Source organism: Vitis vinifera, chromosome 19, assembly GCF_030704535.1.
Source record: "Vitis vinifera cultivar Pinot Noir 40024 chromosome 19, ASM3070453v1".
NCBI lineage: Eukaryota > Viridiplantae > Streptophyta > Magnoliopsida > Vitales > Vitaceae > Vitis > Vitis vinifera.
Window position 1 is genome coordinate 15,088,234 of NC_081823.1, and position 72,089 is coordinate 15,160,322.

The following is a 72,089-nucleotide window of genomic DNA, read 5'->3' on the forward strand; positions in this document are numbered from 1 at the left end:
TATATTGTTTGTCCTCCTAAACAAATTTAATTATTTTATCTTTTAATTTTATTTAATAAATTGTTAATATAAATGTGTGTTCAGATCTATAACTTATTGCTAAATGTTGTATATTATATTATATATGTGAGGACAATGAGTCTTCATTGTATGTTGACAATTTTGTTTCATTTTATTTTTTGGCTTAGGAATCTTTTTAGATAGTGACTTACTCTCCATTGAAGATTCAAGATTGTTATTTGACCAAAAAAGTTATAGATAAGTCTAGAAGGGTTTGACTTGTGGCAAGTTAGGTATTCAAAGGATTAGGTGGATTGGTTTCCTTTTATTGAATTAAAAATATTAAATTAATGTATTTTGTAAAAGATTGGACCATTCAAGCAATGAAACAACACTCAAGCACTGGGATTGCTCAAGTGCTTAAGCTTAAATGAAGCTCTTGAGGCTGTTGAGTGATGGTTAAGTGTGCCAGAGTGCTTGTACAAAATTTGTCAAAATAAGATACAATTTTTTTGGATATTTCACCCAAATTGAGTTTGGAAAGTTTGAGGTTCTGATCCCCTAGGACTTTTATGCCTATATAGACCCTGTTATAACCCTTTAGGGAAGGACACTTTTCATGAGAGTAAGCCTACCTTGCTATCCATTCCCAATCTCTCATCATAGATTAAAAAAATTGAATCTAAGGTTGTTTGAAGAATTGCATCCCTTCAACGGGGTTGAAACATATTCATTGGAGCAATTGGAGATTGTTGCATCGTGGACATAGATCAAGTTGTAGGTACTAGAGAGTAGGTCTTTAGGGTAAAATAGCAAGGTAAATTTGTGTAACATGTTCTCATATAGTGAATTTAGATTAGAGGTCTTAGACCCTATGGTTTTTTTATGTCCACAGTTATTGTGGGGGTTTTCCATGCAAAACATCTTGTGTCTCATGCATACTTATTGGTTTGTTTGAGTATTTTGATTATATTTATTAACCCTGATATCTTGTAGGCCTAAAATTGGGTTAATAAATTTCATTCCTTATATTATAATTTTTAAATACACCCATTCACCACCTTATGGGTATTACCCTATTGGACCTAGGTTTTTTAATTGGTATTAAAGTAACATAAAAATCAAATTTTTATTAATCCTACAAGTCTAGTATAGAACAACCAAGAACTAGGGCTCCTTTGAAGAGTCCACCTTACTTTGATGGGAGTAACTATCCCTATTGGAAAGCCCGAATGAAGTACTTTCTTAAAATACAAGGTGAACGAGTATGAAATTCAGTGAAATATGGATGAGGACACCCATTGAGTCTTGATGTGAATGGGAAATCAACTAACGAGTTAAAACCTAAACAAGAATGAGACAAACTTGAAAATAAAGGAAGTGAAGCCAATGCTTGGGCTCTTAGGCATCCCCTCTAAGTCGACTTCGATGTTGTTATATCATTATGTCTTGTCCAAGTCCACCTTGGTGTTGTAATGTGCCATGGCATTGCATTCATGGCTCACTAAGTTTCCTCATTGCACAAGGCATTGTGCTCTTGCATCATGTTGCCTTTGTCATAGTTAACTTATGGGGCCAAGGTACCGCCCTAAAAAGTTGTGGTGTCACATGCTTCATTTCAAGGGGCTAATAGCTAGCTTGAATTAGCTTTTATATGTCACCTTACTTCTTTGTAGATTGTATGAGAACTAGGCTACATCTAACCACTTGAATGACCTATTAGCATGGGTCATGTTTAGTCTAATCCATTAGTAGTCATCATTAAGTGTTGGTTAGACATAAAGACCAACAAATTGCTACACCAACATAAGCTATACTCATTATAATGATGCTTAGTGGCCATCATCTTTTCAAATGAGATTCATCTAGAATTGGTGACAATTATTCTTTTACACACATGGTCCTAAAGGAGAAAAAACTCCTTGAGGGGAGTTGTTGATCCTTAGATTATGGTTTTTTTTTCAATATAAGTCTTTCATTTTCCTCAAATGTTTTACTTGACAAAACATGCATCATTGGTGTCTTAATTGTTAATTTTTAAATAAGCAACCAAAAGGATTCTGACATTTCACAAAAAAGATCCCTCATAAGTAGGCTGAACTTAATAAATTGAGGAGATAAACATATGTTGATGAGGTAACATTCGACATCGCACCAAACAAGGTGGTGAGACCATAGTAGACAACAAATTTTCTTAAAAGTTTAAACTTGTATAATTTGGGTGCCCCATAATGCATATTGTATACTTTCAAAAAGCACTACTGATTATTATGCTACCAAATTTGTCTCTTTAAAAACAAAAATAAATTTGATCTAACAAACTACATTTAGAATCCTTGCACAAGACATTACCATGTATCAATAACTTCCCTTATTGGTAATAAACTTTGTTGTCTCTATGTTCTCAAAATCAATATACATCCAAAATAGATAATCTCTAACCTCTTGTTATTGCATCTACTAGTTTGTTAGGCTTGGTAAGGCAAACACAATCTTTTGGGCATGCTTTGTTAAGGTCTATATTGTAAATAAAATTCTCAATTTCTCATATTTCTTAAGTATAACTATTCTGATTACTACTCAAAAAGTGCTATTTGATAGCTTGTAATTAACTCTTTTAAACACTTTTGAGTAGTAGTTATCACCTTTTAACCCAATTAACATATTAAGGACCTTTGCAAGCATTTCTAATCAAAGTGTGTAAGTTTTGGTGTTTTTGTTAGTAATTTGATCACCAAAGCAATCCGAGATTGAGGAGAGTTCTTTGGAATCCATGGCAAAGCAATGGAAAGCTCAGAAACATGAAGGACCGAAGCTTTAAAGTCCTTTTCCATAAGCAAATCCGGAATGCAAGGAGGGGAAGCAAAGAAGAACCAGCCATGAAGCATTCTTGATAACAGTCATTTCAGCCACTTTTGGAGCACTTCCTGGAGTTCAATTTATGCATGCTATATTTTGTTTCGAAGCTCAGGAAGTCAACAATCCAATGCTTTAAACGGTATGTGATTTGGAGTTGAAATGAAGGAGTTACAGCCATTGCAAGCAGATCACTCCAAGCTGAAGGAAGATCAGCCTTGGGCTGCGAAAATCTTGTCCTTTTGCTGCGAAAATTTCGCAGCCATTTTGCACAGTGCAACAGGTGTTCTCCTAAAGCTTCCCGATATTTGCGACAGACATTTTGAGATTTTTTGCTTTAGATATTTGATGTCTAAATCCCCAAACTCTCCTTGTAACCCACCTATCATAGGATTCCTTAGTCTTTAAGCAAGAACAAAGGGTAAATAAACCCATATTTAATGGTTGTAAGTTTCCTCAGAGAGGGGACGGACGGAAGAAAGGCTTGTACACAGACGCTTTGTATAATTTTTGAAGGAAGTAAAATATAGAGCTTTGCTCTGCCTTACCTACTCAATTTGATTGTATTTTTCATTTACTAGCTAACAAGCTCTGAGGAAGTTTCCTCAGAGAATGAGTGGCTAAACTCTTAGTTCCTTGGAGCTAAGGTTGCCGGGAAAGGTTCCAAGTGCAAGAATTAGTAGCTTTGTGGTTTCAGCCATTAATGAAGAGAAAGTGTGATCCATTAATGATTTCTATGTTTTTAGTAACTTAAAACACCTTCAATTCACTTGAGCCAACACTTGGTAAGGCAAGTGATCTCCGTCCATGGAGATGCACTAGTTTACCTCTTGCGAGCTTTTGGGAAGTGACTTGATGGTAGGCTTTTCTAGAATTGCCAACACTTGGTAAGCTTTTGGACTCCAAGGAGACATCCATTAGTTATCTCTTGCGAGCTTGAGAAGGGAAGTCCAAAGTTAATGATCACCTTGAATGGCAAATGCTAGGTGAGAGGCACGAGCCATTGCAAGTTGCATTAGTGAGAGGGGATTAGAGTTGAAATCCATTTAAAGGATGCATCTGTACAACACCGATTAGAGAATTGACTATATGTTAATTCTCTAATGCGAGGAAATTAACCAAATGACCGGAGCTCTGTTTTTGCATGAGGAACCTCCCCTGTGAACCTAAACCTCCAAGGAATGTTTTTCTTCATGAGAAATTTCCATTACTTTCTTTTTAGTTAGATTGAAACAAAACCTCGTTCAGCCAAAGTTTGTGTTTTATTCCTTAAGCTAACCTTGAAATGAAAAAGCACCAAATTAACTTTGAATTGGTATCAATTGTGAGTTGAAAACCCTTCCCAGTGAACGATCCTAGAGCCACTATGCTATACTAGCTAAAGCTAGCCTAATGCATGGTGATATAGGTTATAAATTTTTTTGATTACTCCCTCAATCAAGGAGCACCAGCTAGACATCAATCAGCTGAGACACCAATTGGGCATGTATCATATTCTATTAGAGAATCAAGTGGGGTACTAGAGTTCCTTTACAAACCTATCTTCTAAAAGCCTATAAATTTCCTAACAAACTATATTTCTTTGTTCAAATGAATATTTCTTGAATTTGTACCACAATGATCAACAATAAAGTGGTTTACAACTATAGTAGGGACTTCATCATATCCTTGACATCTCAAAATGAAATATATTAAAAAGACTTCAATAGTGTCACAAACTCTCATTTCTTTTGCTCATTTAAGGTTATGCCTAAGTCAACCATCTTTCTTTCTATATACTTCACTAAGTTTACCTTTTATGTATTCTCAATGACTAAGAGTATTGGCATCTTAGATCTAAGCAATGAAAGCAATACCATTTTTTAAAATTGATTTTTTAGGATTAAAGTACTAACCTGTAGGTTTGGATGTTCCCAAACCTTAAATTCAAAGTGTTGAAGACAACCTTGAAGTTGTTGGAAGTCTTGTAAACCTACGATCTTCCACTCGATGACTCAATCTTGTTCTTGGCACACTTTTGGTGGGAGGGAAATGAGGGTAGAGGCTATGACTCTCTTTCTCTCTGGATGATGGAAGATAAAAGTTATGGAAACCCTAACCCTTAGGAGGTATTTATAGGGTTCCTAACTAAGCTTAAGTGACTTGAGCCCATCTGAGCTTGGGTCACTTAATCTTGCCCAACATGGGTCTTAATTGATTAATTAACCCAATAAGGCCTACTAATTAATCAATTAGCCCAATCTAGAGACTTTGTTCACTTACACCTATGCAACCTCACATAATTACCAAAATGCCCTTATTCACAAAAGTGAACCCAGAGTCAATCTGACCCTCGTAATCCATGCCAACAAAGTATATGAGCTTAGAGTGGGGAACACTAGGACTTATAGAAGTATGAATCCCTCATATTCCAATTTTGAAGTATCCCACTACAAAAAATTAACTAAACTCTAGTATCCTATGTAAATAATAAGGAGACACTATGTGCTCGGGTCCGTGACCTGTTGTCCATAAATTTAGTCTCCCCATGAATTGGTGTCTGTTGTTTAACAAGGTGAGAGTTATTATTCTTTCAAGACTACCTCTGCTATCATTGAGTTACAAATCCTCCTATTGTGTCAAGTTCCACTTAAGAAACTACTATGGTCATAGTTTCCATGAACACACCTCCTTAGAATCACTTAAGGTGACACACTATCTCAATCCCATGAGATGTCATGGTGTCTCTATTGAGAATACCTATTGCTACTAGCTTTCATCAATAGTGACCAAATCCATAAGGAATATATGATTAGTTTACGATCTCACCCATAGGTTAAAGCCATTGTTAACTTTAGCACAAGCTCAATATTCTCTCAAGGTTGAGAGACAACACAATGAAGTAGCTTGGTAAGGTCATAACTACTTGATAGCCTTAAGTCATGACTCACCATAAGTCTTGTCCAATGTGTAACCATACACACTGGTGTAGTCGCCATGGGAAACCCATCCCGATAGCCAAGACCAGCCATCCCTCCAATTAGGAAGGGGGGCACTATTGTTGGGATTGAGTCCCTAAAAGTAAGACAGATGCAACAAAGTTAGACAACTTCAATGTCGTCTTCAACACTTGGAATTTAAGGTTTGGGAACATCCAAACCTAGTACTTTAACCCTAAAAGATCAATTTTTAAAAAATTGGTATTGTTTCCATTGCTTAGATCTAAGATGCTAACAACTACAACCTCTAATGGGTTACCTAGACCCATGAACCGATTGTGAACAAATCATCTATTTGCAAGAAACCCATGACTTAAAATATTTTGTGCAAGTCCTAATGTAGCTAAGTCACGTACAATGCAAAAGATGCAGACAAGAATACTCTTAAAGTATACTTCATGGAATAAGGATAGATAAAAGTGAAACCAGAACATCATTAAATAAATAACGAATTCTATATTTATTACATCATGTCATGCTTTTGAGGGCTCGATCCTAACAAAGAGAGTATCAATTTGTTTCGCCACCACAATCTCTACTTTCTATAATTCAGATAACCTAATAATCATTTTCTTGAAAGCCCCTTACATAGGAACACCTTATAGGATCTCCTAGCCAAAGCTTGAACCCCAATGATTCTAATTACCCCTTATGGAGTAGCAAAAAAAAAACTTATGATGATACTTAGATGGTGCAACTTACATATGATGTATCCAAGTTGTGCACAAAATAGCATTCTAAGTAGATGGTGTTGACTACTAAATATTTCATCGTTAAAATAGTTGGTTTTGCTCAAACAGGTAATGAGCTATTGGCAAAGATAAAATCCTTGTTGAATCCTTCTACAAAGTTGTTACATGCCATCAACTATGGCTAGCTATGTAGTGTAGCAAAGAATAAAACATTAGCAAAACTCTTAAGATCTATCAAAATTTATTGTATTTTAGAGCTAACAACCAAGAATGTTAAAACCAGGGTATCAACATGGGATGGACAATTTTGTCTTGATATGTTCAAGAAAATGTCAAGTCACCTTGTTTGAGTTGCTTAACCATTGTCATTCATACCTTAAGTTCAACTTGATTAATTACTTTTGTGTTAGTCATTAGAGATGTTTGTGTTCTCTAATAAAAGAAATATCTAATCCTTTGTTTAGTTATCAAACAAATACCTCATCTTGTTCCATTTTATGGAAGTTGAACTTGTTTGTCCATAAGGACTTGGCTTTGTCAATAGCAGGAAGCACATGGCTTTCAATTGGAGGAAGACAAAGTAGTCTTTCAATGCATGTGTATAAGGCCTGGATGTAACCTATAGAAATAATTATTTATGGATGTCATATCACCTATTGTCACATTTCACTGTATGGAAACAAAATGTTGGCTTGTTAGGAAAAAGAATAATTTGAAATGAAAAAATATCTCAATGAAAAGGAAACTCTAAAAGGAGAGTATAGCCACCTAGCCTTGGCAATCACCCCATGTTGCCACCAAAGGTAGTTCCCCAACTTCATTTCCCATAACTCGAAAGGTTACTACTGATATAACTTGGGAGCCATACAATAAGCAACTATTATTAAACAACTTACCAATCAAAGAGAATACAACTAAAAAAGGTTACTCTTCCTACAACTTGAGAGCTACACATGGGCAATTATTTACTATTAGAGAAGATAACTAAATAGAGAAAGAGAAAGAAAGAAAGAGAAAGAGAGTATAACCATTTTTTTTTAAAAAAAAAAAGTCAGAACCTAATAGTGCCTAGGTAGTGGGCTTGGTAAAAGATTCTTATGTTTCATTAAGGAAAATGATGAAATAAATGGAAAAAAAAATTCTCATATATCATAAATGTAGTTGCTCTTATAACTTGGTAGCTGCACAATGGACAATTATTAACTATTAGAGAAGACAACTAAATGAAGATAGATAGATAGAGAGAGAGAGAGAGAGAGAGAGAGAGAGAGAGAAAGAGAAAGAGAGTATAACTAATTAAAAAAAACAGTTTAGAGCCTAGTGATGCCTAGTGTTAGCTCTTATCTTTACAAAAAGGTTGGTCTAGGTTCCAATTATGGAAAAAAGAAGCTAAGGCAGTGGGCTTCAAAAAGAATTCTCATGTATCATAAAGGAAGTAAGGAAATAAATGCAAAATATGTAGAACATTTAACAAAGATTCTCACTAGACTATTAATATGGCATAATACATGCCTCTAAATTCCTACTCCCTTGTGTTTCTATTGAAAAAAAGAAAAGTATTAAATATATTTCAACACAATTAATTTCTCTTGCCATTAATAAATGCAAATAATCGAAAATGGAATACTATTGCTTACCTATGCACCATGTTAAGTAAAAGGTCTCAACCTTCTACATCAGTAATTGGATTAAACTGTTCTTATAACACAAGAATGAGATGGAAAAGCACTTAGAAACTAAATAATAAGCTAACTTAATTTAATGAAGAATGATCACAATCACAACAATATGAATAAATTTTTCTAGCAACTACAATGAACTTTAATTCTTTGAGTTAATAAAGTTAGATAGAACCTGGGATGAACCATCAAGGATATTCATATAATCCAAAGACTAATTAGATTTGGAATTCTACTAATGATATTCCAGTTTCACTTTTATCTATCCTTATTAGTTTGTGATGAAGTGTTTACCACTATGAATGATGAACCATCAAGGATGTTTTTAATTATCTATGGTATATTATACCCCTATCAAACCATTACTAAGTGTTTACGACCCGAGCACATAGTATGTCACTTTTATTTACATATGATACTGGAGTTTGGTCTATTCTTGGTAGCAAGATTGAATCAATTTCAAAATTGGATTCTGAGAGAGCCAATACTTCTATGGGTTGTAATGGTCCTTGTTCTAAACTCAAATACCTTGTTAGCATGGTTATGAGGGTCGAATTGACTCTAGGTTCACTTTTGTGCATAAGAGTATTTTGGCAATTACATAAAATTACATTGGAGTAAGTGAACAAGGTCTCTGGATTGGGTTAATTGATTAATTATTAAGCCCTGTTGGGTTATATAATCAATTAGGACCCATTTTGGGCTAGATTAACTAACCCAATCCCTTAGTGGGATCAAGTTACTTAAGCCCAACAAGGAACCCTTTAAATATCCCCTTAAGGGTTAGGGTTTTGACAAGTTTTCCATAGAGTTTTCTGCAACCTCTAGAGAGAAAGAGAGCCATAGCCTCCACCTTCTTTTCCCTCAACCGAAAATATGCTAGGATCAATAAAAAGCAAATGGGCAAAAGATTGTGGGTCCACGAGACTTCCGAGGACATCAATTTAATTCTTTAATACTTAAAATTTAAGGTTTGGGAATATCAAAACCTAAAGATTAGTAATTTAACCCAAAATATCTATTTTTTTTTATAAAATTAGTACTACTTCTATTGCTTAGATATAAGATGCCAACAATTGTATCAAAGCATAATGTTATTGAGATCATTATTTAGGGTGTGCTAACCTCATTTTTACAGCCTTGATATTATCTAATGACCAAAGGATGCATGTAAGTTTCTTTTTTATTATTGCATGTGTTGATTGAATGAGATAATTGTTTTCTTTATTCTTTATAGATTCGATTGTAAGCTCCATTATAGGAGCATATGATTTAATTTTATGTTATAAAGTTATGTTTTTAATTTATCATCTATGGAGGGCTAGAAGAAAATAATTCCTCAATGATGTCAATAAAGATATGATCTTTATTGGAGCATCATATATGAAGTATTAAGGAGTTTAATGGTTGTAGAAAATGATGACTATATATATATATATATATATATATATATATAGATTGAGATCCATGGTAGCACAACAACTTTCACTTCAACTCAAAATTGAGGTTGCCCCTCATGAGTTTCTTGGGGCAAGCCATAAATGATTTTGAAGCTTAGGAAGTCAAGAATCCAATGATTCAATGGTTTGCAAAATAATTATATCCAATAAAAAAAATTAGTTCTTTTTTTAAATAGTAGGCATTAATTTTTTTTTTCAAATCTTTAAAATATGTTAAACATAAAAATAAAAAAATAAAAAAACAACAACAACAACAAAATTAATATATTAAGTTTTGGTCAACTCTTAAAAAAAGGATGTGATATCCTCATAAGAGATCAAAGTTTCTTAATAAGAAATTAATATACTAATTTGGTTGCTAATTTGCCCATGATAAGAAATAAGATATTTTCATTGAACATTTAGAATGTTGTAAAATGGCTAAAAGCACATGTTAATGATCTCTCTTATATTGGCACTAGAGATTTGCATATTTTAACTTAGATGAATTTAAATTATTGAGAAATAAAAAATTTGTTAAATTAATTGTCCTCTATCTATTACTAAGATAGATCATATGAAGAAAACTTGTTTGGAAAACATTCTTAAAAAAGTTTTCTTAAGAAAGCTACTATAAGAGGAAAGAAGTCTCTAAAAGTCATTGATGCATATGTTGATAAACTTTTCCGAATTCTTCTAATAATAATAATAATTTTTGTTCTTTATTAATCATTTTAGTCAAACTACTTGCCTGCATTGTTTGAAGAAAATTTTTAAGTATTTAATGTGTTTAGGAGTTTAAAGAACTTGTTGAAAAATAAAGTGGTTACAATATAAATATAATAAGATCCTATAAAGGATGCCAATTCACAACAAAATAATTTAAAAAATATTGTGAAAATCATAAGATTTCATTAGTCTTTAAGGTTCTATACTCTCTAAAACATAATATAGTAATTGAAATTTCTTCTTGTTATGACCTAACGAAATGTCTAAAGAATTTTGTGAAGAAGCTATTGATTGTTTAGTTAGTTTTTCAAATTGTTATCCTAATTCATGTGTATGGAAAAAATCAAGCACCACAATAAGCATTGAATGGACTAAAGTAAGATATTTTACATTTGAGAAGGGTTTGAAAGCATTAGGTATGCTTATATGCCCAATCAAAATAGATTGGATTAGATACGATATTAGAAAATATATTTTCATAGGTTATAACTCAAGGATAAAGGTTACAATTTCTACAATCAAAGAGTAATGAAAATGTCATCATTAAAGGATTTTCCAAGTTTAATGAAAAATAAATGGAATTCCATTGCCTAAGAAGACAACTACACGACTACTCCCCTCTTTGAGAAAAAAAAAAAAAAAAACAATTAAACTTGAGAAGGCTTACAAAATCTTATTGTCCTTGTTATAGAATTTTTATTTTAAATTATTTTCCATGTCCATTTGTTCATTAAATTGACAACTACAATTACAAATGCAAAAAAAAAAAAAAAAAAAAAAAAAACAAACAAACAAACAAACAAACAAAAAAAAAAACAAAAATACAAACAAAAAACAAAACAAAAATGACTTTTCTTGATATCACAATAAGAAAATTGCTTTAATTTTATTTTTAAACTTGCTTTTCCTTTATTCTTTCAGTAAAGAGATCTTGTCTCACACCACCTTAGAACATTAAAAAATTAAATAAAAATTTTAAAAAATCTTATTTACTCTATTTTTTAAATGGTCCCCTATCTATTTAAAAAATAATAATTTATATAATTGTATAATCATCTAATTACTATGACACCTCAAAGAAAAGACCCTATGATAAGACTTCAAATAGGACATGTGTCTTGTTGATAAATATGTGACATACATATAAACACAATAGAGGAAATAAATTGATGAAAAATTATACAATTGATTTCATCAAATATTCATAGAATATGTAAGAGGCCCTCGGACAAGGTAACCATTAGTGTGGGAAATATGCCTATAAGAAATAACATAATTTAAAATTTAAAAAGTTGCAACAATGAACAATAGTAGAGAAAAAGTAAAGTTGTGGTGCATATGCCAATGAATATGATATATAATATCATTATTTTATTTTATTTTTCATTCTAGTTGCTATTAACAAGCTCATATTTAAAATAAAAATTAGACAATTTATTATGGAATAATGAGGTGCATAAAATAAAATTGTAAGTTTTATACCATTTTTTTTCCAACTCCGCTCATGCCATTAAAATTTTGTCTCCAAGCACCTGGAGAGATCATGAAGAAAATAAAGATCTTTGAAAGCAAAGGTCAAGAAAAATAATAATCACATATAATCTATGTAAAGTATTAATTTCAAAGTAAAGATACAACATATAAAATTCAAACCTCTAGGTATGAAAGTCACTCACCAGTTCACGAAAGGAACTGCCAAGTGCTTTGTAAGCCAACCATAGATTGCAAACCTGAGTATATATGTCAAGTTATATGCTAAAAAGAATGGACAAAATAGGTTGCTATTTGCTACTAAAAGTCAGAATAATGATTTTATTTTCCTTAGTGGAGAGATAGATTCTAAGAAAAAATAGAAAAAAATATCAAAAGTAGAAGAGCAAAATGTTTTATAACCTCCTTAGGAATCACTAATTTTAAAGAGATATTGGGAGAATGAAATACAAATTCTAAAAGTAGGATTTTGCAAACCCATTGTTGCAAGAACTTAAGATAAAATAAATGGATATATATAAGTATGAATAAGCAAACTAAAAATATTATGAGTCATAAATTCTCTTATATATTATGAGTCATAACTTCTCTTATATATACAACTATATTTTTTGAATTTTCTCACTAGACAAATAGATTATAAATTAAACAAGTCATAATTAATAAGTTACATTCTTTAATGAAATTTTTAATTTTTAAGAATATTTTAAATTTCAAAAATCTGATCCAATTAATTATTGATTAAATTAAAACATTTAAAAATATTATGTTCATAATTGAATATTAAATGTGTGCATGTAGTAAAAAACTTGACTCATTTACATATTAAAAAAATTAAACTTTATTAGCTATTCATTTTAAATAAAATATCATTAATAATAATTATTATTTAATTTTAACTAAAAAAATAAGTGGATGTCAATATCCTCATGTCTCTAATATATACTAAAATAATATGTATTTTATAAAAAAAATATATAATTTTTATTTTATTATAATATTACTATTTATGTTCTACTAAAAACTATTTGTTTTTTAATTTATTTGTAGCTACAAAATTATTTTCATTTTTAATAAGAGTTGAATTGAATTTAATTCATAATATGTAATTTGAATTCACAATTTTTTACAAAATCAAAATAGAAATATTACATTTAAAAAAAAAAACTTATCCAAACAAGTTTTTTTTTAAAAAAAAAAAAACCTGTTTTTAAACACAACTTAAGAAACACTCTTATTTTTATAAAATAATAATAAAAAAATTTCTTTTAACTTCAAAAAAAACTTTAAAAACTTGTACAAGAAATATGGCTAAACCGTCCTAAATTTCTTGTTCATGTTTTTACTATCCTCTTTGTAGCAGAAAATGGAGAGCTCTCTACAAGTCTAAATTTTCAGTCAATGCAATTATTTTCAATTTTAGTAAGGATTTCTTATGGAATCATGCTTCAAGTTCTATTTATTCATTGTTTCTATGTTGACCAATTAATGTTTATTCTATGTTTTTCATTTGATTCATGAGGAATAATCAAATTGAAGCAATTTCCACCAATTTAATTGCTAACAACACAAACGTTTAAAAAAGGAAAAAAAAAGTTCATTTCTGAGTAAGGCAACCATTTTCTTATGGTTTAAGTGGTTTCCCTTGGACCTAATTTTTGCTTATTAATAACATCGAGGTCATTATAGTGGTAATAACAAATGGAAAATGAGACTTTTAGCCTTGTGAAAGTTAAGACATGACCAACATGTGTGCCTTGGTAACTTGTTAAATTATAATTATAGGCTTTTTGGTCAAGAATAATTCATTTTTTATAAACATGATCCTCCTATCGATGAGTAATATGTCTTAAAAAGATTATTGAATTGTTTAGGGGTGGACAGTTTGAAAATGCATCAATTTAATTACAATCTACTACTTGTGCTTTATTTCACTTCATGGAAATTTTACTCTTTGGATGAATACTTAGACATTGTGGCATATACATATAATTGAATATAATTAAATCATTTGTATATTGTTGGTCTATCTCATGTATTTGGAAAACTAAGGTAAGATGATTTGAACAAAAATTTTCTTAGAAGTGGAAAAAAACATCAAACTTTTGAACTGCAATGCGAATTTGTGCACTCCCAATTGAGTTACAATCAACTCACTTATGAAAAAAAAAAACAATGAAATCATTACGATTTATACTTGTGCATAATAGCAAAGTAAAGATGGATAAAAGTATGATTTGTATCACAAATAGTTGTTTGAGTGATTATGTACAAGGATTGAATAGGAATGACAATGGGGCGAGTTTAGGATGGGGCACCCCTATCCCATTCTCATCCCAAAATATATAGTTATTTCCCATCCCTTCCTAAATCTAGGGTAGGGCGGGGTATGCACTTTCCCATTTTGAAACAAAAATTAAAATCCCATCCCCACCCTGTCTTGACCCGGTATGTGTTTTTGAAGAAATGAGATTGGGAATCGAAGAAATAAAATATTAGACATGTAGAAGAAGAAAATACATCTATCATTAACAAAAAAGAAACCTAGATTTGGAATTGAAGAACATCATGGATCTCCCAAAGAAACCTAGAGCAAATAAATCGACATTGGAGAAAAACACCTAAAGTCCAAGACACAAAAAACAAAACAAATGAATACAAATGAACAAAGAGTCATACCAGTTCATAGGTGCAAGAAGATATGATTTGGAGGGAGAAAATGGTTGTAGCGTGAATTGATGAGACTACCAATAGATTTGATTATGCGATAGGCATGGATTATTAGATGGATTTCTGCATTGAGTGGAAGGAATGACGACTGTAACGATAGAGAAGAACAGGAACCCTAAAATGAGATAAGAAAGCTGGAAGGAAAAAAAAATATTTATAGGTGGGGGTAAACTTGTAATTTCATATTTGGGGCAGGTGAGGCCTTGACCCTACCTTAAACTCGATTCGGGTTTAAAAAAACTAAAACCAAACATGTCCCATCCTCGATTACTGGGCTCCCATACCGTTCTAATAAAGGCGAGGTAGGGTAGGTGACATAAAAAAAGGGTCAAATTGCCATCCCTAGGAGTGAAAAAAATCGTGAATAAACGTAATCACACAAATTCACTCAATGAACTAGATGTCTATGCTATAGGTACTATAATGTCTGGTTTAAACCCATGGATGATGTGAAAGAGCATCTCTTTTTTTATAGGTTTGATAATAGGTATACTGAAAAGGTAAATCATGATGAGCATGGAAATGAATCGATGAATTCTAGGGAAGATGATTATAATGTGACACAGAATGAGGTGGATGAACTCAATGTCATGCAAGATCTTTTAAAAGACTTACATATGGGACAAATCATGGGTTGGAGGGAGTAGCATCTAATAAGAACAATCAATATATTTAAGAAGTATAAACTGTAATAGTTATGATAATCTGGTCTTTAATAATTATAACATGATTGTGTTAACTTCCTCCTTATATAATACATTTGATTATGTCAATGTTTTAGATAATATATGTTTGAACATTTTTTTTATTAGCCTATAAATGCACATTTCACTATATTATAAACTTTTTCTCTAACTAGCTACTTGAATGTTGAATTATTTTTTATGGATTCTTGAACTATATGTTATGCACCATGTAGTCATAAAAGATTCCATGGGAGATTGAAGATTGTTGTTAGGTTATCTTTTCACCCTTTTTTTTCTTATTCTTCTAAAATATTGTAGAAGATGATGTTATTTGCAAAGATGAATTTTGAATTGATATTCATGAAAGGAAAAAGATATTGTTTATACCTGTTGTTTCAACTTGAATGCATTAGGAATATTGTGTTTGGTTTTATTTTACGTCAAAAAATAATCTTAAACATATAAATTGTTTTCAATGGTTGGTTCCATGAGGTGGTTTGCTAATTTCGAATAAGGTTTTTTTTCTTGTTTTTTTTTTTCTCTCAAGATTTACAATTGATTATGCACATACAAATGGCTCAAACCATAGTTTAATTCATGTTTTTGAGAAATGGTTGGTTATAAATTCATATACCCATATTTGTTCCTATATAGAAACTTCTATGTTCAAAAAGTTGGTGGATACTATTAGGAAATCTATTCATCATTCCAATAGATGGTAGGATATAAGTTGGTTTTAATTATATGATGATTTATAACATTATTATAAGTCACATTAAATTGGTTAGGAAAAGTTTTTTGTTGAGTTGAGTAAGAAAAAGTTTTTATCTAGCTTTTCACTTGAAAGGCTACTATTGAATTGGTTAGTAATAGTATATTTTAAATTGTATAGTGAGATAGATGGTTGAGGGAAACAAAAGAGATGTATTAAAAGTGTAAACATAATCATGAATTTACTGATTTTTAGTTTGAGAAGGAATGACCCTATGATGCTTGTATTTCCCAAAAAAAAAATAAAAAAAAAATAAAGCAGCTTTGAAGTAAGCAATCAAAGATCAGGAATAGAATAGGTAATCCTTGTTCACCACTCCACTCTTCCTTTTTCTATTCCTTTTAGTTTAGTGAGGGCATGGCTTGAAGAAGCGTGGGACAAAAGGGCGATAGGCAAAGTAGCAAATTAAACCTTTTAAGCTTTAGTTAGTGTGCAAGACTAATAAGGGTTGTCAGTTAAACTTCCTTTAAGCATGCAAGAAGCTGTCCAAACTTAGGGTTAGCGATACTCCGTCCAAAGATTTGGAACAGTAGCCATCACCCTAGTTAGTCATTAAGAGGTTTATGGACTAGTTAATCACACTTTTCAAGAACCACCTTGGTTGTTGGTTTATGTTATTCAGGCCCATAACAAGTTTTTTTTTTTTTTTTTTTTTTCAGAAACTATACCAACAAATGCAATAAACTATTTGAAGTAGATACCGTTAAAGCAAGAGGATGGAGAGAGGGCATATATCTTCATTATAAATTAATATCTAGGAAAACTCCATATATATTTGTTGGAGTGAATCTCAACTAAACATGATGATGGTATGTATTTGGCTTTTGACTAGTGCCATATTTCCTCAAAAAGCAGTACTATCAAAGGAGTCTAATCAAAGAGTCAACAAAAAAGAAAAAAAAAAGGTGATTCTTTTTATTGAAGGCCACAAATCAAGTCATGTGAGGGAAGAAAATAATAATAATATTTTTATGCAAATGTTATTTATTTTTAAAAAATATCTACATTCATTCTTTTATCTTTTATAATCTATTGATTTAAGATATTATTAATCTTAAAACATGAAATATTTTTTATCATATATTCATATATTCAATTTAGTAGTTGTAAAAAGATTAAGAAGGTGTTTGTTTTTTCAACTTTTTGTTGAAAGCGATTTGCTTTCAAACTTTAAATTATTTGTTTTTCTGTATTTTTATGATTTATTATAATTTTTTAACTGAATAGAGAAAATCAAAATATTTGGCTTTTCTAAATGGAAAAAGTAACATGTTTTTTTTTTTTTACTTTTTAACACTTAATAGAAATAAAATATTATAAAAATAAATAACCTAATACTTAACACTTAAGAACTATTTAGTTTTAATTTCTATTTAGAATTAAATAGAAAAAACAAATACCACCTAAGACTATATATGTTTGATTTTAAGAAAATCTTATGAAAAATATAAAGGAAAGAAAATAAAAGAAAAGAAAGTACCAAAAAATTTTAAATTTATTTTTATATTTTAATTTTAATTTAATTCTTTTAATTTATTATATAAAGATGAAATAATTTTAAAATATATAAATTTCTCATTGATGATAATTTCCACCAACATTCCATTATTTTTCAACTATCCTAATAATTCCAACAATCAAACACAATTATTTTCCACAATTAAACACTTCCATTATCACACAAAAATCCCAAGGAAAATTTCTAAATCACCCAATAAACTTTCTCACATCATAAATATTACCTATTTACCTTCCAACTATTTAAAGAAAAAAACATTAAATAAAATTTTTAGGTTTAAGCCTCCCTACCACAGATCTAACAATCCAACTATTGAAAATGAAATATGCCACAGTAGGAATGTTCCTCATGTCGAGTAGAACTTTTCCTCAAAATTTCACATGAAAATGAGCACGTTTGGCTGTGGAAACGGTCGACCAAAGGTGGACGACACTACCACTTTCCCCTGCACCGAGAGCCATTGCCACTCTCACTCCACTTTCTCTTCCTCTTTCCTTTCTTTATTTTCTTTTTCATTTCTTTCTCTTTTTGTTTTAATCCCCCCAGCCATCAAGTGGCCCACGACCTAAACACCATTCAAAGAAGCCTTATGATTATTTTGATTTCTTTTGTTCTTTTAAAAGACCACAACACATACACTCCACTTATATATATATATATATATATAGTTTTTATACCATTTTTTTTTCTGATTCAATTCATTTTCTTTTCTTAATTCATTTTTCATTTCATTTTTTTAAATAAAACACAAAATAAATTATCAAATACTATCCCAAAAATTTTAATTTTCTCAAATTTATTATTAAGAAATTTAATTTAATTTTTAATTAATTAGTTCTAATTAATTTTAATTAATTCATTTTTTTTATTTTTCGTTTTCATTTTCAAAAATTTTCAATTTCTACAATCCTAAGAAATTTTCTACCATAAAGCTGAGGTGGCACAAAAAAATTCAACTTGCTTAATTGACCAACAAAATATTTCGAATTTCGCCAATCCAAAATTAACATGTGTTCTCCAATAAATTTTTTTCACTTTTCAACCACCATCCAATAGAAGACTTTTCAAACTTGAAATTCTTATGTGGCCTAAAATACATGGTCATTACAAAAGGTCTCAACCTTCTACATCAACAATTGTATTAAACTGTTCATGTAGCACAAGAATGAGATGGGAAAGTAGTTAGAAACAAAATAATAGGTTGACTTAATTTAATGAATAATGATCACAACAATATCAAGAAATTTTACCAGCAACTATAATGAACTTTAATTCTTTGAGTTAATAAACTTAGATAGAACCTAGGATGAACCATTAGAGATATTCATATAATCTAAAGACTAATTAGATTTGGAATTTTACTAATGATATTCAAGTTTCACTTTATCTATTCTTATTAGTTTGTGATGGGGTTTTTACATCTATGAATGATGAACCATCAAGGATGTTTTTAATTATCTATGGTATATTATCCCCCTATCGAACCATTACTAAATGTTTATGACTCAAGCACATAGTGTGTCGTTGTTATTTACAACTTTAGAATTGAATTCTAAGGGAGTCAGTGCTTCTATGGGTTTTAATGGTCCCCTCCATAAGCTTAAATACTTTGTTGGCATGGGTTATGAGGGTTGAATTGGCTATAGATTCACTTTTGTGCATAAGGGAATTTTGGTAATTACACAATGTTGCATAGGAGTATGTGAACAAGGTCTTTGGATTGGGCTAATTGATTAATTATTAGGCCATGTTGGGTTATATAATCAATTAAGGACCTGTTTTGGGCTAGATTAAGTAGCCCAGACCCTTAGTGGGCTCAAGTCACATAAGCCCAATAGGGAACTCTATAAATACCCCCTTAGGGATTAGGGTTTTCATAGCTTTTCCATAGAGTTGTCTTCAACCTCCAAAGAGAAAAAGAGCCATGGCCTCCATCTTTTCTTCCTCCTATAAGAATTGTGTTAGGATTAAGAAAAAACTAACGAGTCAAAGATCGCGGGTCCATGAGACTTTCGAGGACATCAATTTGATTCTTTAACACTTAGAATCTAAGGTTTGGGAACCTAAAGGTTAGTACTTTAACCCTAAATATCCATTTTTTATAAAAAATTGTTATTACTTCCATCGCTTAGATCTAAGATGCCAGCAATTGGTATCAAAACCAATTTTATAGGCATATTGAGATCACTATTTAGGGTGTGCTAGCCTCTTTTTACAGCCTTGATATTATCCAATGGCCAAAGGACACATATAAGTTTCTTTTTTATTATTGAATGTGTTGATTGAATAGGATAATTGTTTTGGTTGTAAGCTCCATGAAAGGAAAATAGGTTTTCAATTTTTCTTGTAAAGTTTTGATCTTTTCCATAGATTGGGATATAAGCTCCATCATAGGGGCATATGATTTAATTTTATATTATAAAATTATGTTTTTTATCATCTATGGAGGACTAGAAGAAAAGAATTCCTTAATGATGTCAATAAAGATATGATCTTTATTGGAGCATCATATATGAAGTATCAAGGAGTTTAATGGTTGTGGAAAAGGATAAATCTTTCCTTTGAGTAAGAACCAAAATTTTAAAATTTTATCAAATGTGAAATTTTCACAAAAAATATTGAAACATCCTATCTTGAGGTATGGGCTAAATACAAAGTAGCAAATGGTTATCTACCTATATAAAATAGGAAAAAGAACCATATTAATAGTGCATTTGGTGCTGATATTAAAAAATATTTATAATATTTTTAACACTTGAATGATAAAAATTTTTAATTGTTAAAAATATTAGAAAAGTATCATAAAATCACTATGAAACAGACTTGCTTTAAAGTATTAGAAATACTATAAATGCTTTCAAAAATCACTGTCAAACACCCTAAAATTAAGTATAACACCACTTATAGCATTTTATAACATTTTTAATTTACATTTTTGATAACATGTTATGTTATTAACATTAATGAAACTAAACCACTAAATCACTTCACACATGAGAAACCACTAAACCAATTGATAAATTACTCAATCACCTTTTACTTCGTATGAATGTAATTTCCTTTTTTCCCCTAAGAAGCATATTATATATTTTTAACACACTTTGTCATGTACAATTTTGATTTAAAAAATTTGTGCACGTGGCAATATTTGTTGGTCACTTCAATCTTCGACAAAAGACTCACGACAGAGAAGCCAAACTCAAGGTCTGAATTTCCTGCCGACTGTGCCCATATATATATAACTGCCAAACCCCCAACAACCATATTATAACTAGTTAGTTAGAGAGAGATGGTGTTGTAATCACTAATCAAAAGTGATTTTGTACTGTAATTTTTCTCGAGAACCAAACACACCAAGTTCACCAAGAAGACGGATTTCCATCCTGTGCACCCATCACCACTGCCACGGGAAGAGCAAGATGAAGATCTCAACGAACACTTCGACGTGGTAGTAGATGAATGCATGGCCAATGAAAACCAGTTGGAGTTTCGCAATTTCCGACTTCAACCTCTTCACGTCCATGCAATCGTAAAGCGTACGCCAATAACAAGAACAATTTCAATTCCTTGTTTTTTCTTTTCTTTTCTTTTCTTTTCTTTTTTCCATAATCTTTCTTACGCTGAATGCACGCATTTCTTGGATTCTTGGTATGAATTACAATGATAGCTTCATGTCAATGCTTAAACCCGACTGGTCATTATGTTTGTTTGGTGAAGAAATGTAGGAAAGGGAAGGAACCAAAATCATTGAATATTGTATGGTCTCAATTTTGGGGTTCTTCAAGAATAAGATAATTTGTTTAATGAAAATTTCTATACCCAGTAACATTCTTATTTGTTTTTTGATGTTTGTTCATGTCTTGGAACAGAGAAAGGTTGAAGATGTGGAAGAAAATCTCAAACCTCTATCCATCTGCTGTCTGAGAATTGCTTCAAGGATAAGGGACGACACCTTCTTGGTTCATAAATAGATTTTTGGTAGGAGTAACTCTACAGATTCTGAGAAGTCAATCGGAAATCAAACATATCATTTTTCACATACTTAATCGTGCTGTGGTCTAATCGAGCAGATGATAATTATTATTTATTTTAATTTTCATTTTTCACCTTTTTTTTTCTTTTCTTTTCTTTTCTTTTCTATTTTTCGTAATCTTTCTTACGCTGAATGCATGCATTTCTTGGATTCTTGGTATGAATTACAATGATAGCTTCATGTCAATGCTTAAACTCGGCTGGGCATTATGTTTGTTTGGTGAAGAAATGTAGGAAAGGGAAGGAATCTAAATCTTTGAATACTGTATGGTCTCAATTTTGGGGTTCTTTGAGAATAAGATAATTTGTTTAATGACAATTGCTATACCCAGTAACATTCTTATTTGTTTTTTTATGTTCGTTCATGTCTTTGTACAGAGAAAGGTTGAAGATGTGGAAGAAAATCCCAAACCTTTTTCCATCTGCTGTCTGAGAATTGCTTCAAGGATGAGGGACGACACCTTCTTGGTCCATAAACAGATTTTTGGTAGGAGTAACTCTACAGATTCTGAGAAGTCAATCGGAAATCAAACAAATCATTTTTCACATACTTAATCTTGCTGTGGTCTGATCGAGCAGATGGAAAAAATGAAGGAAAAGAAAAAAGAAAAAAAAAGATTGGGTTTTATTTAGATTTTAAGGTTTGGGATTTTGATCACTGAAGAGTTTGATTCTAGTGGCAGAATAAAATCAAGGAGTCGTCCCTCATCCTTGAAGCAATTTTCAGACAGCAGATAAGAAAAGGTTTGAGATTTTCTTTCACATCTTCTACCTTTCTCTGAAGAAAGAAGTGAAAAAAAAAAAATCAAAAAATCAAAAAATCAAAAATCAAACAACAAGGTTCATGAGAACAACAATTTACACCCTCCCCCATTTGCTAGCTGAGAAACAAAGAAAACAGAACCAAACAGTTTATCTTTTTCATGAACCCCAAAATTTGAGACCATGCATTATTCAAACATTTGGTTCCCTCCAATTCCCTACACTTTCTCACCAACCAAACACAACCCTTTTAGCCTAGTAACATACTGACCGTGGTTTCAACCACTGACATTAAGCTATCATTGTCATTCAAGCTGAGATGCCTTACAAATGGATGGATTTTCTCCCAACTTGAAGAAAGAAAATAAAATAAAAAACAAGAAAGAATTAAAGATTATTCTTCTTATTGGCGTAACTCTTATGATTGCAGAGACGTGAAGAGGTTGAAGTTGGAAATTGCAACAGTCCAAGTTGCCTTTAATAGCCATGCATTTAGCTGCTAACACGTTGAAGTGTTCGTGGGGAGCTAGCTTCATCTTCGTGTAGCAGTGGTGATCGGTGCAAAGGACGGACACCCATGCATGTATAGAGAATAAGGGTTAACTTTCCTCCCACCTCAAAGTTCGTTGGTTTCAAATTTCTGATTTAGCACATATTAAAAGTGCATTTGATAGTGATTCTAAAAAGTATTTTTGACATTTCTAATACTTAAACGATAAAATTTTTCAAATATAAAAAAATACTAAAAGTACTTTTTAAAATCACTACTAAACGCACTCCAAGTACTTATAATCTTTTTATCTAAAATCTATCTCAAAAATAAATTCTATAAATAAAATAAATTTATAGGGGTGTTTACTAACCAAATTTTAAAACCAATAGTAATTAGATGGCATACAACTATTTTTATAGCATACTACTAAGAAATTACCTATCTACTATTAATGAATCATCTAGTAATTCGTGGGTAAGTTTTAATACAAAGCTACATAATAAACACGAACTAGGTACATAAGATATTTGTCAACTTTCTCATAGGAATCAAGCCATGATTTGAAATGTTTGCCAACATCTTCAACCTTTAATTTCCCTCAAGTTAATTCAAAGATATTTATTAACGGTCTAATGATGTTTAGATGATCACATGTAAGGAGTGTAAACTTGCCTTGTCTATACTTTCTTTTTTATGAAATGCCTATCAACTTTGACATGTTTGGTTCGTGATGTATTAGATTATGTCCTATATTTATAGCCTCTTTGTTATCCTAGTATATATATATATATACACACACACTATCATTGGTTCTTTAATTGACAATTTCAAACTTCGGAAAATATTATTTTTAGCCAAAGCAATTGGAAAATCCCTAAATTCCCCAGATGCACTACAACAAGAAACTACCAATTAATTACTTTTTTTATGCAACAAAATTCCTTACTATGAAGTTACAATAACTAGTAGTTGACCCCCTATCAACCATATTTAGTTTGATCATGATGCTTATACTCATAGCCACTTTATTGTCCTAGCATATATGATGCTTACACTTATAGCCGCTTTATTGTCCTAGTATATATGCTATCATCGATTCCTTCACTATCAATTTAATTGAAACCTAGAAAATATTATTTTTAGCCAAAGCAATTGGCATATCCCTTGATCCATAGTCCCAAATTTCCTTAATACACTACACCAAGCAACTACCAATTATTACTTTTCTATGCAATAGAATTCCTTACTAAGAAGTTAAAATAAGTAGTAGTTAACTACCCATCTATTGTACAACCAACCCAATCAACATCCATGTAAGCCCTAACTTTTATTATTAGAATAAGAGATATCTATCTAATGTTTCTTTCAAGTATCTAATAATTTTCTAAATAGCATGAAGATGTGTGATTTATATGGAGCATGCACGAACAAACTTGCAACACTTATTACATTGGCTATGTCTGGTCAACAAACCATCTTCTCTTCCTCATTTTCTCCTAACTTGTGGTTTGGTTCTATCAAAGTATGAATGGACTTTTTGTCAAGCTACTTGCCTCTTAGAGAAGATATTGGGTATATTTTCATTGAGAAATAAAGATCCCATGTTTAGACCAAACAACCTCTATTCCAAGAAAGCAAAGAAAGGAAAAAGGTGGCAATGGAAGCCTAATAAAGAATTAGCACAATATCTTCAACAACTTGCATTCCACAAATCAAATACAAGAAGGTGACAGTTAATCCTTTGCTTCTTTCTTGGATATATTCAGCAATATCAAGTATAACTATGCACCATTCAACACGCATTAAAAAGAGTTAGATCGATAGAGTGGGACCTCAAGGTCTAGGTCATCGTCCTATTGGAAATGCCTGTCGGTTTGCTTAAGTGTTATTCTTTTAACACTATTTTAATTGATTATAGAGCAGAGGAGCTGAATATACAGAAATCTCTTTGGGAATAAAGGTTTTTGCAGTAGGTTGAGGTCAAAGTGAAAGAGGTGTTCCCAATTTTTTATTCTTGCCCTTGCATGAAGGGGTTGGGGAGCCTTTATACGTTTTCTTCTTCACGAATCTTTTAGAGTCTTGCAACATGTAATTTTTAAAACTTTCAACAAGTTTTAGATGAGCTTGTGACTTATGTCTGAGATAAGGTGTGCACACACAAATTTTTTCAAATAAAGAAATTGTGGTCAAAATTGTAAATTTGATCATTAAGGGACAATCTCAAACATGTCCTCTAGTTCTTCTTACGGAAGGGGTTTCATCCACAAACAATAGATTATGAGCACTTAAAAAAAACAAAAAAACTCCAAATTTTTCTTCGATCTTCCACTAAGTGTCTTTTGGATGGGAATTTTATTTTGATCTTATCTATTGATTTTCTAGACATATGATAATTATTATTTATTTTAATCATCATAATTAATTATCTACCATAATTATCACAATTAAATTTTCTAGAGATAAATCTTATTTATTATGATAATTAATCATGATAATTATAATATTTATTTGATTTTTTATTAGATTATGTTAATATATTATTAGCCAATTATTACGTGGCAATTAATGAGCCAACATAAAATTTGTCCCTCTACAAATCCCTTCAAAAATTTGAAAGATTTGAAATAATAAATTTTATTTGGCTAGAATTTTAAGCCAAGGAACAAGTTTTCCAAACTTTTATTTTTTGTCACTATTTTTATTTTTCTTATTTTGAATTTTGATTCAAATTTCTTATTTTTTTCTTTTTAAGCTTTGCTTTTACTACTATATTTATTTATTTAGTTTGATTTTTTTTTTATTGGCAACAAGAAATCCTAATACCAAAAGGATTTGAAATAAAAAAATTAATTTGACCCAAAAAAATTTTAAGCTAATGATCAAATTTTGGAAAAAATAAATAAATAATTAGAAATTCTAATGCCAAAAGGATTTGATGTATGAAATTTTATTGGTAGAAAATTTAAACCAATAAATTTAATTAGACATAAATGTTAAATTTCTCAAGTCTCTAAAAGCAATCAATTTGATTGGTGTTATTTATTTATTTTTTTTATTTTTTTTTGCACCTTATAAATTTTAAGATATTTTTCTAATTTTTTTACTCGTCCAAGTTAAATTTTTTGTATATTTGGAAATATGAATAAAAAATTAGATCCTATTCGAAATATACTTGAGAAAGCTTAGTTGAAAGCTTCTCTTGTTGTGAGGTATTTGTTTCTTCCTTTCTTTTTTTTTTTTTTTTTTTTGTAACATATATCTTCTTCATCAATGGTGTTTTTTGTTTTTCATATTCATTCTTATGCAAGGAAATTATATTCCTTCCTGTTCAAGATCATTAAAGGGGAAGTGAAAATATAAATTTTTTATTTTTTTATTTTTGTTCATTTTTCATTAGTGAAACTTAAGGATTTATTTCTTTTTTTTTTTGTGATTATGGAAGAGGAATTACAGAAAAGCAAGTATATGACTTATTTTCATTCTATCCATCAAAATGATCAAATAAAGTGAGCGATGGAATTGATTCCTTTTGATTTCATAGTGGTATTATCCTTCAAACTATAAATAAGGATTTATGTATGAATAAATAAGGATTTATGTATTAATAAAGGGAGACCGAACAACTAAGATATCTTCTCATCTCAATTTATTTTCTTCCTCTCCTTTTTTATGTTCATTTTAGAACACCATAAATTTTTCTAAGTAAATACTTTCTAATGTACAAAAAATTTGAAATTCATGGGACAAGGTTGCTCTCTCTTCTCTTATCCTAATTAGGAAAAAAATGGTTTAATAATTAAGGTAAACTCTATCTAATGATCATTTGAAAAATGTAAATTTATGTTTTAGAATGAAAGTTGATTAATTCAAATGCTATTTTCCTAATTGGATTCATTCAAAATTACTCTTAAGCTTCAAATACCGTTTCAATAAAAACATTATAGAAAATTTAAAACTTAGATGATCAATATCTACAGTATCAAAAACTCTTATCATAATATATATATTTAAAGGTAAAAATTCTTTTAAATTACAAGAGATGGTACAAAGTATCAAAATTAAAAATTTGCAATGAAGAATTTGTTTTCGGAATTACAACAATATAAAAAGTGCAACTTTTATTCAAAAAAAAAAGGTCTATTTCAAAAAATATCCTAGTAAAATAAAACTTCATTTTTCAAACCTTAAATTTACGTTAATCTTTATATAAAAATATTAAAATAAGTTAAATGAGTTTAAAGTGGTATATAAAAATAATTTAAAAAATCAATCTTTAATTTTTCTTTACTTTTTTGCCATTTCTATTTTTTTGTTTTCTTTTTTCTTCTTTTACTGTGCTTTCTCTCACATTTGTTTGGAACTCAACATAGCCTAGCAAAATTGTTTTCACAAATATTGAAACATCCTATCTTGAGCTATGGGCTTATATAAAATAGCAAATAGTCATCTTCCAATATAAAATAGAAAAAAGAAATATACTAAGAATGTGTTTGGTAGTGATTTTAAAAGACGTTTCTAGTATTTCTAACACTTAAATGACATAAATTTTTAAGAGTTAAAAATGTTAGAAACACTTCCTAAAATCACTGTCAAATAGGCTCTAAGAGCTTGTTGGGTAATGATTATACGAAGTACTTTTAATATTTTTAATACTTGAAAATTTTTATCATTTAAGTATTAAAAATGCTAAAAACACATTCTAAAATCACTACCAAACACACTCTGAATTACATATAATCACTAATCAAAAGTGATTTTCTACTGTAATTCTTCTCGAGAACCAAACACACCAAGTTCACTAAGAAAATGGATTTCTGTCCTATGCACCCATCACCAATGCAACAAGAAGATGAAGCTCCCCACGAACGCTTCAACGTGTTAGCAGTTGAATGCATGGCCATTAAAGGTAACTTGGACTGTCGCAATCTCCAACTTTAACCTCTTCTCGCCCATGCAATCGTAAGGGTTACGCCAATAAGAAGAACAATCTTTAATTCTTTCTTGTTTTTTTCTTGCTTTTTATTTTATTTTCTTTCTTCAAGTTGGGAGAAAATCCATCCATTTGTAGGGTATCTCGCCATGAATAACAATGATAGCTTCATGTCGATGGTTGAAACCCCAGTTTGTATGTTACAAGGCTATAGGTTCGTGTTTGGTTAGTGAGAAATGTTAGTATTCAACCAAGATGAATACCCTGATTTCATATATACTGGAATAGTTAACTGGGTGAATACCCTAACTACATATGTACTGGAATATTTAATAGGGTGAATACCCTAACTACATATGTACTGGAATATTTAACAGGGTGAATACCCTAACTACATATGTACTGAAATGTACTGAAATATTTAACAAGGTGAATACCTTAATTTATATATACACTGGAATCTCCTGATTAAAAACAATGAGTAGAAAAATAATAGCGGAAGCATACCTGAATCCATTGAAGGAGAAACCTTATAGAAAAAAAAACCCTTTGAGATGGTCTTCCAATTCTAGCCACTAGATTCTGTGTCAATTTCTCTCTGAGAGGATTTTCAGAAATTGGAATGCGTAGTCGTAGAATGGGGACCATAACCCTATTTATAAACCGCTTGGGCAGTTTTAATTTTATCACAATTATATTTCTGCCCCTCATAGAAATAATAATTGTCTAATGGTATCTACACAATAATCTCATGACAATTATACCCTTAAGCCAATTAATCAATTATTAATTAGATCACTATATTTAGGCTTAATTAAATGATAGCACACACATTTTAATTATTTACATGTGTGGCCCAAATTATAGATTAATTACAAAAATTAATCTAACAATCTCCCACTAGGCCACATGCATATGTAATCAAATAAATGTGCTTAACCTTATGAGCTCAAAATTTGCTATCATGTCCTTAGGGTATATCCGAACAATCTCGTCCATTAACTATACTGACATAGGATCAAGGTGGCCTTTGTTACATCAGTCGTTACTAGACCAATCAATGGTCACATATATCTGCACAGCTAAATGACATAGATCAATCATGAGTGCATAGCATGGAAATTACATGCAATGTGATCTATTCATGCCTATTTCCAACTAGTCCAACTTAACTTTATTGAGATCAAATCTTTAGCATAATTTAACAGAGTGCAATAAAATGAATACTTTATTTCTGCAGAACACAATCCAAATGTATAGATAAAGTCTAAACATAACATAGAGCAATATACAATGAATAATACAAACTCCCACTAAATTTGGATATCCTCAAATGAGACAACACCCATATGAGCAGTGTGCTCATGAAAGACCTTGGGTGGTAATCCCTTTGTAAGCGGATCCGCTATCATGGAGTTTGTTCCAATATGCTCTATGAATATCTGTCCACTCTGTACTTTTTCTTTTACAACAAGGAACTTGATATCAATGTATTTTGATTTTGTAGAACTCCTGTTGTTATTGGAATATAAAACTGCTGATTTATTGTCACAAAATATCTTCAGTGGTCTTTCAATACCATCCAGAACACGCAGCCCAGTGACAAAATTTCGTAGCCATATTCCTTGATTGGATGCCTCATAACATGCTACAAACTCTGCTTCCATGGTGGATGAAGTTACGAGTGTCTGTTTGGCAGACCTCCATGAAATTGCTCCACCAGCCAACAGATAAATATAGCCTGATGTGGATCTTCTACTGTCTTGGCATCCAGCAAAGTCGGAGTCGGAATACCCAATCAACTCCAACTGATCCAATCTCCTATATGTAAGCATGTACTCTTTTGTTCTCTGTAAATATCTCATAACCCTCTTGGCTACTCTCCAATGATCCATTCCAGGGTTACTTAGATATCTGCCTAACATGCCAACAATGTACGCAATATCCGGACGTGTACATACTTGAGCATACATTAGACTCCCCACAGCCGAAGCGTAAGGAATCTTCTGCATTTCTTGACTTTCTAAACTATTTTTAGGGCATTGATTAAGACTGAACTTGTCTCCTTTAGCGACAGGGGTATCACCTGGTTTGCTATTTTGCATGCCATACCTTTGGAGGACTTTATCAATATAGGTCCTTTGTGACAATCCTAAAATACCCCTAGAACGATCTCGGTGTATCTGGATTCCTAAGACAAAGGAGGCATCACCAAGATCTTTCATCTCAAAATGTTTTGATAAAAATCTCTTGGTGTCGTGCAATATGCTAATATCATTTGTGGCTAGCAATATGTCATCGACATATAAAACCAGGAAAATATACTTACTCCCACTGAATTTGTGATACACACATTCATCCATAAGATTTGCCTCAAAACCATATGAGACAATAATTTGATGAAACTTGAAGTACCACTGACGAGAAGCTTGCTTGAGCCCATAAATGAATTTAGTCAATTTACAAACCATATTCTTTGAGTCTTCGGACACAAAATTTTCTGGTTGTACCATATAAATTGTTTCATCAATGTCACCATTGAGAAACGCTGTTTTAACATCCATTTGATGTAACTCAAGATCATAATGTGCAACTAGTGCCATGATTATCCTGAAAGAGTCCTTCGTAGAAACTGGAGAGAAGGTCTCTTTGAAGTCAATTCCTTCTTTTTGAGTAAAGCCTTTAGCTACAAGACGTGCTTTATATCTTTCTACATTACCATTTGAATCCCGCTTGGTTTTAAATATCCATTTACAACCAATGGGTTTCGTACCAACTGGTAATGGGACAAGTTCCCAAACTTTATTGTCTTGCATAGATTTGTACTCTTCATTCATGGCTTCAATCCATTTCTGAGAGTTGGAACTTTTCATGGCTTGCTGGAAGTTGATTGGATCATCTTCCATCATTCCACTTTCTACCTCACGTTCCTGGAGATATACGATATAATCGTCCGAAATTGCATTTCTCCTCTCTCTAGTGGATCTCCTTAATGGCATATTTTCTTGAGGTTGTTGAGTTTGTTCTTCAGAAGTAATGTCCTCATTTGCAATTAAGGGTTGAACAATATTGTATGTTGGTTGAGGATCCAAATTTACTTCTTGATCAATGATAGGTAGTGAAACCTGTACATTATCAATAGCAATAATAGATCCCTCTTCCTCCTCAAAGACAATATTCCTAGCCTGATTTCTCCCCCCAAACTCAACATCCTCAAAAAATGTTGCAGTTCCCGTCTCAAAAATTGACCTAATAGCAGGATCATAAAATTTAAAACCCCTTGATCGCTCTGCATAGCCAATAAAGTAGCTGCTAACTGTTTTAGAGTCCAATTTCTTTTCATGAGGCTTATAAGGTCTCGCTTCAGCTGGACATCCCCAAATATGAAAATGCTTTAAACTGGGCTTTCGACCCGTCCAAAGCTCATAAGGCGTTTTAGCAGCTGCTTTAGTTGGCACCCGATTTAGGATATAAGCTGCCGTTTTGAGTGCTTCACCCCAGAGTTTTTCGGGTAAAGTAGAATGACTAAGCATACTCCTTACCATGTCCTTAAGGGTTCGGTTTCGTCTTTCTGCTACACCATTCATGCTAGGTGATCCTGGCATGGTGTATTGAGGGACGATCCCACATTCCTCTAGGTATTTAGCAAATGGTCCTGGATGTTGTTCACCTGATCCGTCATATCTACCATAGTATTCACCACCACGATCAGATCTGACGTTCTTTATTCTTTTGTTGAGTTGTAACTCAACTTCTACTTTAAATGTTTTGAACACATCCAATGATTGTGATTTCTCATGTATAAGAAATAGGTAGCCATATCTTGAGTAGTCGTCTATGAATGTTATAAAGTACTGTTGACCATTCCAAGATGCCGTAGGGTATGGTCCACAGATATCTGTATGAATTAATTCTAAGACGTCTGTAGCTCTATTGGCACCTAATTTCTTTATTTTGGTCTGTTTTCCTTTAATACACTCAACACAAATATCAAAATCTGAAAAGTCAAGTGAATCCAAAATCCCATCGGACACAAGTCGCTCAACTCTAGATTTAGCGATATGACCTAGGCGTTTGTGCCACAATGAGGCCGAATTATCTTTATTCAATTTACGTTTTGTACCTCGTGATTCCACATGCAAGGTTTCATTATAGGACGGAACAGTTTCCAACAAATATAGATTATCATAAACATTAAGTAAACCGGTTCCTACAGCATTTGAATTAATAGATAATGTAAATTTATTGTTTCCAAATGAACAACAATAACCTGATTTGTCCAAAACAGAAACTGAAATTAAATTCCGTCTGAAAGACGGTACAATAAAAGTATCTATTAAATCCAAAAAATAACCAGATTTCAATAATAATCTAAAGTGCCCTATTGCCTCTACTTCTACCGACTGACCGTCTCCGACATAGATGCATCTTTCAGCATCACTTGGTTTTCGGTAACTCAGGCAACCCTGCATAGAAACACAAATGTGAATAGTAGCACCAGAATCTAACCACCATGTGTTTCTAGATACTGAAGCTAAATTAACTTCAGAACAGACCAAAGTAAGAAACATACCTTTCTTAACACGCCAAGCAGCATACTTGGTACATTCATTCTTAGTATGTCCAGGCTTATTATAGAAGAAACATGTTACCTCAACTTTCTGTTTCTTTTGTTCTGGACCATTAGAAGCAGCAACCTTATTATCCTTATTCTTTCGTTTGCCCTTATCCTTCGAAGTGCTAGCCAGATGAGCACTTTCGGTCTTGTCTTGCTTCAATCTCTCTTCCTCTTGCACACAGAATGAAATGAGCTCATTAAGAGTCCATTTATCCTTTTGACAGTTATAACTGACCTTGAATTGATTAAATTGTGCAGGAAGAGAGATGAGAACCAAATGCACGAGTAAATCATCAGATAACTCGAGTTTCAAAGCCTTAAGTTTTGAAGCAAGATGAGACATCTCCATGATGTACTCCCGAACATTACCCTTGCCTTTATACTTCATTGAAATCAAGCTTGCTAAAAGCGTGCTCGTTTCAGCCTTATCGTTTTTGGCAAAACGCTTCTGAATTTCCGCAAGGAAGTCACTGGCATTAGTAACCTCATCGGTTACCGCACCCCTGAAAGCTTCTGGAATGCCGCGCTTCATGATCATAAGACTTAGCCTATTTGAACGTTCCCACTTACCCCAATAAACATCATCCTCTTGAGTACTTTGCTCATTGAGTTCATCGGGTTTGGGCATTCTCAAGGCTAAGTCTATATCCATGCAGCCTAAGAGAATCATCATATTCTCTTTCCAGTCCTTAAAATTAGTCCCATTTAACATAGGGACATTATTGATGTTGGCAGATATAGAAGTGGTTGATATAAAAGCTGAATCGAGAACAAAATAAAATGAATCAAATAAACCATCATGCTCACATAAAATAAGCAATTAAACACATAATCTTTAAATTTAAAAGCAAATTATGACATTTCAAGATACCTAGCACAACATTAATATCAAGTCTTTGGACAGTAATATTAACTATAAGTGGTACTCTTGTTGTAGTGATCAAACATTGATGATAAGTTATGTCAAATAATAAATCTATCTTTGGATTGATTTATTATTCACATTAAGTTACCTTTATAATCATCACATATTTATCACCACAAGTATGTATGCAATTTGACCAAATATTAACTTTCCTTTGGGCCAGTCAATACCCGCATGAATCACATACACACAAATATCTAACACCCCGAACAGACTAATCTACACGGAAGATGTCACTTTGGTGATTTTCCGCTTTAATTAGCCTGTTTAAAAATGCTAGATCAATAACTTAAATATTAATATCATAAAATGCTATTAAATAACAATAATAATAATAATAATAATAATAGTAATAATAATAATAAAAAAAATTATCAACTCAATATTTCATAAATCTTAATCCATTGACATATATATATTAAAATAATAACTCAAAGAATTAATCAAGGAGTAGGCTCTGATACCACTTGTTAGTATTCAACCAAGATGAATACCCTGATTTCATATATACTGGAATAGTTAACTGGGTGAATACCCTAACTACATATGTACTGAAATATTTAATAGGGTGAATACCCTAACTACATATGTACTGGAATATTTAACAGGGTGAATACCCTAACTACATATGTACTGAAATATTTAACAAGGTGAATACCTTAATTTATATATACACTGGAATCTCCTGATTAAAAACAATGAGTAGAAAAATAATAGCGGAAGCATACCTGAATCCATTGAAGGAGAAACCTTATAGAAAAAAAAACCCTTTGAGATGGTCTTCCAATTCTAGCCACTAGATTCTGTGTCAATTTCTCTCTGAGAGGATTTTCAGAAATTGGAATGCGTAGTCGTAGAATGGGGACCATAACCCTATTTATAAACCGCTTGGGCAGTTTTAATTTTATCACAATTATATTTCTGCCCCTCATAGAAATAATAATTGTCTAATGGTATCTACACAATAATCTCATGACAATTATACCCTTAAGCCAATTAATCAATTATTAATTAGATCACTATATTTAGGCTTAATTAAATGATAGCACACACATTTTAATTATTTACATGTGTGGCCCAAATTATAGATTAATTACAAAAATTAATCTAACAAGAAAGTGTAGGTAATTGGAGGGAACCAAATGTTTGAATAATGCATGGTCTCAAATTTTGGGGTTTAAGAAAAAGATAACCTGTTTGGTTCTGTTTTCTTTGTTTCTCGGCAACCAAAATGGGGAGGGTGAAAATTGCTCTTCTCATGAACCTTGTTTTTTGATTTTTCAGTATATATATACAAGGATAACCAAACAGTTTTCCACTATATATATACTAGGATAACAAAGAGGCTATAAATATAAGACATAATCTAATACATCTTGCCCGAACCAAACATATAGCAGTTGATAGGCATTTCATAAAAAAGAAAGTAGGCATAGGGCAAGTTTACACTCCTTATGTTTCATCATCTAAACATTATTAGACCATTGATAAATATATTTGCATCAACTTGAGGGAAAGTATTGGAGATATTACATCAACTTGAGGGAAAGTGTTGAAGATGTTAGCTGAATCTTTCTTAATGGAAAAGTTGGCAAACATCCCAAATCATGGGTTGATTCGTCACAATGGGAAAGTTAATTGACAAATATCCCATGTATCTGGTTTATGTATATTATGTAATTCTGTATTAAAACTTACCCTGTGAAATTTTTTATATAAAATGATTATGGGTAAGTGTATTTAACAATTTTCTAAAAACTAATTTTTATATATAAAATACATCTATAGAGGTCGAGGCTTAGTGTATTTCCATTAAATCTTAAGGTGTGAAAGAAGTACATAACCCTTATTTTCTATACATGGTTGTCCATAGTTATTCAAAAGAAATAAGAAGGAATTGTTTTCCTAAGCAAGTCCCACCAAGCTATTCAATCATTTTATCCATTCTACTGTTCTACATGGGATATTTTAATCTTATACTAAGATATAGTATATGCATATCCTTGTAGTATAAATTTATTTTTTTATATACTCATTTTGTAAAATAATTTTTTTTATTATAAATTAAATTTATGGTTAAAACAAAAAAACTAAAAAAAAATATTTATAAAATGATATTAATATATGATATATAAATTATTTTTACATATTGAATAGCATAATATAAAAAATTTATTTATAAAATTTAAATATTTTAATAATGAATATTATTAAATATAACAAAATTTGTAGTTTTAAAAAATATAAAATATCAGAATGTGATAGAAAATTTTATTTTAAACATTTAAAATAATATATATTTCATATTATTTTTTTTATTTTATAAATTACATATAAGTATAATATAACATAAAATATCTCATTATCTATGCTACTTTAAAATATTATATTAATAGGATATGTATGGATATATATCCTATCCTATCTTATCTTCAACTAACTATAACCTAATATTCTTCTTTATCCTATCTTATCTTCAACTAACTATAACCTAATTTTCTTCTTTATTGCATATATTCAGCGATAGAGCAGGACCTCAAGGTTTAGGTCGTCCTCCTATTGGAAATACATGTTGACCACGAATGCTCCCGCATACCCAACTGGACTTGCACCAGTCACTGCCACAAAAAGATCAAGCTCTCGACGAGTGCTTCAACCTGGTGAATGCATGGCGATTGAAAGCACTGGGAGAATCGGAATTTCCAGCTTGATTCCCTTCGCGTCCATGCAATCATAAAGGCTTCACTTTTGTGTTTTTTCTTTTCGTTCTTAATAATCACAAAGATTCTGACATGCATCTTTTGGTTTCTTGGTTTCTTTGCATACTGCTTTATTCATCCAACCCTCAAATTACGAGAAAAACAGCCCATTTGTGCGGTATCTTGCCATGAATAACTATGATAGCTTCATGTGGACGGTTGACACTCCACCCAGTATGTTACAAGGCTAAAGGATCTTGTTTGGTTGGGGAGAAAGTGTAGGGAAAAGGAAGGAACCAAAATCTTTGAACACTGCATGGTCTCAAATTTTGGGGTTCTTCAAGAATAAGATAACTTGTCTGGTTCTGTTTTTTCTTTGTTTTGTATGGAACCAAATAGAGGAGTGAGAAAATTGCTGTTCTCAGTAATGTTCTTATTTGATTTTGATGTTCTTCCACTTCTTTGTACAGGGAAAGCTAGATGGTTTGAAACGTAAATGCATGTGATCAGAATTAAAAAGATTATTAAAAAAGAAAAGAAAAAACAAGAAGAGTAAAGATTGTTCTTCTTATAGGTTAATGGACATGAAGATCATCAAGTCGGAAATTTGCGATTCACCCGGTTTTCAATGGCCATATATTCATCTGAAACCGTGTTGCAATGTTCGTTGACAGCTTGATCTTTCTGTGTCAGTGACGATTGCAAACCAAGAAAATATACCCTGTAATTTTCTTTTATTTATTTTTCGTTTCTCAGCAACCAAATGGACATCGCAGGAGGGTCGACTTCAATGCATGAAGGAGCTAGCGGCAAAGTACGAAGGGGAGGTGGCCATAAGCTCAAAAACAACGTAGCCAAACATAGCCAATCCGGTAGTACAAGTCCTGGAGCAACGCCACTGTACCAGGTCTTCCACCAGCACCTCCATCTATTCATCCTCCTTATCCTATTATTGTGGTATGTCTAAACCTGCAGCAACACCATACACTGAGGGAAAGCCACCACCATATTATCCTCCTTTTCTGTGTAGGAAAACAATTCCTCATTTCGTTTAGGCTTATCCGGTTCACATAAAGCTTGAGGGAAAATATATTTTTATATTCTACATCAAACTTATTTCACTTTTTTAAGTCTTCTACATAAACACTAAATAATTTAAAATTATATAATTTTTTTACTAATTTTAATTATATTTATTTATTTTTTTACTTTTTTTTTAATAGTAAAATCAAACCTTAAAAATTATTTTTTTAAAAAATATTTTTTTTCTTATTTCTTAATTTTCGGGAGCCAAATATAACTTAAAGTTATATGGAAAATAAGAAACAAAGTGGTCGAGGATTCATCAATGGATGATATGGTGGTGGCATAGACTTTCCCCTAGTTTATGGTCTAGGTGGAGGTCTAGACATATGACTAGGTGGTGGTGCACCAGGATGACTAGGTGGTGGTGCACCCAAACCACTAGGTGGTGTGTTCTTGGTCATGTTGCTTTTGAGTTTATAGTCTACTCCCATTTGTATTGTTGGAAAGTTAAAGGCAAATCTAGAGAATTATCTTGTTCAGGTATAAAAATTTCTTCACAATAATAAACTCTCAATAATAATAACAACCTTTCATAATTTTTTTTGAATAAAAATTGCACTTTTTATATTGTTGTAATTCCGAAAACAAATTCTTCATTGCAAATTTTTAATTTTGATACTTTGTACCATCTCTTGTAATTTAAAAGAATTTTTAATATATATATATATATATATATATATATATATATATATATATATAATAGTTTTTGATATTGTAGATATTGTTCATCTAAGTTTTAAATTTTCTATAATGTTTTTATTGAAATGGTATTTGAAGCTTAAGAGTAATTTTGAATTAATCCAATTAGGAAAACAGTATTTGAATTAATCAACTTTCATTCTAAAACACAAATTTACATTTTTCAAATGATCATTAGATAGAGTTTACCTTAATTATTAAACCATTTTTTTTCCTAATTAGGATAAGAGAAGAGAGAGCAGCCTTGGCCCTTGAATTTCAAATTTTTTGTACATTAGAAAGTATTTATTTCTTAGAAAAATTTATGAGAAGATATCTTAGTTGTTAATTCGGTCTCCCTTTATTAATACATAAATCCTTATTTGTAGGCTATAAGGATAATATCACTATGAAATCAAAAGGAATCAATTTCATGCTCACTTGCTTTTCTGTAATTCTTCTTCCATAATCACAAAAAGAAGAAATAAATCCTTAAATTTCACTAATGAAAAAAGAACAAAATTAAAGAAATAAAAAATTTATATTTTCACTTCCCCTTTAACGATCTTGAACAAGAAGGAATATAATTTCCTTGCATAAGAATGACTATTAAAAAAAAAACACCATTAATGAAGAAGGTATATGTTACAAAAAAAAAGAAAAAAAGGAGAAAGGAAGAAACAAATACCTCACAACAACAGAAGCTTTCAACTAAGCTTTCTCATAGTATATTTTGAATAACATCTAATTTTTTCATTCATATTGCCAAATATACAAAAATTTTAACTTGGACGAGTAAAAAAATTAGAAAATATCTTAAAATATAAAAGGTGCAAATAAAAAAATAAAAAATAAATAACACCAATCAAATCGATTACTTTTAGAGACTTGAGAAATTTAAGATTTGTCTAATTAAATTTATTGGTTTCAATAAAATTTCACATATCAAATCCTTTTGGCATTAGGATTTCTAATTATTAATTTTTTTTTCAAAAATTTGCTCATTGGCTTAAAATTTTTTTGGGTCAAATTAAATTTTTTATTTCAAATCCTTTTGGTATTAGGATTCCTAGTTTCCAATAAAAAAACAAATCAAACTAAATAAATAAATAAAGTAGTAAAAGCAAAGCTTAAAAAAAATAAATAAGAAATTTGAATCAAAATTCAAAATAAGAAAAATAAAAATAGTGAAAAAAAATAAAAGTTTGGAAAACTTGTTCCTTGGCTTAAAGTTCTAGCCAAATAAAATTTATTATTTCAAATCTTTCAAATTTTTGAAGGGATTTGTAGAGGGACAAATTTTATGTTGACTCATTAATTGCCGCATAATAATTGGCTAATAATATATTAACATGCCATATAAGGTAATCTAATAAAAAATCAAATAAATATTATAATTATCATGATTAATTAATTATGATAATTATCATAATAAATAAGATTTATCTCTAGAAAATTTAATTGTGATAATTATGGTAGATAATTAATTATGAAAATTAAAATGAATAATAATTATCATCTGCTCGATCAGACCACAGCACGATTAAGTATGTGAAAAATGATATGTTTGATTTCCGATTGACTTCTCAGAATTTGTAGAGTTACTCCTACCAAAAATCTATATATGAACCAAGGAGGTGCGTCCCTCATCCTTTAAGCAATTCTCAGACAGCAGATGGATAGAGGTTTGAGATTTTCTTCCACATCTTCAACCTTTCTCTGTTCCAAGACATGAACGAACATCAAAAAACAAATAAGAATGTTACTGGGTATAGAAATTTTCATTAAAAAAATTATCTTATTCTTGAAGAACCCCAAAATTGAGACCATACAGTATTCAATGATTTTGGTTCCTTCCCTTTCCTACATTTCTTCACCAAACAAACATAATGACCAGCCGGGTTTAAGCATTGACATGAAGCTATCATTGTAATTCATAGCAAGAATCCAAGAAATGCGTGCATTCAGCGTAAGAAAGATTATGAAAAAAAGAAAAGAAAAGAAAAGAAAAGAAAAAACAAGGAATTGAAATTGTTCTTCTTATTGGCGTACGCTTTACGATTGCATGGACGTGAAGAGGTTGAAGTCGGAAATTGCGAAACTCCAACTGGTTTTCATTGGCCATGCATTCATCTGCTACCACGTCGAAGTGTTCGTTGAGATCTTCATCTTGCTCTTCCCGTGGCAGTGGTGATGGGTGCACAGGATGGAAATCCGTCTTCTTGGTGAACTTGGTGTGTTTGGTTCTCGAGAAAAATTACAGTACAAAATCACTTTTGATTAGTGATTACAACACCATCTCTCTCTCTAACTAGTTATAATATGGTTGTTGGGGGTTTGGCGGTTATATATATATGGGCATAGTCGGCAGGAAATTCAGACCTTGAGTTTGGCTTCTCTGTCGTGAGTCTTTTGTCGAAGATTGAAGTGACCAACAAATATTGCCACGTGCACAAATTTTTTAAATCAAAATTGTACATGACAAAGTGTGTTAAAAATATATAATATGCTTCTTAGGGGAAAAAAGGAAATTACATTCATACGGAGTAAAAGGTGATTGAGTAATTTATCAATTGGTTTAGTGGTTTCTAATGTGTGAAGTGATTTAGTGGTTTAGTTTCATTAATGTTAATAACATAACATGTTATCAAAAATGTAAATTAAAAATGTTATAAAATGCTATAAGAGGTGTTATACTTTAAAGCAAGTCTGTTTCATAGTGATTTTATATTACTTTTCTAATATTTTTAATAGTTAAAAAATTTTATCATTCAAGTGTTAAAAATATTATAAATATTTTTTAATATTAGTACCAAATGCACTATTAATATGGTTCTTTTTCCTATTTTATATAGGTAGATAACTATTTGCTACTTTGTATTTAGCCCATACCTCAAGATAGGATGTTTCAATATTTTTTTTTGAAAATTTCACATTTGATAAAATTTTAAAAATGTTTTTAAAAATTTGAAAAACCAGTTATAATGCTTTATAAAAATCTATTTGATTCTCTCAAAAACACTTTAGTAAGAACATTGTCATTAAAACATTTCGACGTTATAGTTTCTTATAAAAATCTATTTGATTCTCTCAAAAACACTTTAGTCAACCATGCTTTGATGGGAGTAACTATTCCCATTAGAAAGTCTGAATGAAGTACTTTCTTAAAATACAAGGTGAACAAGTATGGAATTTAGTGGAATATGGATGAGGACCCCATTGAGACTTGGTGTGAATGAGAAATCAACTAGTGAGTTAAAACCTAAACAAGAATGGCACAAACTTGATAATGAAGAAAGTGAAGCCAATGCTTGGGCTCTTAGGCATCCTCTCTAAGTGGACCTTGTTTTCATTGCATCATTATGCCTTGTCCAAGTCCACCTTGGTGTTATAACATGCCATGGCATTGCACTCATGGCTCACTAAGTTGCCTTGTTGCATAAGGCATTATGCCCTTATGTCATCTTGCCTTTTTCATACGTCACTTGTGGGGCCAAGAGGCCACTCCATGAGGTTGTGGAGTCGCATGCTTCATGTCAAGGGGTTAATAGCTGGCTTGAAAACTAGTTATAATGCTTTATAAAAAAACTATTTGATTCTCTCAAAAACACTTTAGTAAGAACATTGTCATTAAAACATTTCGACCTTATAGTTTCTTATACAAACCTTCCTATTATTCACTAATAAAAATAATTAGTTTCTTTTTAAGTATTTAAAATGATATTTAGATGCAAAAAAAAAGTCGGCATTCAACATAATTTTTTTTTATAGATAGTAGTAATATTATAATAAACCAAAAACTTTTATTAAAATATATATATATATTGTTAAAAAAACTAAAAAATTTTTTTTTTTATGAAAGGGAAGTGAAAGAGGAAGAGAAGAGTGAGCAGAAAGTGGAAAGTGAAAGAAAAATGGAGAATAACGGGAAATGATATTTTAGGAATATATGAGTTTTTTTAAAGAAACATCTCTTTCAAAATATTATCAAATAGCTATTTTTCATTTTAAAAACTCTTTTAAGTTTTTTTAAAGATTAGGAATACTTTTAAAAATTACTGTCAAATGGTTTTGCATTGAGATAAATAAATAATAAATTTGGAGATATTTCCTTCCCTTTATCGAGCTTGAGAGTAGGGAGGGCAATGAGGGGTGGGGGGGTTTCGGGTACCTTCCCCTAATGGGAAGGGGTTCAATTTTAATAAACGGGTTTGGGACGGGTTTAGAAATTTTTTTAAAAACCCAAGACGGCCCCGCCCCTGATTATATATAAAATTAATTTAATTTAATTTTTATTTTACTATTTTTAATATATAGAAAAATAATAAAATATTTTTAATAAAATAAATTATAAAAATATAATAATTTAATTATTTATAAAATATATTTAATTTAATGTAATTAAAAATTTTAAAAGTAATTTTTAAAAAGAAAATTAAAAAAAGTTAAACGGGGCGGGGCGAGTACGGGAATTTATTATACCGGCCCCATCCCGTTTAATTTTTTAAATGGGACGGGGATGGGATTTGTTTTGAATAAATGGGGTGGGGTTGGGATGGGGGCGACCCATCTTGAACCCGCCCCGTTGCCATCCCTACTTGAGAGACAGGTCCATGGACTTGAGCCCAAAGTACAAACTAGGCAAAGGCCTAGACAGTGCAAAACATATACAGATATGGTCATGGGATTTCTCTTACTTCTTGGGATTGGCAGGGTGGCGATATTGAGAAAGCAACTGATTGGATATTTAGCAATCCCGCTGCTGCTAGTTCATCAGATATGGATGCTACAGCAAGTAGTACTCCTACTGCCGATGCTGGATTGCCTGATGGAGGAAGTTAGTTTCTTATATACCCTTCTGTTATTGTTTTGTTTTATACATTTACATTCTTTTGATGATTACCACTACATGATAATGCAGCTGCATGTAGCTTCTATCTATTCGGATTTCCTTGACAAGGTTGGGTCTTCTATTAAGCCCCCAAGGATATGGGATATTTACATTTCTTTGAGAGACTCAACAGTTGAATGACATGAAATATTCGACATTTTCAAGATGCTGTGAATTTCTGGAATCTCAGTGGTACTTGCTGATGGTTGTTGCTTGTAGAATGACTGAAGACAGCACTGGCCGGGTGGTGTGATAAAACTTTTTCCCCTTTGCTTTGCAGTACTTGTGAGTTTCTCCAAATGCGGTGCTCTGGAAATATACAGTCATGTTTTTCTTTGGCTTATGACCATTTCTGAATTCTTTTTTAATTACCTCGTGGGAATAACAACTTAAAAAGAGCCGGAATGCTATTCATGAAAATTTTTGTACCTGTAACTTGTTTCTGTCTGACTCCAGATTTGACCAATTTTTTGTAGGTTTATCAATTGAAAGAGTATATTGTATAGTGGGACCAAATATTGCATAAATGTTGACAACCAGTGTCCTGGTTGGTGTCTAGGTAAATCCATGAACTCAATTGGATTATTCCTATTCTTAATAAGCACCTGAACCGTGAATTGTCTAATGACTCATCAATCAGATAGATTCATTTTTTGAAAGAACTGTTCAAAGAACAAGTGATCCATTCTCTTGCTACCAGTTGATCCACCCCCTCTTTGGCCAAGTTTGTCTGATTCGAGAGGGAAGGTCCTGTTGAGTTCATAATAATCATAAGATTTTATTCGGATAAATGCCAGACAAAACAGATCTCCTTTTACGATGTTTAAAAAAACTCCATTTAATTTTTTTTCTGATGATGTTTTTGAAAAACGAACTTGATTGATTGATTCAGAACAACTACTCCTCGATAGTATCTATCGATCCTTTCAAAGTTAGAAGAAAGAAGGAATCACTTGATTTTCTGGATGACACAGTATAATATATATATTTCCCTAGATTAGATATCATACAAATCCTTTCTATACTAATAGATTCTTACTCTATTTATTTTAGTATCTAATCAAAGTTGAAATTTTTCATAGGTAATAACTCAAGGTCAAAGGCTACAATTTCTACAATCAAAGTAATGAAAATGGTATCATTAAAGGATTTGCCCAGTTTAATAAAAAAGAAAATGGAATTCCATTGCCTAAGAAGACAACTACAAGACTACTCCTCTCTTTGAGAAAGAAGAACAATTTAACTTGAGAAGGTTTACAAAAGCTTATTGTCCTTGTTGTTATAGAATTTTTATTTTTTGTGATTTTTCATGACTATTTGTTCATTAAATTGATAATTACAATTAAAAAAGAAAAGAAAAGAAAATAAATAAATAAATAAATCAAAAAACAAAAACAAAAGAAAAACGACTTTTCTTGATATCACAATAAGAAAATTGCTTTAATTTTATTTTTTAGACTTTCCCCTTCCTTTATTATTTCAATAAAGAGATCTTGTCTCACACCTTCTTAGAAAATTAATAAATTAAATTAAAATTTTAAAAATTCGTATTTACTCTATTTTTTAAGTAGTCCCTTATCTATTTTAAAAACTAAAGCCAAGATCGATATAATTGTATGATCATCTAATTACTATAACACCTCAAAGAAGAGACCCTCTTATAAGACTTCAAAAAGGGCAGATGTCTTGTTTATAAATATGTAATATACATATAAACACAATACGAGAAATAACTTGATGAAAACTTATATGTTGATTTCATCAAATATTCATAGAATATGTATGAGGCCCTCAGACAAAGTAGCCATTAGAGTGTGATTTCCATGATGGTAGGTGTCCCCTTGATAAATATGTGACTTACATATAAACACAATATAGGGGAAAAAAAGATAAGAAAACTACATTAGTTTCATAAAAAATTGGTAAAATATGTTTGTAAGAAATAACATAATGCAAAATTAAGAAAATTGCAAAAAATGAACAATAGTAGAGAAAAAAGTAAAGTTGTAGTGCATATGCCAACGAATATGATATATTATATCAATATTTTATTTTATTTTTCATTCCAGTTACTATTAACAAACTTATAATTTAAAATAAAAATTTGAAAATTTATTATGGAATAATGAGGTGCATAAAATAAAATTATAAGTTTTATACCTTCTTTTTTTCCGACTCCACTCATGCCATTGAAATTTTGTCTCCAAGCACTTGAATAAATCATGAAGAAAATAAAGATCTTTAAAAACAAAAGTCAAGAAAACTAATAATCACATATAATATATGGAAAGTATTAATTTCCAAGAAAACATATGACATATAAAATTCAAATCTCTAGTGTAGGAGTCATTCGTCAGTTCACCAAAGGAATTGCCAAGTGCTTTGTAAGCCAAACACATATTGCAAACCTGAGTATATATGTCGAGTTATATGCCAAATAGAATGGAAAAAATAGGCTGGTATTTGCTACTAAAAGTCATAATAATGATTTTATTTTCCTTGGTAGAGAGATAGATTCTAAAACATATATATATAATTTTCAAACCTATTTATAATCATATATATACATAAGAAAAAAGTACATAGATATGGTGATATCTTCATAATTAAACATGCTAAAAAATAGAAAAAATATCAAAACTAGAAGAGCAATTTTTTTTATAATCTCCCTAGGAATTTCTAATTTTACAGAGATATTAGGATAATGAAATACAAATTCTAAAAGTCGGATTTTGCAAACCTATTGTTGAACATAGGAAAAAAATAAATGGATATATATTAGTATGAATGAACAAACTAAAAATATTAGTATGAATTAGAAATTTGAAGTACTTTTTCATCAAATCTTTCTCAAAATAATTTCACAAAGGATTAAAACTAAAAACCCAAGGACCTATAAGAAATTAGGGAAATGTTACAATGAATTTATTTTTTAAGAAATTGAAATTTTTACTTAGTTCTTATTGTCAAAATCATACATGTTAACTTTTCTATTTCTTTTTTCTAACTAAACAAGCAATTCTATTATGAAAAGAAAATTGAAAATAAATCATAAGATTGAGAAGATGGCTGTGAAGTTACCAATTAACAAAATTTTTGGAACACATAAGAGATCTGAGAACCTAGAGAAGCTTTGAAGAAGAGTTAGGAGCTTCACAAAGAGAGCATCAAGTTGTGGATGAAATGAGTGGGGTGAAACTCTAGGGTTTTGTGATATAAGATAAGATTTTATAGGATATGACCAACAAAATTTTTTAAGCACATAAGATATTTGAGGACTTAGAGAAGCTTTGAAGAAAAATTAGGAGCTTCACGAAGAGAGCTTCACATAGAGGATGAAATGAGGAAGCGATGCAATTCCAAGGTTTTGTGATATAAGATAAGCTTTGATAGGATACGATCAACAAAATTTTTAGAGCGTATAAAAGATGTGAGAACTTGGAGAAGCTTTGAACAAGGGTTAGGAGCTTCTCAAAGAGAGCTTCACATAGAGGATGAAATGAGCAAGATGCAAATCTATGGTTTTGTGATGTAAGATAGGCTTTTATAGGATAATTTTACATTTTCTTCCAAATGAATACAAATGAGTAATAAGTATAGGGTTGGCTAGAATTTTTTTTATTTTTTTAAAATGACGGTTTAATACACTTTGAGTCAACATTAATGACCAATCAATTTTTTTTTTCTTTTCTTCTCACTTTGCTTGATTTAAAATTGAAAATTTAAATGAGATTTGAATCAAATATTAAAAAGAAAACTCAACGTGAAATTTGAATTTGATAATTTTGGGGTATATAGAAGAATTTTATTTTACAATTATATTTTATAAGTAGTCTATTAAAATTTGCATTTTAAACTTATATGTTATATGTATGACATATAACCATCTTTCTTTTAGCTTAGAGTTATATATTTTATATCAAAAATATTATTTTAGGCTTTCTATTTTCCTTATATAATTTAATATTAGAAAAAGTAATGCAAAAGAGCAGTTTTACCTTGTTTTGAAAAACCTCATATTGATCAATTTGTGGTTTTTAGTCATGTGTAACAAATATTGTATCTGCTTGGTGTGCCATGCAAGCATGAAAAGTTCCACCTTGCATAAAATGTTTCAACTTCTAAACTTTAATTTCTATTCCATATTGACCCTAATTTTTCCTAATTTGTATCAACTTGAAAGTTCACTCAAGTTTTGTTGTAATGTATAGCTAAATATCATACTATTTATCTTATGATTGGAATGAGAATAACATAGAAGTAATTAAAATTCATTATAACCTCACAACTTCCATTCATATTGAATGTGACATAAATATCAAATGAATCTAGATTTTAAGAAATTTTCCTATAATAATTCCAAAGATAAGATGTCTAAAGTTTGAATCATTTGTTTAGAAAATTAGACATGTACATTAGATCCATTATACCATAAAATGACTTTCTTTCATATCTAGATGCAATTTTGATACTCTATCTAATTCAAATATACGAGGACACAAAATTGAAAATATTAACGTGACACATGATGCACTTTCTATTTTTTATTATTAAAAATAGAAATTCATATGCAAAATATTAAAACTCCTATATATATACATTTAAATATACGCGCACACTCACAAATATATATATATATCAAGATATTTTAGTTTTTTATTTTTTATATTTTATTGGAATTTTTGTGACACTTTCATGGTGAAAGGCTTTTGTTAGGAATCAAGTCAAGCCTCAAACATGACAGCAACAACTGCAACCACTTAGGCTACTTGAACGTTTGATTTATTTTGCATAAAGTTTATGCATACTATTTGTCCTCCTAAACTAATTTTAATAATCTTATCTTTAAATTTATTTATTAAATTGTTAAAATATAAACAAGTAATAATATTTTAAATTGGTAAAAGCACACACTCACACATATTAGATAAATCATTATTCTAATATTAATGTGTGTTCGAATCTATATCTTACTACTAAATGTTTTATATTACATTATATATGTGAGGACAATGAGTCTTCATTACATGTTAACAATTTTGTTCCATTTTATTTTGTCTTAGGAATCTTTTTAGATAGTGACTTGTTCTCCATTAATGATTCAAGGTTGTTTTTCCCTCAACCAGAAAGTCATAGGTAAGTCTAAAAAGGTTTGGCTTGTGCCAAGTTAGGTATTCAAAGGGTTAGGTGGATAAGTTTCCTTTTATTGAATTAAAAATATTAAATTAATGTATTTTGAAAAAATATGGACCACTCGAGCTATGGAACAACACCCAAGTGATACATCAATGCTCAAGCACTTAAGTTGTGCTGAAGCTCCCTAGGCACTTGAGTGGTGGTTAAGTGTGCTTGAACACTCATACAGAATCCATCAAAATATGGTAGAATAGTTTTGGATATTTCATGAAAATTAAGTTTGGAAAGTTTGAGGTTTTGATCCCCTAGTGTTTTTATTCCTATATAAACCTTGTTATAACCCTTCTAAGAAGGAAAAATTTTCATGAGAGTAAGTATACCTTGCCACACCATTCTCAATCTCTCATGAAGACCTACATCCCTTCAACGGGGTTGAAACGTATTCGCTGGAGCATTTGGAGATTGTTGCATCATGAACATGGATCAAGTTGTAGGTGCTAGAGAGTAAGTCTTTAGTGTAAAATAGCAAGGTAAATTTGTGTAACATGTTCTCACATAGTGGATTTAGATTAGAGGTTTGAGACACAATTGGTTTTTATGTCCACAATTAGTGTGGGGGTTTTCCACATAAAAATTTGTGTCTCATACATATTATTAGTTTGTTTATGTATTTTGATTATATTGATTGACCCTAATATCTCGTAGGCTTAAATTTTAGTTAATAAATTCCATTCTTTATATTATAATTTTTAAATATGGGTATTTACCTCCTCTAGGTGTTACCCTACTAGACTTAGACTTTTCAATTGGTATTAGAGTATGATAAAAATCATATTTTTATTGATCCTCCAAAGTCCAGTATGGAGCAACCAAGAACTAGGGCTCCTATGAATAGTCAACCATGCTTTGATGGGAGTAACTATCCCCATTAGAAAGTCTGAATGAAGTACTTTCTTAAAATACAAGGTGAACAAGTATGGAATTTGGTGGAATATGGATGAGGACCCCATTGAGACTTGGTGTGAATGAGAAATCAACTACTGAGTTAAAACCTAAATAAGAATGGCACAAACTTGATAATGAAGAAAGTGAAGCCAATGCTTGGGCTCTTAGGCATCCTCTCTAAGTGGACCTCATTTTCATTGCATCATTATGCCTTGTCCAAGTCCACCTTGGTGTTATAACATGCCATGGCATTGCACTCATGGCTCACTAAGTCACCTTGTTGCACAAGGCATTATGCCCTTATGTCATCTTGCCTTTTTCATACGTCACTTATGGGGCCAAGAGGCCGCTCCATGAGGTCGTGGAGTCGCATACTTCATGTCAAGGGGTCAATAGCTGGCTTGAATTGGCTTTTATATGTCACCTTACGTTTTTACAGATCGTATGAGAACTAAGCTAAATCCAGCAACTTGACCGATCGACTAGCATAGGTCATGTTTAGTCCAATCCATTAGCAATCATTATTAAGTGTTAGTTAGGTCTAAGAAACAATGAATTTTTATACCAACATATGCTATACTCATTATAGTGATGTTGATTGGTCATTATCTCTTCAAATGATCAGTTTTATTTAGAATTGGTGACAATTATCCTTTTACACTCATGGTCCTACAGGAGAAAATACTCCTTTAGGGGAGTTGTTGATTCTTAGATTATGTTTTTTTTTTAATATATATATATATATATACACACACACACACACACACAAAAGTCTTTTTTATTTCCCTTAAATGTATTACTTAACTGAACATTGCATCATTAGTGTATCAATCTCATTTGTTAAATAAGCAACCGAAAGGATTATTATGTTTCCCTAACAAGATCCCTCAAATGTAGGATGAACTTAATAAATTGAGGAGATAAACATATGTTGATAAGGTAACATTTGATCTCCCACTAAAGAAGGTAGTGATACCATATTAAACAAAAAAATTTCTAAAAAGCTTAAGCTTGTAGAATTTGGTTGCCCCATAGTGCATATTGTGTACTTTTGACAAGCACTATTGATTTTTATGCTACCAAACTAAAATTTTTTAAAAATTTCTCTATAAAAATAAAAATAAATTTGATTTTACAAACTATTCTTATAATCCTAGCACTATATCTGAAGTCACCAATTATGCCTATATATTGAACCAATTACCTAAACAAAAGTTCTATAGAGGATCTAGGATTGATCATCCAATAATCAATAAAGGAAAGTATATAATTTTCTAATATATATTTAAGGCTTTGTGCTCCAATAATGCACCTTTTAATAGAGGAAAATGAATTCAGCGTTATGATGTAGCCTAAATTGTTTAAAATATATGCCAATGATATATGAAGTATTTTAAGTTGATGATGCTAAAGTTATTTAAAATCATATAAATTTCACTCACATGTTGTTAAGAGATCAACATTGAAACCAACTTATCTATTTTATTAAAAAAAAAAATACAAAACCAACCTAAAAAATGAAGCATGCTAATCTATTTTAAATGAATAGAAATATATACATTTTTACTATGTGAAACATAAGAACAAAATATCACTATTGGAAATAATACGATAGGTTTTTTGTTTTGCTTTACTATCCTACTATTAGCTATAGAGATAACAACCAAATTGAAGAAATTCTCTACACACTTGTTTATCATAATCAAGGAAAGGTACAAATATACAACCCAATCATATGGGTATGGTAATTACTTACTAAAGTCGTTAATGGAAGGATACAATTGTGAAGACATACAACAACAAGATGTGGGATTACACCTGTCTTTACATGTTTAAAAAGGTAAGTGAAAGAGTTTAATATGGATGTGGCTTATTAGTATATTCACACTTTTATGAATCCAAATTGTTTCTTTCCCACCCTAAGTTTGGATAGTGAAAGAGATATATTTAACTATTCACATAATCTTCTCTAGTCGATGGTTGACCAAATTGTAATAGACCAATCACTATATTTCTTACTTTCCCACTTGAACATGAAGCTGAAAAAGGATGTTATGACTAAGAAATAGATTGGTATTCTAAGCTTTCTTACTTAACCCAAGTGTTGCTCACCCAATTGAACATGTACACAAAACAAGTAGGCCCTATCCTTTCAATGCCAATAATATCTCACATAAAATTCAAGCCACTCTGGCAATGGTAAGAACTAAAATTTTCTTATTTTGCCTATTAATTCTAGTCTCTATGAGCATATTTGAAGGTTCTTAACTCTTCACATATATAAGAAGTGACACTAAAAAGTTTCCACAATGTAGATCGCCCTTTTAACGATGAAGTGCTTCAAGTTCTATCCTCATGTTAAAATATGCTAATGGCAATTCTATTTAATGCCTCTATTGAGATGTAATAAATCAAATGTAATCAATAGAAATTGGGCCAAAGGAGACTATTGGCAACATGGATGGATCTCATAAGAATCAAATCATTAGGGAATGTTATTGGTTCTAATTTCAAGTGTTTATTGGTTCTAGGGTCTTTTAGTATCAATGTTAAAAAAGGTTTTCAAGCAAATAGAAGTCACCAAAGAGTTCAGGATCTGGTACACTAAATTTTCAATCTTGTAAAAATGAGGCTATTGATTTGCAATCAACAAATAACGAGCAAGCCACTAATTATTCACCAAATTTGGTTAATTCTTCATTAAAGAATTTAGTCACCCCGTATTATTTCTATTCTCAACTTATGTTCATGCTCCTATAAGCATCAAAACAAGAAAACATAGAGCTCCAAGTGAATTTACATTTTCTATTCATGCCTCTAGCTCCTCTATCATTTAGATAACATAAGGCTATCAACTTGAAAAGTCTCTGAAAACATTAAGATATGCATTGAAATTCAAAAGGATAAAATTTTTCAAAATTATTTTTCTCCTCCATGCATTATTTCTTCCATGACACCCTTCTAGGCCTATTTATATCTTTCATGCTCTCTCTGAATGATTAACAAACACGACATAACCAGAATAAAATATTCTCATGGCAATCATCCCCAACCTCGGTCCTTTAAGATGTGGAATCTATTATTTTCATTTTATAAATTGGAATTCATCACAAGCAAGGGAAAAAGACTAGGTTCTACACTATAATGAATATTTTTTGGACATCCCCATTAAATTTTAGTGAACAATTTATGTAAACATGATTCTTGCAATGGACATTGAACACACTTCATGGGGAATATTGAGATGAGCACTCTATGCTCACATTCAGCCATCTCTTCCCCACATGTACCACCAGGATCATCATCATACGTGCATTCATAGATAACAATATCATCTTCCTTTTTTTCCTACTCTCTAACACAAAAAACATTAAACAATGTATAGAAAATGAAAAAAAAAACTATTGTTATGATTAAAGTACTCATCAAGCATGGAAATAAAGTTGCAATTTCTTTGAGGCAATTATTGAAGTAAATAATATCTTTTCCATGATCAAGTACCTCATCTTGGAGTCATGAAACAGTTACTCACATAATAAATGGGCAAATTCAACTATTTATCTTCTTTGATTAAGACTACATTAAAGGCATAATTGGAAGTCTTAAGGAAGGCCTCCTTCCAATCCTCCATCCACTCCAAACACTTTTTTTTTCACTAAGAAACTTGTACAAATGTAAACATCTATATGAGCACTTGAAAATAAAACAACTCATGGAAATGATTAGATAAATTAAGCATTCAACATCTCTAATGGATTATAGTGAGGACATCTTGAGTATTGCTTTTGTTTAGACTAGGTTCACATCTATTCCCCTTTTGCTTAATATATAGCTTAAAAATTTCCCAATTTCAACCATAAAAACAAATTTATCAAGGTTGAGTTTCATTCCAAATTTTTTTATTACTTCAAAACTTTCTTGTAAGTGCTACTAGTGAAGTTCATCTCTAGTTTTGACTAGTATATCATTGATATTGACCTCCATTGTTTTCCAAGAAGATGTGAGAACATAGAGGTGACCATCCTCTAATAGGTTCCCTTATTTATATTTTTTATAAAAGTTGTTGTCTTTGTGTCCTTTTCATCAATATACATCCAAAATAGATAATCTCCAACCTTTTGTTATTGCATCTACTAGCTGGTTATGCTTGGTAAGATAAACACAATCTTATGGGCATGCTTTGTTAAGGTCCATATTATAATTCAAATTCTCAATTTCCTATTTTTGTTAGGTACAACTATTGTATTAGAGAGCTAAGTGGGGTATAAAATTTCCTTGATAAACCTAGCTTCCTAAAGCCTATAAATTTTTAATTAACAAACTATATTTCTTTGTTCAAATGTCAATTTCTTGAATTTTTGCCACAATGTTCAACAATCAAGTGGTGTCCAACTATAGTAGGGTTGACTCCATCATATCCTTGACATCTCAAAATGAATTATATTAAAAAGACTTCACTAGTGTCACAAACTCTCTTTTCTCATCCTCAATTAAGGTTGTGCCTAAGTTAATATTCTTTCTTTCTAGATACTTCACTAAGTTAACCTTTTATGTATTCTTAATGACTAAGAGAGTATCAATTTGTTTTGTCACCATATTCTACTTTCCATAATTCCCATAACCTGACATTCATTTTTTCAAAAACCCCTTACATGGTAGCACCTTATAGCATCTCCTAGCCAAAGCTCGAACCCCTATGATTCTAATTACCCTTTGTGGAGTAGTAAAAAGAAACTTATGATGATACTTAGATAGTATAGCTTACATATGATGTATCCAAGTTGTGTGAAGAATAGCATTCCAAGTAGACAATGTCGACTATTAAAGATTTCATCATTAAAGTAGTTGGTTATACTCAAATAGGTAATGAGCTCTTGGCAAAGATAAAATCCCTATTGAATCCTACTACAAAGTTGTTACTTGCCATCAACTACAACAAGCTATATAGTGTAGTGAAGAATAAAACATTAGCAAAACTCCTTCGATCTATCAAATTTCTTGTATTTCAAAGCTAGCAACCAAGAGTGTTAAAACAAGGGCATCATCATGGGATGGACAATGTTGTCTTCAAATGTTTAAGAAAATATCAAGTCACCTTGTTTGTTGCTTAACCATTTTGATTCATACATTAAGTTTAACTTGATTAATTACTTTTGTGTTAGTCATTAGGGATGTTTGTGTTCCCAAATAAACAAAAGATCTAATCCTTTGTTTAATTATCAAATAGATACCTCCTCTTATTCCATTTTATGGAATTTGAACTTGTTTGACAGTAAAAACTCACCCCGTGTTGCCACCAAAGGTAGTTCTGAAACTTCCTTTCCCATAACTCGAATTTATTGCTGATACAACCTGGGAGCTGAATAGTAAGTAATTATTACCAAACAACTTACCAATCATAGAGAATACAACTAAAAATGGTAGCTCTTCCTATAACTTAAGAGCTACACGTGGGCAATTATTAATTATCATAGAAGACAATGAGAGAAAGAGTATAACTAATTGAAAAAAAAACAAACAAGTGATTACTACTCAAAACATGCTATTTAGTAGCTTGTAATTATCTCTTTTAAACACCCTTGAGTATTAATTATTACCTTTTAACTCAATTAACATGTTAGGGACCCTTGCAATCGTTTCCAACAATTGTGTTAAGTTTTGGTGCTTTTTGATAGCTTTATGCTCACCAAAGCAATTTATGAATGAGGGAGAGATATATATGGTTCATGGCAAAGCTTTTGGAAAGCTTAAATTTATGAAGAAACCAAGCTTTGGAGCCTCATAATCCTTTGCCTTAGTAGTTCAAAGTATGCAAGGAGAGAACAATGGAGAAGAGGAAAACAGGGTGATGAAAACAGGGGACACAGCTGCAGTCTTTCATTGCCATTTTGGAGCAATTCCCGAAGTCCATTTTCTACATTCTATATACCATTTCAAAGCTCAGAAAGTCAAGAATCCAACAATTCAAACCATGTACAATTTGAAGCTGAAATGAGGAAGATATGGCCTTCGGAAGACAACTGCATCAAGCTGAGGGACAATTTCGCACGATGGAAAGCAAGGTGCGAATTCCTCAGTCCAAAGTATGGGAATTTCGCACACCTCAAACCAAAGTGCGAAATTGCAACTCCAACGTGCGAAAATTGGATATTTTTGCCGACTCTTTTTCTTCTGATATTTTTGTGTCTAAATTTCCATTTTCTCCTTGTATTCAGCCACTCATGTAATTCCTTAGCTAGGAAGTATCCAAGGAAGGGTAAAATTACCTTCCTATATAAATTCTCTTGTAATCACTGAAAAATCAATCTTTCGGGGAGCTTTCTCCAGGAGACCAACTATTGTAAATTTGATACTTAGTGAAATACAAAGATCTCTTTTGCTTTCTTTTTCTCTCTACTATTTTCTATTTTCTTGGAAGCCAAACACCCTCTGAGGATGTTTTCCCAGAGGATGAGAGGCTAAACCAATAGTTTCTTGGAGTAAAGGAAGCTAGGTGAAAAGTCCAGATTAAAAGTTGGAAAGTTTCCGTGCATTAAATTCAGGTAGTTGGAGTCCATAAATGGCTTCTAAATTCAAAGTTTTGCTTTAAATCCCTTAGAATCACTTTGACTGGCCAATACATGGTAAGCTTAAGGTCTCTGTGGATGCTTATTACTAGATCCATATCAGTCCATTAGTTATCATATACGAGCCATTGGAAAGTGATTCAAGGTGATAGTCCATAGTGTCTTAAGCCATTAATGGACCTTGACTACCATCTCTATTGACTTATATGGATTAAATTTTCATTGTCAAACCTATACCGGTTCGGGAAATAACTATAGATTAAATCCCCAATGCGAGGAGAAAAATCCGGAATTTTCCACTTTGCATCCTGAATTTGAACCTAGCAACCTTTAGCTCCGGGAGACTTTCTTTCTTCCACTTTTTATATAGTCTATGTGAGTTTAGTTTCAATCACATATCACCACTTTCAAAGCAATTTTATTCTATTTTAAATTTCAAGTTTGTGCTAAAGGAAATCATCAGAATCAATTTCTAATTTAGAGTCTGTCACTGATAGAGTGAAAACCCATCCCTGAGTTCGACCCTAGAACTGCTATACTATAGTAGCTTTGCTACGCCAGTATAAGGTCATAGGATTTATAAATATTTTTTATTAAAAGACCCGGCTGGGCATCGAATCAACAAGTCATAGGCAATAGGGTTGGGAAAGGATTATCATATCTCATAAAGGAAAATAAGGAAATAAACAGAAAAATATTCTCATGTATCATAAAGGTAGTTGCTCTTACAACTTGGTAGCTACACAATGGGCAATTATTAACTATAAGAGAAGACAACTAAATGAGAAGAGAGAGATAGAGAAAGAGAAAGTATAACTAATTAAAAAATAAAAATAAAACAGGTCAGAGCCTAGCGATGCCTAGTGTTAACTCTTGTGTTTGCAAAAAGGTTAGTCTAGGGTTGTAATTATTGAAAAAGGAAGCCAAGACAGTGGGCTTGGAAAAAAAATCTCATGTATCGTAAAGGAAATAAGGTAATAAATATAAAATAAGCAAAACATTCAAGAAAGATTCTCACTAAACTATTAATTTGGCATTGTACATGCCTCCAAATTCCTACTCCCTTGTGTTTTTGTTGAAAAAAAAGTATTAAATATATTCGTACACAATTAATTTCTCTTGCCATTAATAAATGCAAATAATCGAAAATAGAATACTATTGCTCACCTATGCACCATGTTGAGTAAAAAATCTTCACTTTCTACAACAATAATTAGATTAAACTATTCCTATAACACAAGAATTAGATTGGAAAATAGTTTTAAACTAAATAATATGTTGGCTTAAATTAATAAAGAATGATCACAACAATATCAAGAAATTTTACTAGCAACTGCTATGATCTTTAATTCTTTGAGTTAATAAACTTAGATGGAACCTAGGATGAACCATTAGGGATATTCATATAATCCAAAGACTGATTAGATTTGGAATTTTACTAGTGGTGTTTTAGTTTCACTTTTATCTATCCTTATTAGTTTATGATAGGGTGTTTACCACTATGAATGATGAACCATCAAGGATGTTTTTAATTATCTATACTATATTATCCCCTTATTGAACGATTATTAAGTGTTTACGACTCGAGCACATAGTGTGTCATTATTTACAAAGGATATTGGAGTTTGGTTGATTCTCTATAGTAAGATGTTGAATTAACTTCAAATTGGATTATGAAGGAGTCAGTACTCCTATGGGTCCCAATGGTCCCCTCTATAAGCTCACATACCTTATTGGCATGGGTTATTGGGGTTGGATTGGCTCTAGGTTCACTTTTGTACATAAGAGCATTTTGGTAATTACATAAAGTTCCATAGGAGTAAGTTAACAAGGTCTCTGGATTAGGCTAATTGATTAATTATTAATCCTTATTGGGTTATAAATCAATTAGGACCCGTTTTGGGCTAGATTAAGTGACCTAAACCCTTAGTGGGCTCAACTCACTTAAGCACAATAGGGTACCTTATAAATAGCCCCGTAAGGGTTAGGGTTTCCATAGCTTTTCCATAGAGTTGTCTTCAACGAAAGAGAGCCATAGCCTCCACGTTCTCTTTCCCCCACCGAAAGTGTGCTAAGATAAAAAAATAAAAATAAAATAAAAAATAAAAACTAATGGGTGGAAGATCGTTTGATGTCCATAAGACTTTCGAGGACATCAATTTGATTATTTAACACTTAAAATTTAAGGTTTGGGAATATCAAAACCTAAAGATTATTACTTTAACCCTAAATATCCTTACATACATATATATATATATATAATTGGCATTTATTCTGTTGCTTAGATCTAAGATGCCATTTGGTATCAGAGCATAACGTTACTGAGATCATTATTTATGGTGTGCTAAACCTCTTTTTTGCAGCCTTGATATTATCCAATGACCAAAGGATTCATGTAAGTTTCTTTTTTATTATTGCATGTGTCGATTGAATGAGATAATTGTTTTCTTTATTCTTCATAGATTCAACTATAAGCTCCATTAAAAGAGCACAAGTTTTCAATTCTTCTTGTAAAGTTTTAATCTTTTCTATAGATTGGAATGTAAGCTCCATTATAGGAGCATATGATTTAATTTTATATTGTAAAGTTATGTTTTTTCTTATGTATTGATTGATTCATGCCCAATTGGTGTCTCAGCTGATGCGTGTTCAGCTGGTGCTCCTTGATTGAGGGAGTAATCAACAAAATTTATAACCTATAACACCATATACTAGGGTAGCAAAGAAAAAGCTACTATAGTATAGCGGCTCTAGGATCGTTCACTGGGAAGGGTTTCCAAATTTTCAATGATATCAATTCAAAGTGAATTGGTATTGTTTCATTTCAAGGTTAGCTCAAGAAATAAAATACAAACTTTGATTGGCAAAGATTTAGATTTAAAATGACTACAAAGCAAGTGATGGAAATTACTTAGGAAGAAAAACATTCCTTGGAAAGTCAGGTTCACTAGGGTGGTTCCTCATGCAAAAGACATAGCTCAGGTCAGTTGGTTCATTTCCTCGCGTGAGAGAATCAACATATAGTCAATTCTCTAACCGGTGTTGTACAGATACATCCTTCAATTAGATTTCAGCTTTAATTCTCTCACTGATGCAACTTGCAATGGTTCAAACCTCTCACTAAGCCTTAACCATTCAAGGTGATCTTTAACCTTGGACTTCCCTTCTCAAGCTCGTAAGAGATAACTAATGGATGTCTCCTTGGAGTCCAAAAGCTTACCAAGTGTTGGCAATTCCAGAAAATCCTACCTTAAAGTCACCTCCCAGAGGCTCGCAAGGGGTAAACTAGTGCATCTCCATGGTTGGAGATCACTTGCCTTACCAAGTGTTGGCCCAGGTGACTCTAAGGTGTTTTAAGTTAACTAAAAACATAGAAATCACTAAAGGATTTCACTTCCTCTTCATTGATGGCTGAAACCACAAAGCTTTGCATTCTTGCACTTGGAACCTTCCCTGGCAACCTTAGCTCCAAGGAACTAGAGGTTTAGTTACTCATTCTCTGGGGAAGATTCCTCAGAGAGTGCATAACTTAGTAAGAAATAAATAATACAAAGTGAGAAGGTAAGGCAAAACAAAGGGCCTAAACTTTTCTTGCTTTCCCAAAAATTTACAAAAGGTCTCCTCCTCTGAGAACAGGCTCCCAAGAGGTATTTATATGAACATAATATAAAACTAATTATTACATAGATATTTTCTCTTTTTACTAATGTAGACCCCCAATTTTGTCCCTTTAGCACATGTCTTTGAGTTCGTTTTCAGTACTTCAAAATAGTTCCTTGGTGGCCCATGGCTACTCATACCACTTACCTTTTTCTGAGTCACCTCGGAGATTTTGGTCGAGGGATTATCTGACCCATTATTGTGACCCTTGGCAGCCCTATTTTAGACTTAGGCTTTTCGTTCATTTTTAGGATAGCTTTTAGGGTAGCTCATTTAGGCACCCTAGGCCCACTTAGGCACTTAGGCTCATTTAGGCACCCTAGGCCCACTTAGGCACTTAGGCCCATTTAGGCACCCTAGGCCCATTTAGGCACTTAGGCCCATTAGGTCCACCTTGGCCCACTTAGTCTCACCTTGGCCCATTAATCTTTGTTTTTAGTATGACTTGTATGGTTGTATGACCCATTTATCTCATTTACTTATTTATTTATCTTTATTTTTTATTATTACTAACCACTTTTATTTGATCATTTATTATGGTTTTATTTATTCATTTGTTTTAATTTATTTTCATTATTATCAATCATTTTTTTTAGTTATTTATTTATTTAGTATTCTTTACTTATTTATTTATTATCTTGTTATTTATTCATTTATCTATTATTATCATTTTATATTCTCCGATTTATTTATTTAGTTATTTATTTATTTTATTATTTATTATCTATTTTATTATTTATTTATTTATTTAATTTAATAATTTGAAATTTTTATGGAAGAAGTCTACCATTGGAGAAGTTTTTGAAAACGGTAAAACTCTTTAAATGATATGCATGGATTGTAGGTGATATGCTTGGATTGGTATTGTTTTAAATTCAAAAAAAAAGGAGTTTTTCCGGTGCATAAGATAAAATCTGGAGAGAGGAAGACTCCTCACGTAGAAGGACTGTTATTTGCTATAAAAAAGCTTTAACAGATAGGTATAAGGAAGACTTTCGGCACATAGAAAGAAGGAGAAAAGAGAGAGAGAGAGAGAAAAGAAATGGGATTTTCAGAGAAGACTTTCTAGTGAGAAGCTGTCGGTGGAGAAGAAGGAGAGGGCGGTTGAAGAAATCTCAGACGACGAACCAGTGGGATCTCCTTGCCAGAAGAGAGCGTTCCTCGGTATGTTTGTTGAGAACTCCTTACTTATTGATATTATCACTTTGTTCTGTATCCTCTCTGGTTAGTGTTCTTTTACCATTGTTTTTTTTGTTAGGATATGAAAGTGATATTGGTCTTCTCTTCTCTCATATTCTTTTAGTTTCATCTAATCATAAATCTGAACGTAATCTCAATCACACCATTGGTCTGCGAATCTATCGACTTCAGAAAGAAATGGGATCCCATTTAATGTCTAGTTTCCTTGTTTATTTTGTTATGGATATCCTGTATTTCGTTTCGTTTACTACTCTACATCTAGTATCCCGATCCATGTCCCTGTTTTTGGCTCACATCTTTGAATTTACTCCGGACGTTTGGTTTCGTGTTCTGATTTGCACTTGAGAGAGAAGGTTCAGTACATGACAAGCCATATATCGTGTTAAATGGAAATTTGGATTTTTTTTTCACTGGAGATTTTAGATTTCAAAAATTGGTTTGCATAGGAACTCTTCCCGAAGTCGGACCTTCGCCAGCCATTCAATTCCTAGCCATTCCTAATCTCTAGCGTTCCTCTATCTGAATTTCAGATAGATTTGGTTACCCACTTCCCGAAAACACTAGAAACTGAGTCCACTCCTTTTAGGTCACTGCTTTCTCATCATTCGCGGGATGGGTCTTCCACATCTGCTTGTGTTCCTGTTCCTGACATGAAGACCCTAACTAGTTCGTTGCGATCTTCTCGTTTTGAAGCCCTAGATGATCAAAGTTTGGTTCCTACTTCGCCATGGTCTTGGAACAGAGAAACTAAACCACCATTCTCTTCATACCTTCCTCGAGAAATTGAACCCACTATGGTGGGTGCTGGGCTTGTAAATCTAGGCAACACATGCTTTCTTAATGCAGTGCTCCAATGCTTCACGCACACTGTCCCCCTTGTCCAGAGCCTTCGTTCTTGCAATTATGCCATGCCTTGTCATAGTTTGTGTTTCTTCCATTGGTTTCTGTTTATATTAAAGAATGATCCGACTTTGTTAGTTCCGTTGTAATATCCAGAAGTTCCTTCTTCTTTCTTCCATGTTCAAGCCTGTTGAAAGTGCATGTATGATACATGGCTTTGAATGATTGCCCATCTACGTGTTCCCTTCCCCTTGCCATCCTTTTGCTATATCTTATAGCCTTTGTTCATGGTTTGTGGGTCGGGTTGCAAGAACGTCTTATCGTTTGCAATGATTAGCACCCGAGCCATCCTCATTTGGCTTATCAATGTCACTGGGGAAGTCCTTGGAGGGCGGTTGCTACTCTTGATATTACAGGTGATATGGTGGTATTTGTGGGTTTTGTTGAGGGTATTTGGGTTCAGATCGAAACTGCCCATCTGAGGTCCTGGATGAAAGAATCAATCCTGTGTCAGTTGTTTGTCTCAATTATCTATAAGATAGACAAGTGTCCTTATTAGCAATAGGTGAAAGAATGGGTATGCAGATAGATCCAAGCCAAGTTGGAGAGTGGTGTCGGACACGCGCTTGATGAAGGAAACATTGAGGTTCTTGGATATAAACATGGTCCTACCATCAGATCTGACGTGACAACCAATATGTTGTGTCACAAGGAAGAAATATTTGAACCAATACTTCTCTGCATGGCCACGCGAATTCCGAGCATATATACTCCTCGACTGGGACGACGTTCATAATGTTGGCCACGTGTGAACTATTTTTTTTGAAGGTGGGAATTTTGCGAACTCATTTCAGCGCCCAATTTTGTGTGTATTTGATCAGACTTTGGGTTATCAGTTAGAATCCAGCACGACTTTAGTTATCGGCCGCTCGTTCACTATGTGCTAGATTTGAAGCTTAATAGGTTGGAGTATGGGGCAGACCTCTAGCACTGCTAGGTTTGCCTGACACAAGTGGACAGATTGCTTATATGCTGGATCAAGTGCGTGCCTTGGAAAATGAGATGCTTCTTAAGATACAAAAGCAAGGACTTGATGTCATTCCTAAAATTCTCATAGTTACCCGACTTATACCTGATGCAAAGGGGACCACACGCAATCAGAGACTTGAAAGAATCAGTGGTACAGAACATGCACATATTTTTTGAGTGCCATTTAGAACAGAAAATAGTATTCTGCGGAAATGGATCTCAAGGTTTGATGTATGGCCATATCTGGAAACCTTTGCAGAGGATGTATCAAATGAAATTGCTGCCGAGCTACAGGGAGTTCCAGATCTGATCATTGGCAACTATAGTGATGGGAATCTTGTTGCATCTTTATTATCTTATAAGCTGGGAATTACGCAGTGCAATATTGCTCATGCATTGGAGAAAACAAAATATCCAGAGTCTGATATATATTGGAGAAAATTTGAGGATAAGTACCATTTCTCAAGCCAATTTACTGCTGATCTAATTGCAATGAACAATGCAGATTCTATAATCACCAGTACATACCAAGAGATTGCCGGAAGCAAGAATCATGTTGGACAGTATGAGAGCCACACAACCTTTACTCTTCTAGGGTTGCACCGAGTTGTTCATGGCATTGATTTTTTATCCCAAGTTTAATATCATATCTCCAGAAGTAGACATGCCCATATACTTCTCATACTCAGAAAAAGAAATTGTTGAAAGTCACATGCAGAAACTCGTCCATATGGAGAACTTGAAAATATGCACATATTCCTTTTTGATCCTTGCTGCCAGTCTTCACTCAACCACTGACCCTTTAATTTCAAAATTCATTTTGACAACTTTAGGATATCTGTAAAAAATTTCCAGAAATTTTATGACTTTCCTCACTTCTTGATCTTGAATTTGAGGTTTTGTTTGAGTTAGAAAGTCATTCTGAGATAGAAGATATAAATGAGTCTTTAGGGGGACTCCGTTTTCACATAGTTCTGGACACCCAAGATCTTTTGGAAAAAATAAAATACTAGAGGACTTTTTAAAATTGATTCAACATTTTTTCTCAATTATAAGCTTCTTGAAATTGATTTTAGACACATAAAATATTAGAAAATATGCATTTTTGAGGGAGATATGATTTTTCAAAGTTGTGCCTACTGCGCATGCTGGAGTTTGTACATCTGATTAGATTTATACTTTTAAAAATATTTTTGAGTACCATTCGACCCCGAATATATTTTTTATGTGATATAGACATTTTGAAATATGTGTGTGATTTTTTTTATGATTTTATAGGATAATTTATTATTTTTTAAAAATTCATTTATGCACGTCACTTTTCCTTATCTAATCTGGACTTTGTAGAACCTTTTGGTGCCTTTGCAATAATCTGTCTTTTGAATGAGTGTTTGGATTTCGGTATGTTAATCTAGGTGTGTAGGAGTTGTTTCCTGAAATTTTTTGTAATCAAATTCCACTCTAAGCCATTTTTTTGAAATTGTTTTACGATGCTTCATTTTCTAACCGCATGCTGATGGTTTTATACCTTACTTGAAATTGTTATTATTTTTGGAGTCATTTAATTTGTCTTAGCTCTATTTTGGCTTTGAAACTGTATATTAGACATAATGGATATTTCATATAATCTATGCTTGCCCTAACCAATCTAGCATTTTTCGAGGAATCTTATAAAATCTACTTGCTATCCAGGTACGTTCTCTATCCTCTAATTCCAAAATTCCATGAAAATGCATGCTATCATGAGCTATATCCATGCTTTGATTTAATCCTTGGGTGCTTAGATGTATGTTTGACTTGCTTGGATGAAATGCATGTTGCGTGCTATATCTCTATGCTAACTTTGATGTCTTGTGATAGCGCTTGAAAAGTCGTTCAGGTACGCACTTCGATTCCCTCTCATGGTTTGTTTTCTTATTAGGCATGCAATATTTGAAATCACCTAGTCTACTTAGGTATCCATGATCAACCATTTAATTGCCACGCTTCCCTTAACTTAGTCAGTAGAGACCTTTTTAGGGCTTAGAGGGGTGCTACCTCCTAGAGGTACCTTCCCAATAAGTAACCTGATCCCCGGACTTAGACTCGGGTTTCTCAAAGACATGCTTTTTCCAAAACTATGGAGTCACTTTTTAGGGTTTTTCTTTCTTGTTTTATTTTCCCTTCAAAATAAAAATAAAATAGGTGGCGACTCCAACTTTTTTTCAAAAATCAATTTTTCACAAATAAAAAGCGAGTCTCGCCGATCGAGTGAGGGCGCACGTGAAAAATGCGGGTCCACAAATTGGCGACTCCACTGGGGATTTTGAGGATCAAGCTTGAACACTAGTTAGGAAAATGTGGCGTTTAATTGGTCGATTAGTGGGTACCTCTTTTTTTAGGCAAGGTGATTCGATTTGCTTGCTTGTTTGGTTTGCTATCTTAACATGTTCGATTGCCTTGGATGATCACTTAATTGTTTGCTCACTTTAGCATGATTCACTCTCACATATGTTAGATAGGACTTTGTTTGTTTGATATTTATCTGCTTAGCATGACTGTTTGTTGTGTTTGCCTTGGATGATCACTTGATTGTTTTGCTCACTTTAGCATGATTCACTCTCACATATGCTAGATAGGACTTTGATTGTTTGATATTTATCTGCTTCACATGACTGCTTGTTGCATGACAACCTTTTCTCTTGCATGTTCGTATGATTGCTTGTCTTCGTTCACTATCTCACTTTAGATCTTAGGTTTTTCGGATGCACCCACATCTTTCATTGTGCACTTTAGATTATCCTTGAGTGTTAAGAGATGGGAGAGCCTTCACCATTAAGAAACCCCCTGGGAACGCGAGGAAGTGCATGTGTGGAGGTGATGACCACCTTGCATGGAAGCACCCCGTCTCTTTGGAGGCGTGCAGAGGGTTGCGTACCGCCGGAGGGTACGATCGCTTCTGCTAGGGATCCTTTAACCCACCCATTTTATCCTATAGAGCCGCCTTAACCTTGTAGGTTAACCTAGACCCAATTAAGATTTCATTCCTACACGTGGGTGCATCTGTGGACCTTCAGAGCTGCCTTGGTCACAATTGGATTCGGTTATCGCTTCCTTAGTCTCCTTTTGGTGTAATCAGAGGAGGGTATCAGATTGAGTACATTTGGGCTATTTTCTTGCACACTTATCAGCTGATTCATACAGAGTCGCTTTCGTACCGCACCTTATCCAGTGTTTCCATATTTGTAGGAGAGTTTATCGTGACCAGTCTGGATTCACCTTTGTGGATTAGAGTTGGAGGCAGATTGACCAGAGTATCAGACCAATTAGACCAGAGATCAGATCAGGGTGATATGGATTCTCAGATAGTTACCGTTGACCAGTTTGCTGCGGCCATGGCTTCGATCCAGGAGGCTATAGCTAGCCTTGGCCAGAGGATAGATGGGCAGCAGGCCCAACAGGTCCCAGTTCAGGAGGATACCCATTTTGATGCCACAGTACCACCACCACCTCCGCACAGTCAGCCAGCACCACAGACTATACCTTTTACTCTGCATAGTCAGACTGAGATTGCACCACCTCCTGCCATAGTGCCTACTCCGATCTCAGAGGACCCACATGCTCGTATGGATAAACTTGAGCAGAAGTTGAGACAGATGAGGACTTCAGAGGGAGCTATTACTTGGGAGGATTTTGATGGAGCACCAGTGGCCAGTCTACCGGCTAAGTTCAGGATGCCTGAGATTGAGAGATACACAGGCATAGGATGCCCTCGCATCCATTTGAGACTCTATAGTACTGTTATGAGGGCCCATGGACTAGATGATGCCCAGATGGTTATGCTCTTCCCTATGTCATTGAGTGGTGCTGCACAGCGTTGGTTCGCTTCATTGGAGGTATCATGCCGTAGGACTTGGGATGACTTAGCCCAGGAGTTTTTGAGACAGTTTGCAATTAACACTGTCATTGATGTTTCGAGGAGAGAGTTGGAGGCTTTGAGACAGAGGCCGGAGGAGTCAGTCACTTCGTTTATCTCCCGCTGGAGGGAGAAGATTTCACAGATTATAGACCGTCCTTCAGAGAGAGATCAGATTAGCATGATCATGAGGAGCTTGCAGCCTAGATTTGCTAGACACTTGATGGGATTTCCTCATACGGATTTTGGATCCTTGGTACAGGCTTTGTATGGTATAGAGGAGGGTATTGCTAGAGGATTGTGGTCCGAGTCTTCCTCTATTGATCCTAAGGGGAAGAGGCCTTTAGGAGGACAGAGATCAGGAGATGTTGGTGCTATCAGTTCAGCAGGGATGAGACCTTCTAGACGCTATCAGACAGTTGGGCAGACTCCTGGGTACTACTATCCACCTTCACCCCATGTGCAGTATAGGCCACCTGTTCCCTCCAGACCTATGACTCCTACCTATTTGCATCCGGACTCACAGCCTGTTTTTGCTGCACACGTCGCAGAGAGGCCTCCTGCCCCATATACTCGACCCCGAGCTCCACAGACCACTACTTATGTGCAGAGGCCACCACGTCAGTTTGCTCAGTTGGGTATGCCTTTGAGTCGAGCTTTTCAGAAGCTCGCAGAAGGTGGATTATTGGCTCCATTAGCATCCAGGCCTTTACCCCAGCCCATACCACCTCGCTTTAGGATGGACTTACATTGTTCCTACCATCAGGGGCCAGGGCATGACACGGACCATTGCACTGCTTTGAGACATGCTATTCAGGATTTGATAGATCAGGGTTTGGTCAACTTGGGGCAGCCAAGTGTGACCACTAACCCTCTTCCTGCTCATTCTACACACGCAGTGCATCCATCTTCAGGAGATATTCATCACATGGACCTTATAGAGGATGACAGTATACACATGTTGAGTTGGGATGATGGATTACCTGAGCCGATTGTTCTACGTGACAGCTACGAGATTGATGGGGTTTCATTGGTCCCTCAGACTCCTGCACCATTCAGTTTGATCCCGGACGAGGCACCATTCCAGTTGACTCATCCTACACCCTTAGTTATCGGATGTCAGGATACTTTTGTCCCTTTCACCTTATGGCCAGAGGATGATGATTCAGAGGGGAGAGAGATACAGATTGTGACTCGTAGTGGGAGGATAGCTCAGCCACCACCACCACCAGTCAGACCATTTGAGGGTACAACCTCTCATGAGGAGGTTAGGAGAGAGGATGATGAGGTTTTGAGACAGCTACAGAGCACTCAGGCTCGCATTTCCATCTGGAGTCTATTAGCATCATCTAGTACTCATAGAGATGCTTTGATTAGAGCCTTGAGTCAGATCAGAGTAGAGACTACCACCACTCCAAAGGGATTGATTCATATGATGACGGCTGGCAGGGCCACTTGCATTGTATTTTCAGATGATGACTTGCCACCCGATGGTTTAGACCACGTGCGCCCTCTATACATCACAGTTGGATGTTCAGGCCGTAGAGTCCCGTCTGTCCTACTGGACAACGGCTCAGCCCTGAATGTTTGCCCTTTAGCCACTGCTATAGCCCTTGGTTTCGCGCCTTCAGATTTTGGTCCTTCTACTCAGACAGTCAGGGCGTATGATAGCACCAAGAGGGAGGTTATGGGTACCTTGATGATTGATTTGCAGATTGGTCCAGCCACATTTTCCACTTTGTTCCAGGTTTTGAGGATTCCTACATCCTTTAACCTGCTACTGGGCCGACCATGGATTCATGTAGCTGGAGCTATTCCTTCTTCCCTTCATCAGAAGGTGAAGTTCATTCATGATGGGCAGGTTATCACAGTACAGTCTACCAGGGATATGTTAGCCTATTCCGAGCCAGTACTTCAGATTAGTCACAGTGAGGATGACCTATTTTTGACTGGATTTACTTTTGATGAGATACAGACTCTCGAGATTGAGGATTTTCATAGAGACTTTGTAGTTATGTCGTTTGATCAGCACAGTAGCACAGTGGTCCTTGATATGATGAGGGGTATGACCTTTCTACCTGGCATGGGGTTAGGACGACGTCAGCAGGGACCGAGCGAGTTCATAGCTGCCATTGACCATGATATGACATTTGGACTTGGATTCATCCCTACTGAGGCCGATTACCGTCACATGGCGCGGCTGCGTAAGGAGAGGGTGAGAGCCCGCTTATCCCACACACCATTTGATTATCCTATTCGACCCTATAGGATGAGTTTGACTGACTACTTTGTTAGAGGATCAGAGACTCGACCTCGTCTAGAGGAGATTGATAGTGTGGTTCATACAGACAGAGAGACCGAGCTTCAGCATCTATTTCACCAGCTACAGTTGAGTGATGGGGCTCCCGACTCTTCTTTCCCTTTGACGATTACTCCCACGTCTCCAGATCGAGCTAGCATATTGTCTCTATACTTTCCAGAGGAGATCACGAGTGATGGGGTGATTGTTGATCCTACTGAGGTGATTGATGGAGTTGTTCCCCATGATGAGTACCGTGATGAGATGGACATGATGACCGTGAGCCAGATTGCCGACATTGTTCAGCTTCAGCCTGTTTCAGCATTTGATATGTTTGGGGTGTCTACCATTGAGGTTTTTGAGGGGACTCAGACTCTTCCTGTTCCAGAGCTTCCAGAGGATGATAGTAATTTGTTTGAGGGCATTGTTAGCCCAGTTGAGGGAGCGTCCGACGTTGTGGACCCACCTCTTTCTTTTGATGTTTTATCGGGATTTGTCTCCCGCTCTGACGATGTTTCTGTTGCTTCATTTATGGATTTGAGCATTTTTGAGTATTCGCCTGTCTCTTGTGATAGTATATCTACATCTACACCTCACTCACCCATTACACAGATATTTGATATAGATGATGAGATTGCACATCCCAGTTCGGATAGGGACTCTTTTGATCATGACTCTGGTCCCATAGATGAGAGAGTTTCACCTGCTGCAGGGGACGTTGAGACTGTTGATTTTGGCACAGAGGATCAGCCTAGAGAGCTGAAGATTGGTTCACCCCTATCTACAGATGAGAGAGATAGACTCATCCATTTACTCAGGTCATACTTGGATGTCTTTGCATGGTCTTATGAGGACATGCCAGGTCTTGATCCCTCTATAGTCCAACACCATTTACCTACCCTACCACATGCTAGACCTGTTAAGCAGAAATTGAGACGGTTGCATCCACGTTGGAGTCTACAGGTAAAAGAGGAGATTCAGAAACAACTCAGTGTTGGGTTCATATCAGTAGTTGAGTATCCAGAGTGGTTGGCTAATGTCGTCCCTGTTCCTAAAAAGGATGGCAAAGTTAGGGTTTGTGTTGACTTCAGAGATCTCAATAAAGCCAGCCCTAAAGATGACTTTCCCCTTCCACACATTGATTTGTTGGTTGATGGCACCGCAGGCCATTCAATGTTGTCTTTCATGGATGGGTTTTCAGGGTATAATCAGATTTTGATGGCTCCAGAGGATATGGAGAAGACAGCCTTTATTACTGAGTGGGGTACCTACTGTTACAGAGTTATGCCATTTGGGTTGAAGAACGCAGGAGCCACTTATCAGAGAGCCGCTACCACTTTGTTTCATGACATGATGCATAGGGATGTCGAGGTTTACGTGGATGATATGATTGTGAAATCCCGAGGTAGAGCAGATCACCTAGATGCTTTAGAGAGATTCTTTGAGAGGATCCGGAAGTTTAGATTGAGGTTGAATCCCAAGAAGTGCACTTTTGGAGTGACTTCTGGGAAACTGTTGGGGCATATGGTCAGTGATCGGGGCATAGAGGTCGACCCAGATAAAATCAAAGCCATACTTGACATGCCTGCACCAAAGACTGAGAAAGAGATTAGAGGTTTTCTGGGCAGATTACAGTACGTTAGTCGGTTCATAGCCAGATTGACAGACATATGTGAGCCTATCTTTCGTCTTTTGAGGAAGAACCAGCCAACAGTTTGGAATGATGACTGTCAGTTTGCATTTGAGAAGATCAAGGAGTATTTGCTTTCTCCTCCTATTTTAGTGCCTCCTACGCCAGGACGTCCACTTCTTCTATATTTGTCAGTTTCAGACATGGCCTTGGGATGTATGTTAGCTCAGATTGATGACTTAGGAAAAGAGCGAGCTATTTACTACCTAAGTAAGAGGATGTTGGAGTATGAGATGAAATATGTTATGATTGAGCGCCTATGCTTAGCACTAGTTTGGGCTACCAGGAGATTGAGGCATTACATGACAGAGTATTCAGTGCATTTGATATCCCGTCTAGACCCATTGAGATACTTGTTTGATAGACCTGCATTGACTGGTAGATTGATGAGATGGCTTGTACTTTTGACAGAGTTCGATATTCAGTATGTTTCTCAGAAGTCTATTAAGGGAAGTATTGTCGCCGATCACTTAGCCTCACTACCGACATCTGAGGATAGACCAGTTGATGATGATTTTCCAGATGAGGAGTTTGTTGCTATGACCAGCTTATCGGGATGGTGCATGTACTTCGATGGTGCAGCCAATCAGTCAGGGTATGGGATTGGTGTTCTATTGGTATCCCCTCAGGGCGATCACATTCCGAGGTCCGTTCGTTTGGCATTCTCTGATCGACATCCTGCCACGAATAACATAGTTGAGTATGAGGCTTGTATCCTTGGTTTAGAGACTGCATTGGAGCTTGACATTAGACAGATGGAGGTGTTTGGTGACTCCAATCTGGTACTCAGGCAGATTCAGGGGGATTGGAAGACTAGGGACGTGAAGCTTAGGCCATATCATGCTTATTTAGAGTTGTTGGTTGCAAGATTTGACGACTTGAGATATGTTCATCTGCCTAGAGCGCAGAACCGATTTGCTGACGCCTTAGCTACTTTAGCTTCCTCCGTGGACATTCCGATTGATGTAGTCATACGTCCATTACTGATTGAGTCCAGGTCTGCACCCGCCTATTGTTGTTTGATTGGAGAGATAGAGGACCAGGATGACCTACCTTGGTATCATGACATTTATCAGTTCCTTAGATCTGGCACATACCCTGAGGTAGCCACTACCAAGGATCGGAGAGCACTGAGGCATTTGGCTACTAGATTTGTGATTTGCGGAGATACCTTGTACAGACGATCAGCTGATGGTATGCTTCTGTTGTGTTTAGATCGAGCCTCTGCAGATCGAGTGATGAGAGAGGTCCATTCCGGAGTTTGTGGTCCCCATATGGGAGGACACATGCTAGCCCGTAAGATTATGAGGACGGGCTATTTCTGGTTGACTATGGAGACAGATTGTTGTTAGTTTGTCCAGAAATGCCCAGAGTGTCAGATTCATGGTGATCTCATTCATGCACCGCCATCAGAGTTACACGCTTTGACCTCGCCATGGCCATTCTCAGTATGGGGTATTGATATTATTGGGAAGGTTTCACCAAAATCTTCCAGTGGTCACGAGTTCATCCTGGTTGCCATAGATTATTTCACCAAGTGGGTGGAGGCTGCATCATATGCGAGGTTGACATCTGCTAGGGTTGCTAGTTTCATCAGATCACACATCATTTGCCGCTATGGGGTTCCTCATGAGTTGATTTCCGACAGAGGGGCGCACTTCCGAGCTGAGGTAGACACTTTGTTGCAGGAGTATGGCATTCGACATCATAGATCTTCAGCATATAGGCCACAGACCAATGGGGCAGTAGAGGCTGCAAACAAGAATATTAAGAGGATTTTGAGGAAGATGGTTGAGACTTCTCGAGATTGGTCAGAGAAGCTTCCTTTTGCATTGTGGGCGTACCGCACCTCTTTTCGCACCTCTACAGGAGCTACGCCTTACTCCCTAGTGTATGGTATGGAGGCTGTTTTGCCAGTCGAGACAGAGATAGGCTCATTGAGAGTAGCCCTTGAGCAGCAGATTTCTGAGACAGAGTGGGCTCAGGCTCGATTTGATCAACTTAACCTTTTAGATGAGAGGAGATTGAGAGCAGCAGATCATGTTCAGGCCTATCAGAGAAAGATGGCTCGTGCCTTCAAGAAACGAGTCAAGCCTAGACCATTGCAAAAAGGGGACTTAGTTTTGAGGATTCTCAGAGGTTTG

At 33.3% G+C, this 72,089-nt stretch overlaps 1 protein-coding gene and 1 long non-coding RNA gene across 2 annotated transcripts; both read right to left on the reverse strand.

The window, feature by feature from the left end:
* Positions 1–31,978: 31,978 nt before the first annotated feature.
* Positions 31,979–32,398, reverse strand: LOC132253429 (uncharacterized). Its single transcript, XR_009465290.1, has 2 exons — positions 32,362–32,398; positions 31,979–32,254 (listed from the first exon to the last, which is right to left on the reverse strand). It is a non-coding gene; the product is annotated as an uncharacterized LOC132253429 (long non-coding RNA).
* A 164-nt stretch (positions 32,399–32,562) lies between these two features.
* LOC132253352 (uncharacterized) lies at positions 32,563–33,058 on the reverse strand. The gene is made up of 2 exons (XM_059735131.1): positions 32,642–33,058; positions 32,563–32,577 (listed from the first exon to the last, which is right to left on the reverse strand). The coding sequence occupies exons 1-2, from the start codon at positions 33,056–33,058 to the stop codon at positions 32,563–32,565; spliced, it is 432 nt and encodes a 143-aa protein (XP_059591114.1).
* Positions 33,059–72,089: the final 39,031 nt, after the last annotated feature.

Excerpts from the sequence above, each read along its gene's own strand:
- LOC132253352 (XM_059735131.1), bottom strand. The coding sequence starts at position 33,058 with ATGGATATAGACTTAGCCTTGAGAATGCCCAAACCCGATGAACTCAAT.